Below are 60,948 nucleotides of genomic sequence, written 5' to 3' on the forward strand. Positions count from 1 at the left end.
CACCGCCCGTGACTCCTGGGGAGCCCGGGGGTGGGGGGGACGCACTGCAGGCCTCTCCCCAGGGTCCGGGGCCAGCATCTTCTCTGACGGCCCCAGAACGGCCAGAGCACAGGACATGCAGGGGCAGACGCGGGGGTCTGCCGGGAGCCCAGGCTGCGCGCTGCACGCAGGGGCGTCGGCAGAGCGATCAGGAGCCCCTGCGGACGGAGCTGTGCTTTGTTTGCAAGGAGCTCGTCTCCTTCTAAATGGTTTCGAATGAGGACAGATGTAACAGAGCAGCCTTTCAGTCTGAATTTGCCTCTGTTGTTTCCTTCGCCACCTTGTTCCAAACAGAAGCTTGGCCTGGGCCATGGTCCATCGGCCCTCGCCTTCTGGGGGAGCAGGAAGCACCCAGAGTCAGGCAGCGTGAGTGGAGCCCCACTCGCCCTGAAGGCAGTTCTGTCCGCGGGGCAGCCCCCAGGCACCCCGGGCCTCAGGCAACACCGGTCCCCGTGGCCTCTGGCACTGGGCCCCCCCCTGCGTTCCCAGCCAGCCTGTGGCAACGCCCGCTTTTCCTCCCTCACTCGCCCCATTCTTTGCCTTTCTTCCCACGCCTCACTGGGATCGTGCGAAATGCTGCCTGCGAGGGCTCGTAAATCAGCAGAGGACAGAAGCACACACAGCCCTCGTTCAGCTGTCCCCACCTCCTGTGGCATCTCTGGGATCTCCGATGCACCCAGAGCAGAACTCCCTGAATGTTAGTTCGCTGACGGGCCAAAGTCACCTGCCGCACAAGGGGCTCCGTTGCCAGCCCGCCGGCCCCTCCTCTGGGGCAGCGTGGCCTTGACAGCACGAGCTCAGCTTCCAAGAGCACATGGCAAAAGCTGACAGTGAGGGGGAGGGTGCACAGCTCAGGGGCAGAGCACGTGCCTGGCGTCCTGGGTTCAGTCCCCGGTACCTCCATTAAAATAAACAAATACACCTAATTAATCCCCCTCAAAAAAAGTTTTTAAGGTGATAAAAGGGCGCATGGCCTCCCAGCACTGCACCCAAATCCGCCCCCACACAGGGCCCCAGCCCTGTTCTCCCTGCTGTGAAGTGGAGACAACCAGCACACCCCCTTCCCTTCTCCACCTTCCTCCCCGGCTTCTGGGGGCATAAAGGGACAGCATGCATCTGGCCTGCGTTCAGCGGCTCTCGGAAGCCACTCACCTATCACGGGCTCCCTGGCCCACTCGTGTGGAATCTGCTGCGTCCTCTGCCAACATCTGGGGAACGAGGCCGGCGGGGGTCTTGTCTACTCCATTAAGCAAAGTGTTGGGAGGCCTTTGGTGCACGCGCCTCTCTGTCACCAGCAAGGCACAAGGCAAGAGAACACTCGAGACAGGATGTAAAGAGCCGACCTTCCTCTGGAAACCAGCTGCCCAACTCTGCTGAAAGACAGCGCCATGGCGTGCACCCACGTCTCCCGGCGCCTGAGAGCGGTGGCCACGTCGCATCACCCTCACCTGTGCCGACAACGAGGGGCCCCGGCCCTGCGAAACAGTGCCCTTGCAAGCGACCACTGGGGCCAACAGACGTCTTTCCCCGCGTCCTTCACGGCAAGCTGCTCGCCCGCCCCGGGCGCAGCGGGCCCTGCTTGCTAGGCTGTGCTCTCCCCCTGTTTCTTATCTTCTGTCTAAGGAAAGGTCCTTCTTTTAAAGGAAATCTCCCTTTCACAACTTATCACACCCACGACTTGAGGCCTGAACTTCACGCATGAAAAGATAAACAGCAATACACGGGCTGGCACGTTCCCAGCCTGCGTCCAGACGGCCCGCCTGGGGACCCCGGCCTGCGGTGGGACGGAGAGGCGGGAGGGGACCGGACTCTGCAGAGGAGGCAGCTCCATTCCTCCCCCGGAGCAGAACCATAAACCATTATCACCTCGTGACGTCTGGGATTTGTTTTTAGAAAGTCCAGAGCAAAGGGAAGACAAGAAGCAAGTTTGGCAAAACCTTGATAATTTCTGAATCTGGATTGGAGGTATCCTGGTTGGATGCCCCAAAGCTGACTCTGGTGCAGGAACTGAGAGGTGAACAGAGGCACGTGAGGGAGGCAGGAAGGGAGGCGGGAAAGGGAAGGAAGCCAAATGTGGGGGGCAGGGTTCAGGAGCGTCACCTGGGGCTGTCCTGAGAAACTGTGGAGGTCCCACGGGCCACCCCCGGAGGGCAAGGGCGCGGGCTCCTTGTCCACCAAGTCCTGAGCCCTGGGCTCAGGCTGCCTCACGCCAGGGACAGAACCACAGGCATCTGAAGGGACTGTCTGCGCGGAACTCCGAAGCCCGAGGGGCGTGGGCGGGGCACCGCGAGCTCCGTCACGTCAGGAAAACATCGACCCTTACGTTACTTTCTCTATTTCTGCATGTCTGAACTGTCCTCGGGCAGGAAGACAGGCAGGCTGATCACCAGAGCAAGAGCCATGGTGATAATTCACACGCTTCCAGGGAAGGAACTCGCTTAAACTCACACCGGTTCACCCCCAGGACCGCATTCCACGTTTGCTTGTCTCGGAGAGCCGTCTCCTCCCTCGTCAGCTGGACTTTCATGCTTTATTTGCTTTTAAACAGAAGCAGAAGTGCGTGTCCCTGTCCCGCCATCCCGGGGGCCGGCTGGCTGGGCAGCCGGGACGCAGCCCAGTCCAGCAAAAACGCAAGTGATGGGCGTCCCCTCGAGGCTGTCAAATGAGGTGGGAATTTCAGGTGCATGAAGCCAAGTCCTTGCCCTGAATGAGCAACTTGCTCGTCGAGGAAACAAGAAATGCACAACGGAACAGTTAGGGGGCAACAACAGAGAACAACAGAAAGGTTTCAGAATCTGAGTCTAATCCAGCCATCCCTGACCTGGGAGAAAGCACGGGCCCCGCGGTTTTCCAGCCTGGCGAGGCCCCGAGGACGGAGGCTCTCCGGCCTGCGAACAGGTAGCGTCAGGTCACAGGAACGAGGCGAAGTTAGCCGCCAGGGAGAGAAACCGGGGGCTTCCGACTTCTCTTGTTGGATTTGTTGTCTTGGCCTGGGAGATGGCCTGAGCCAGAGGACACAGGATGGCCCACAAGCTGCTGGGAAAACCAAACCAGGTGAGGCAGTGACTCCAGGTCAGGGAAGGAGACCCACTGCCCTCTTCCCCACCCCACTGCCATCCCACCTCCTGCCTCACCCGTCTTAGAACCACCATGTCTTCTGGGGACTCTGAGAAATCATCTTAGTCAATTTGAAGGGGTCAAAGAATTAACTGGAGATGCCCTGGGTAGCCTGCAGCCCTGTCCTTACTGTTTCTACAGCCTGTGAACAACCCAATACCATTCATTCATTCATTCATTCTGTCACTGTGATGGCTAATTGTGTCAGCTTGATTGGGTGCCCAGATATTTGGTTAAACCTGGTTCTGGCTGTGTCTGTGAGGGTGTTTCTGGATGAGATTAGCTTTGAATCTGTCGACTGAGTGAAGCAGATTGCCCTCCCCCATGTCGGTGGGCCCCATCTAATCAGTTGAAGGCCTGACTGGCCCAAAAGGTGGATGAAGGCAGAGTTTGCTCTCTTTGTGTGACTGTCTTTGAGCTGGGACATCAGTCTCCTCCTGCCTTCTGACTGGAATTAGGCCTGGACTTAGACCATCGGTTGCCCTACTTCTCAGGCTTTAGGACTGAGGCCAGAACCACACCACTGGGACTCCTGGGTACTCGTGTGCCTCCAGCTTGCTGACTGCAGACCTGGGACTTAGCCTCCACAACCACATAAGCCAATTCCTTATAACGAGTCTCATAATAAATCACACCAGTGGTCCTGAAGGCAGAAGTGCTGCCACCGGGGGCCCAGGAGGCAGAACATAGAACCAAAGAGGGTTATTCTCAAGTCTTAAGATCTTCTGGAATCTTCCTCACCTTGTTTTGTACTTGGTTGGGACCTGTCCCCCCTCTTTCTCCCTAATTCTCTCCTTCTGCATGGGGAGTGTCTATCCTAGGCCTGCACCATCGTTGCACTTTGGAAGCACATAACTTGTCTGGCCTCACGGGTTCACAGCTGGAGAGGAATTTTGCTTCTGGGTGAATTATAGCTCCGGTCTAATCCATACCTGAATTAGACGAGTCTTTAGACTTTAGAGCTGATGCTGAGTGAATGAAGGCTTTGGGGCTGTAGGTGTGGAATGAATATATTTTGCATGGGAGAAAAACATGAATTTTGGGGGGCCGTGGGCAGAATACTGTAGAATGAATTGTGCCCTCTCAAAATTGCTGTTAAAACCCTAACCCCTGGTGGGCTGGTATTTGAAAATGGAGCCTTGAGGAGGTAACTGGGTTTAGATTAAGTCACAAGGGTGGGCCCCTCATGATGAGATTAGTGTCCTTTCAAGAAGAGACCAGAGAGCTTGCTCTGTTTCTCTGCTCTGTGAGGGCACAGCCATAAGGCAGCCATCTGCAAGCCAGGAAGAGAGATTCACTGGGGAACCAGACTGGCTGGCACCTGGACCTTGGACTTCTAGCCTTCAGAACAGTGAGAAATAAATTTGCGGTGTTTGAACCACCCAGTCTGGGACGTTTTGTTACAGCAGCCCCCGCTGATGAAGACAATCACTTACTACTTACCCCTCCTCCAGAGTCCTCGGTCTCTGCAGTGCTAATGCTGGGACCCCGGATGGGTGCCCCATCATTCAGCTGCTGTAGCAAAATTCCCCACCGATCAGGTGACTTAAACAGCAGACATTGATTTCACACGTCCTGGAGGCTGAGAAGACCACGGCACAGGCGGGTTTGGTGTCTGGTGGGAGCCCCCTTCCTGGGTCAGAGACGGCTCTCTTCTCACTGTGTCCTCACATGGTGGAAGGCTCTGTGGGGCCTCTTTAGAATGACACTGGTCCCATTTCTGGGGCCCCCACCTCATGACCTTCTCACCTCCCCAGGCCCCACCTCCTAACACCACCATATTGGGTATTAGGTTTCATATGCACCTGGGGGGACACAAACATTCAGCCTACAGCAGTGCTGCATGGCTCGGCCACATGGGACAGCACAAACCAGGCGGTGTCCCCAGCATGCATACCGCCTCGTGCTGTCCTGTCTCCTGGGGGACCAGGACCCCCACCCTGTGTCTGGGGAGGCCCAGTTCTTGCTCTGAGCCTGTACCTGCCTGGGAGAATCAGTTGCCTGATGAATTTTTATCAAATTGTGTTTTGACTAGAGAAGGACCTGAAATTCAAATGAATCTCTAGTGAGCTCTTATCCAACAAAAGCTGTTTAAAACATAAAAATCACCCCACATGCTTGGATCCTTTGTAAAAGTCCAGCTTTGCATAATGTAGTTTGCGTGGAACAGAGGGTATCAACCACCAGCTCCCCCCCATGTTCCTCTGTGAGGAAATGACTCAGTGGCTAGAAAAGCAGATCACTTTCCAGGCACGGGCCTGGTACAACCCGACGTTCTGCTCCGAGGGTGCTGACCGTCAGACCTCTGCCTGTGCTGAGCCGCTGCACCAATTCATCTCTAAACTAAGTTAAAGCCTTTGTTCAACCACAGTCGTCAGCTATGGCAGAATGACAGAGCATTGGGGTTATGCATTAAATTACACATTAATATCTGAAAGCTACCCCCACCTTGGAGAGTCACTCTGTCCGAAGCTGGATTCTCAGGCAATAGGCTGGGAGACATGTTTATGGCATATGCCACAGAGAAGCGTCCGATCGCTTTACTCTGTGAATATCACATGCACATTCATAAGGATGAAACCTACTGCCCGGCCCGAAAAATCTCCCCAAATAGTCCTGCCCAAGACTTCCCTACACACGTCACCGCCAATGCATGGAGGTGGACAGGATGCCCCGAATCTCAGGGCCAGTAGCCTCAGTAGTCCTTCTGGTCCTACCAGCCACATAATCCACACTCTCCGCCACGATTTTCACTGGCCTTCATGAATTTCACTGACCCCCCATCATCTTCAGTGACCCCATGATCCTCACTGACCCCCGTGTTCTCATCAGCTCCCTTAGTCATCTGCCGCAGACCTTGGCTTTATTCCCCTTTGAGAATGTCACTTTTGCTGGGAAATGGGCATTTGCATATGGCCTTTCGTCTCCAGATTCCCCACTGGAGTCAAGAATTCGACCTTGGCTTCAAGAAGACACCACTCAAGATCGATTTTCAGAATGTAACTCTTGACCCGGTTGCCCTCCCCCCCCCACAAAGTTGGTGGTGACAGTGACTCAAGGCTCTGTAAGCATGTGACCAAAAGACACTGTTACCATAAGAAGGGCTCAACATCATTAATGTAACTGCAATCAAAACGAGACAGCATTCAACGCCCACCAGAAGAGCTAAAAATGCAAGACTGACAATTTGAAATGTCGGTGAAAACACAGGCACTGCTGGTGGGAGTGGGATCCAGGGCAACCCCGGTGGGGAAGGTCTGGTCCCTTCACAGGAACTCAAACATAAGCCTACCATGCGACAGAGCAATTTCAGTCCTAGACGCTAACCCAGAGGAGTGAAAAATATGCATCCACAGACAGGCTCCTCCGAGGACATTCACAGCAGCTTTATTCTCAATAGCCAGACACCACCCGGACACCCATCAGGAGGAGGACATACACACAAGCCGTGAGGTGTGTGAACAAGGAGATGCAAAACGGGTCAAGCAACTGACACACTGCACAGCACAGATGACCCCCAGAAACATCGTGCTGAATGCAAGAAGCCAGACACGTAGAATATGGACCCTGTGATTCTGCATCGATTGATTTCTTGAAGAAGCAAAACTAACTGTGGAGGGAAGACAGTCAGCGGCGGCTTCTGGGGTGAGAAACAGAGGACTGGGAAGGAGCATGGGGGACGCTCGGGGCGATGCAGATGGCTGTGGGGCAAGCTCAGGCCACACAGCTGGAAGAACCTGCCAAAACGCACTGAATGGCCCACTTCAGATCTGTGCATCTCATTGCATGAAACTTTCCTCAAAAAAAGAGCTATCCATTAATACTACATTTTACTTAATGATGTACCTGCTGAAGCATTTAGGGAGAAAGGTGTTAGTATCTGCAACGTGCCTTGAAATGCATCAAAAAGTAGCACGGGCTGGTGGACGAGGAGAAGAATATATGGATGGATACGTAACAGAGGTGGGTGTGGCAGAACTTTAATGGTGGAGTGTAGCTTGTACAGGTGTTCACTATAACCGTCTCAAATTTTCTGTAGTTCGAACATTGTCATAATGAAATGTTGGATGGAAGGGGACAGACACATCTAAGATGCCTCCTGGTTAGCAGTTTCTTTTCCATCATTGACTTTCCTCTCTACGCTGTCTGCCCAGGTGGCTCCAGGGAAAAGTGGAGGGTGGGCTGCACACACAGTCCTTTCAGAGTGGAACGGGAAAGGGGGTGGGATGGAGTGGGAGGCAGGTGAGAAGGGCACTGGGGGGGTGCCAGCCAGGGTTCGATCGCTGACACAGAAGCAGTAGGAGATCTGTATTAAGAGGTCTGTCATAAGGGGATGATTCACATGGCTTTGGGGTCTCATTGGACAAGTAGGAACTGTGTCAGGTAGACAGTGTGAAAGAGAGGGAACCCCCAGGCAAGGACTGAAGCTGCTGTCAATGGTGGATTTCTTTTTCTTCAGAGAAGCCTAGGCTCTGCTCTTGGGGTCCTTCAACTGATCAGATCAGGCCCACCAAGGTCATCCAGGATAATCCTTTCAGTTGTTACTTACGGACAATTGATGAAAGACTTTAATCACATCTACAACCCTCACAGAAGCACCTAGGTGGGTGCCTGGTTGAATAATTGGGGATGTCGCTCAGCCAATCTGATGCAGAAATCTCTGGGAAGCTGTGAGTCAGAGAGCTTTTGTCTCTGTTCTCATTCACCTGCAGGACATGGTGACCATCCAGACATACCTGAGGCATCTCAGCCACACTTTTCCAGTTTCTTAAACAGCCTTCTAACCAGCTTGGGTCAGTATTCACTTGTCTTCCCTGCTGGCTACATTGTTAATGAGTTCAAAATGAACTCAAAAACTCAATGAACTCAAAAACCACAGCACATGAGCCCCGTCTTTTTCATGGGAATTAGTTTTACAAGATGAACCAGCGGAAGCCTCAGGAGCCAGGACCAGGCCAGGATCCCACGGCGTCTGTGGCCACCAGCAGAGGAGAGCCGGGATTTGACCAGCACTCGAAGCAGCTGAGCACAACCCGGGAAGGGACCGTTCTAAGCTACAGGTGTGTCACTCACTGAAAGTCTTAACTTCTCCCTCCCATCTTGTGAGACGACAAGGTCAGTTCCAGGGAATGAGCTCCCCAGCCTTCTCTGTACACCAGACATGGCAACTGAAATGCACACGGCCACTGTCCCTGAAGGAGACCCACAACAGAGGCCCAGCCACTGGTCAGTAAACACGCGGGAAGATGTTCAGAATCATTAGCGATCTCAAAGCACAGAATCAGACCAAGGATACACCGTGAGGGTTTAGGGGAGCAGGCTCTGCTGAGTGCAGACTGGCACAGCTCCTCTGAAGGCAATCTGGTGACAGGCACAAAGGCAGAGCCACGGGAGGTCCTGCCCTCAGCTCGTGGCTGGCTGTGCAGAGGTGTGGCCATGTCATTATTTCTGGGAGCAAAAAAAATGGCTGCATCATAACAACCCCGCACCATGGGGAAGGCAGAAGGCAGTGGGGTCTGCCCCCAACGGACCACCAGCAAGAAGACAGGCAGCACTCACGAGGACGACGTAAATCCACGAGAACGACGCTGGGAGCGGCCAGAGCGCGCAGCATCTTCTGTGAGTCACGCGGCTGTGGACACAAACGTGCGCGCGGATACAACGTCCTCTCTGTCGCCGTCACAGGGGGAGCACTCGAAGAACGTGCAAGAGAAGATGGCAAGCTGCATCTGGGACTGGGATTGTGAGTCACTGCCATCTCCTTTCCAAACATTCTGCGGGGTGGTTATTATTGCTTTTACAATATGGAAGAGAAATTACCAGCCTGTCTAGCTCATTACAGCTTCTTGCGGTTTCATGCCTATGGGATCCCCGAAACCAAACTTCAACTGAGGCCCATGAAACCCAAATTACTTTTTAAATTAACTGGCAGGAAACCTTGAACACATATTTTGCCTCCAATTTGGCTAATAGGAACCAGATGCCAGGCTTCAATCAAACTGCCATTGTCTAGCGGTCTGGCACCCATTTATCCGTTTGCTCACTGAGATAAAAATATTTGACTCAGTTGCACCTTTGATTGGTTAACACCTTGGATACCTGGTAATTGCCTGAGACATGCTCTATGTAATAAAAATGAACGTGCAAACATTAACATGGGGATGGAAGAAATGTCTCATTATTTTTTCCAAAATCAAATGAAATCTGAGTCAAAATCCCTGTCGCACTCGGCTGGTAGAAAACTCAGTCTCTGTCTTCATGGGAACCTCTCCCCAGCTCTCCATGGGGCCACGTGGTGGTCCTGGGAGCCTACTACCAAGCAGATTATTCTGAAAGGTCTTCTGTGTTTTGGTCAGCAAGACTCACTGCTTGTGTGGGTGGACAGCCGTTTCCCACAAAGCTCTGTCAGGGATCTGGGCCTGCCCAGCCCGGCTTCTCATCACAGCCCCTGGGATTCCCTGGGCTGGGAAATGTTTCTTCCTGCAGGGTTAGAGCTTCCTCTTTGTCCCAAGAGCCTGTCCCTCTGTGCCTACAGCCTCCTTCCTGGGAGATCCATGTCCCAAAAAGTCAAGTCTGGTTCTTAAACACACACACACGCACGCGCACACCAAGAAGGTGGAACAGCTGTGCAACTCATTTCCAACCTGAGAACGGCCCTGAGGCAAGGCCTTCGGGGGGATGGAAAAAGAAAATTAGGAAGCCAAAGCAAAAATTGTACTTTCATAAATTATCCAGTGATGCTGGTGGTTATTTTTTCTCGTTAGCACTGCAAACTTGCCCCCCATGCAATGTGCTAACCTCTGGTTAACACGAGTAAGCCGAGCGGCTACCAGCGTTGCTATATTAACCTTGGAAAAGTGAGTTACTCCCTCTAGGGCTCAGTTTCTCACCATGAAATGGAGCTAAATCATAGTTCACCTCAGAAGAATGATGCAGAGAAATGATGGAGACAACGGCGGGGAAAGTACAGCGCTCAGCGCCCCACACAGGACACAATCGGCAACCTTGGAAGAGCCCCTGGGTCCAGCATGAGGCGGCGAGTCCCGCAGGAGCCCCGCCAACTCTCGGTCTAGCAAAGGGAGCTCTGAGAGCGGGCTGTTCCTTGTTTAAAAGCACCCAAAGCGCTAACAAGCAGTTCGTGGAAGAACCGTAACGGGATGACAGTGATCAGAGAAGGCACATTAGAGAAACAGGGTCACCTTTCTCTGCTGAGATTAGCAGGAATGCGGAAGACGGGTAGTGCTCAGGGCTCACAGGATGAGGAGAAAGGTGGGAGTGGAAAGTCAAAGACCCTGTGGGAGGGCAATTTGGCAGCAATTTGACCACAGGAATGCGTAGTTCAGAAATATCTGCACAAGTTCTCAAGGCTACGGGCATGAAGGCAAAAGGAGAGAGCCATTTAGATGTCCATTCACCAGGGATCTTAGTAAATCATGGTTCAGCCATCCTGGGTGATGCCACACAACTCTAAAATGAATGAGAGAAACACACACTCAGGCTTATTCCATTTTCCTCTGCTCACAGACTGACTCATTTCCGGGTTAAAACAGCATCCTCTCTGTGATGCTTAAGTGTGAGTCAACCTGACTGGGTCTCAGGGAGCCCAGATATTTGCTCAAACATTTTTATGTCTATGTCTGTGAGGGTCTTTTGGGATGAGATTAGCATTTAAGTTGAAAGTCTAAGTAAATCAGATTGCCCGCTCTGATTTGGGTGGGCCACATCCAATCAGTTGAAGACCCAAGTTAAACAAAAAGACCAATCCTTCCCAGAGTACGAAGGGATTCTCCAGCAGACGGCCAACCGACTTCACGTGCACATGGGCTCTTCTGAGTTTCCAGCCCGCCAGCTCTCACTGTAGATGTGGACCTGCCAGTCTCCATAATTACATGAACCAACTCCTTATAATAAATAAATATGTATTTTAAATATATATATATATTACATGAGCCAATTACTGATAATAAATAAATGTTTGTGTATACATCCTATTGGCTGTTTTTCTCAAGAACACTGACCAATACACACCCCTTTGCCGTGACTGAAGCACAGAGAAGCTACCACTTTGAATCAACTTGCAGTGTTGACATCCCACCACATCCATGAAGTGGAACCAACAGAACATAAACACTGTACACAAAACACTGCTTTGTCAACGGAAGGACACTGGGAACTGGCCAGAAATGATTCTTTAATTCATGTGCCGCATTTTTGTCATTGAAATCCCTGATTTCTTGGCAAAACTAAATCTCCAGAGCACATGATAAAAGAGTTCATGACCTCCAGGCGTGAGAAGGGATTCCAAGATCACTAACAAGCACGCGCCTGCCCTGAAAAAACCAAAACAGGACAGCGGTTAAGTATCTGGAAACGTAATTCTGCTCCTCCATGCTCGTGACAAGAACACGTATTTGGCCTTTGGGGGTTAGTACAGCAGCCTGGTTATGTTTTTATTAATGTTAAGGGCACACTGAAGAGGAGGAAACCAAAGGAGCAACAGCTTCAGTGAGGATGTTTCCAGATTAGCTTATCTATAAATGAATTAATTTCCTGGGGTCCAGACACCAACAGGCCCCCGTGGTATTAGTGTAGCGAGTGGCTTCGCTGTGATGACGCAGACGTGATTCTCGTGTGCGTGCCTCTTGGTGGGCAGGCGCCCCCAGGGCGAAGCGCTTCCTGAAACTTCCGATGTGCAGCCTTCTGGACGCACTGTGAACAAACTCTCCTCATGGGCCCCAAGGTCCTGTCCGCTTTCCCACCTGAGGTTCCTCTACAGTCTGATCCGTGTTAATCTGGGTGCCTGAAGAGTGATGTTTTGGGAACGATGTTTTTTTTCTGGAAAAGTATAAAGGAGTAGAACTTTTTGGAGTAAAAGGAATGGATTTCTTTCCTGAAAAACGTTTCTCTTCTCTGTGAGCTGCTATTCGTTGGCACATGTGGTACTAAAAGTTTGGGCTTACAGTGACCACTTGGCACTTCAGGTCACCATGAGAGGCCACTGTGAACGGAGGGAATCAGTGATACACAAGAGGCCACGGTGCTGGCTTAATCTGGGCACTTGTGCTGTTACTCACGTCCCAGGTCTACACCAGTTTCTGCTTTGTCGCTGGTTGGCCGACCTCAGGGGGTGGCTGAACGTCAGCCTGGGAAGGGGAATGTGTTCACGCGTCCATCACGCAGGGCCGGGCACCCAGGAGGACCCACCACACTGTGGTAATATGGTTTCTACGTCCGGTACTTTCAGTCTCCTTTGGTTACCCCTGTAGCTCAAAACGATAAACTGCATTCCCACAGAATTATCACATAAAGCCTTTCCCACGTCTGTTACTTCACCCTGCTGTCCCTGAGGACACACCTGTCTCCTAAAAGTGCAGTGCCGCAGTGCTTTCTTTTGATTCAAGCCATTTTCTTGATTGACCCTATTTGACGTCATCACGGTTTCTCTGTTGAAAGTAAATTAACACGTATTCCAGGAGTGTAGTTACATCTACAGAGAAGAGCAATTCATCAGGTGACCAGTGGAAGGTGCGTTTCTAAAAGATGGGAAGTCCTAGATCCACTCTCTTTCCATCTCATTCAGTCCCGCATTTCATTTTAGGAAACTATAAACTAAAGGGAAACAAGTGTTTTGTGACATCGTGACGTTACTGAGAAATTCAACCACAGACGTAATAAAAGAAAGGCAAATGACAGTGAGACCTTAGTATCTGCCCATCGGATTGGGAATATTTGAAAGCACTGGCCGGTGCTGATGGAGTCTGGCCAGTGCCCACCGCCACGCTGACGCGGGAGCATCCACCGCCCTCCCGCCGGAGACGGCAGGTGGAGGAGGGGCAGCAAAACGTTAACAGGCGTCACAGGGGAACGGACACAGGGTCTCGGGGTGGCTCACAGCAAAAACAGATGTGACAATGGATGAATGTACGTTCATGTACAGCTGAGAAGTTGTGCTCTGCACTGGAATTTGACACAACATTGCAAAATGACTATAAGTCAATAAAAAATGTTAAAACAAAATTTTAACAGGCATCAATTTCTCCCAGAGGATCACTTCTAGAATCCACTCTAAATAGACAATCAGACAAATCTGGGGGGGTGAGTAAATTATTTTCATTGCTATGTTGTTTTACAGTAATCTTAAAAATGGGGGAAAGCTACATCTTAAAACTCAGCTTCACTCTAGATCTCCTCCCACCTTGGTGGTCTAAGCCACAGCCATCCCTAACTCTACACACTCATCCCTCCCTCACCGACAGCCAAGTTCAAGACCCTTGAAAGACTGACATGCCACATCCGGTCTGGCCCCTCCCATCTCCAGTGCTGGCCACTGGCCACGATGGCCTTTTCTCTCCTCCAACAAACAGGAGAAGGCCGCGTCCCTCTCTACCGCAGAGCCTTCTCTGTCCAGAAGGCTCCTCCCCTTTTCGCTTCCAGGTCCACTCCGAGTCCCCCGTAGGTCTTTATGAACCCCATCTCCCCAGACCACTCTAGCTGTGTGCATTATGGCCTTACAGCCCTTCTGCTGTTCCTACAAAGCACTTACATGTTTCATGAAGCTAGGGGGCCATGTCCCTCCTGCCTGAACAGAGTAAATGCTCAGTAAACACCTACTGAAATGATGGCTAAACTGCAGAACGAGGCTTTAAAAATGGTCTTAGCATCAGCCGCATTCCACGCAGGAAGCAGGTGGCATCGGAAGAGGCTCAGCCAAAGGCCACTTCCCCTCCGCAGGCTCGGGCCCACGGCCGTTCTCAGCTGTGAAGGCTCTGCCAGATGAGTCTGACCTTTCCACCACCTACAGTGGATAAAGAAGAGCCAAAGGGGATTGAAAACAAAACTCAGACTTCTATATCCACCTTCATCCACCCCACAGAAACAAAAATGCAAGGACATGTATGACTCCAACTCCTTGACGTTCTAGAAAAGGCACAACTATGGAGACAGGAGAAAAGTCAGTGATGGCCAGGGGTTAGGAGGGAGAGACGAGGGCGGAGCACCGGGGATTTTTAGGGCAGTGAAACCTCCATACGGTTCTGCACTAAGGGATACGTGTCATTACACATGTGTCAGAACCCACAGGATACGCTACCCCAAGAGTGAACGCTAGTGCAAACCATGGGCGCTGCGTGGTCACGACGCGTCAGTGTGGGTTCACCAGGCGTAATGAACGCCCCACTCCCGTGGGGGAGGTTGACAGTGCAGGAGACTACGCGTGTGTGGGGCCAGAGGTATGTGAGAAATCCCTGTACCTTCTCTTAATTTTGCTGTGACCCTAAACTCTTCTTCAAAAAGTAAAGTTCTTTTTTAAAACTGCGAGGACATAAGCATTTCTTGCAGCACTGCTCCTACTGGCCAAAGGGAGGAACTCAAATGAATGCCTATTAGCAAAGGAATGGTTAACTAAATTCTGGTGCATGCACTCCCCAGCCATCAGACAGGATGAATCACAGGCATATTTAATGACTTCGGAAGATGTCCCTGAGCAATTACAGAGGAAGACCAAGTGCATAATAGGGGAAATTGTTATTATCTCATTTTTAAAACAACAAAGAAAAGCCCTTTGCGCCCATGTTCACACATGCAAGTAGGCATGTGTGCATGAATAGCAGCAGTGGAAAACTCACGTGTGCCATGAAAACCAAAGACCGCGTCCTGTGGTCATACCTGCGTGTGAGGCAAGCAGGGAGCTTGGGGGATAAGGGGGTGAGACAAGGAAAACACAAAAAGAAAATTTCTGAGAAGCAACATTGTGTGATCCATCATCCATGTACTGATTCCAAGTACGTGTGTTTGTATGTATAAAGGGGAAACTTTAGCTTTATATGTTCCACCTCACCCTTGTCTCTCGCATCAGGCTCACAAGACAACGGCAAACTTGTTTTGATTCCTCAGAAACTGTCCTCTCTCTCTGCAAAATGCACAGAAATTGGCCAGATATCATTTCATAAATGGACTTCCAGTGACTGTTTTGGGTAAGAAAACGTTCCTACAGTCAAACTGCCAACTGCCATTTGAATCTCATCAAATGAATTTTTCCCTTTTCTTTCTAGCCTGTGCTTTTCCTCGGAGAAACAACTCTATAAATGTTTAAAATTGGCACTGCTTTTCATGCTAAATAAAGCACGGTTGCCTAGAAAACTGACTCCAGCAAATTAAAAATCAATACACTTCGAGAATTAAAATAGGACGGAAAAAGCTGTGCTGCCCGTATGGAGCTGTCCAGGCAACGCAAAAAAAAAAAAAAAATCACTATCATAAAAGAAAATTGCAAGAGAATCAGTCACCCTTGCACGAGAAACGTGACTGAGTGAATGAGCAACGTTAACCTCGTCTGTGTCTTATTTAAGCAGCCACAGGGGCAGCTCAGTGCTGATCTGCCGCCTTTGAATTGACCGCTCTCAGCGGCACGTCGTTCAGGACCGTCCCAGCCTGAGGGTGAACTTTTCTAATTAAAGATCCTCACTGAATATCCTGAAATATCATTTCAAAGTTACTTTAGTTTTAAAGCTTGATTCAAGATCCCCAATCCTATCTTAAAGAGTTTAAATACATTTTACGTTTCTGTTATTAACTCTCCAAGGTTAGGGATGTTTAAAAAAAAAAAAAACTGCAGCGCAGAACATGGTTTTTAAAAATTATAGTGGAATGATTGCCTCTCTCTGGCTCTCAGTTCCCAAGGAGGGCACGCGAGCCTCTGGAAGGCGCTGTGTCGTCCCACCGACGGCCGCCCCGGACCGGATCCGGGCTTAGCGAGCCGGTCGATGCAGAGGCTGCCCCAGGTCGGCCCCGACGGGTGATCCCCCGGGAGAGCACAGGCCGGGGCGCGGCGGGAAGCAGAAGGCGGCCCTTCCGAATCCCTGAACACACACCCGCCCCCCAGAGCCCGCTGGCGTCCGCTCGCAACGCGACGGAGACCCGGCCGTGGGCTCTGCCGCCGGTAGGACCCCCGGGGCCTGGGCGGCAGCTGCCGTGAGCACGCAGCAGGAGGCAGGCGGCAGGCGGGGGCCGGGGCCGAGCCCGCGGGGCAGGCTGCCCCCTGGTGGCCAGTCCAGCCGGTCCGCCTCGGCAACCCTGCGCCCCGGCCGCGGGAGCACGACGACAGGCGCCGCGTGGTCTGGCGTCCGTCCCAGCTGTGCGCGTCCCTGTCGGAGCCGGCGCCTCTGCCTGCTGGCTTCTCCGGGGTCCCAAGCCCCTCGGCACTTCCAGCTCACAGAGGGCGCTCAGCGAGCGCCCGCCGTCTGGGCCTCACAGATGGGCCGCGGCCAGAGAGAACCGGCCGACGGCGCCTCCGCAGGCCCGGGCACTGACGCGGGGCGCCCTGCGGCCCGCTGCCTCCGGAGAACCGCCGGGCCAGCCTCCCCCAGAGGTCCGGTCGGCCCAGCAGCGCCAGGAGCCCCCGCTCCTCTGCGCTGGGCGCACAGAACGTGTGTGTCCCGTGGTGTGGGTCCCCCAGGGCGGCTGACTGAGGGAGACGCGAGTAAACGACACCGCGACTTCCCCAACGTTTTCTAATAAAAAGTTATCAAATTTATTTCAATATCTACTTTCATTTTTAAGTTAAAGCTGTTGGACAATTTTTGTAATTTAAAATTTATCATCAGAGGTGAGGAAACACTAACAAGCTATTAATTACTGACAGCAAATAAAACTAGCAAGCACGCATTTACAAAAGCCATGCTAAGGAGTGAGGAGGTCCGGTTTTACTACTTAAGTGAAGGAAATACCCTTTAGCTCTTTATTTCTAATTATAACACGTTCTCATTTTGACATAATTTACGCTTTTTCACCCAATTACTACTCTGCCAAACAAAATCTGAATTCTCTGCTAGGCTGGGGATGACCTACTGCTAAGTGGGCAACATCTGAGACGTTAAACATACCAGACACTCAGGTCTTTGGCTCAAACCACAGATGCTTTGATCATACTTCGGCCATAACAGGAAAACACCATTTTTGCTGACCACGCAGATAACTGGCATCTCCCCAAAAGGAGCTTTCGTTAGGCAGGGCCACACCGACACGCAGGTGAAAACGAGGTCACGTAGAGTGAAGGGCAGAACCTCTGACACGAACGTCACCAGCTCTCCAGGCCCTGATGCTTGCCTCCACTCCCCCACAGAGAAGCAAGGACCCGAAGGACTCAGAATTCAGTGTCCTCACGTCCCAGACACGAAGCCCACGACTCCTCCAGGCCAGAGCCAGGCCAAGCTTTAAACACGTTCCCATCGTGGGAACTCGACAAGTGCTGCACATTAACCACATGGAGAAAGGTCGCTCCAGAGAGGGTTCATCACGTTCGGACATCGCCCAAAGAGGGCACAGTGCCCGAAGGCCCAGGTAAAGGGGTGCATTCTCCCTGCCCCAGGTTTAAATTGAGGGCTGAGAAGGCCTAATTATCGAGCCCAGCCTTCTCTCCTGCAGCCCATAGTCTGGATTTCACACATTCTTCAGAAGCTCAAAATGAGTCTACGCCAGCTCTGCCTTACCTCCCCTAGCTCCACCCTATACCCGAAGGCTGACTGAAGGGTGGTTTCAGCAGAAGCTAACCTGTCTTCTGGTCCTGCTTTTACTCCACCCTGTCCTCTGGAAAGCGACTAGACTCCCTTGTGCAAGTTCCAGGTAAAGAACATTCCAGCCTTTATCCATGGAAATCTTAGAGCTGGGATGTGCAGGTGAGCCATTTATTGCTTACTGCTAAAGAATCTGGGAGCACTTAACATTCAGATGACAGGTCTCCGTGGGTCTCCTCCTCCCAGTCCCTCCTCTTGACACACCACGATTGTCCCCATGAGGTCAGCCAGGAGCCAGCAGATGCGGCCTTTCCTTCTGTTTCAGAAACTCGCGGCTCGTGCAGCCTGGGAAAACTTGCCCACAGCTGCCTTCCAAGAGCATGGGTGAGTCAGCTCTCTGCCTCCTCCATCAACTGCCCGTTCCCAGAGGAGACGCCCCGCCTAGGGGCAGGCTCAGTGCCCAGGTCGCGGGGATCAGAGACGGGGGAGGGGCGGGCAGCCACCTCGCACAGTCCTGCTGGGAACTCACCAGCACTGAGCAGGCAGAGACAGAGCAGAGCTAGGCTCCCCCGCGAGGCTGCTGACTGAGGACCTCTGTTATCACACTGAACTCTGACGAGCATTTCCCACGAATGAACTGAGTCATCGGTCCCATTCACACTGAGACTTGCAGCACATTGTAGGCACGTAAAATTCGTTTTCTTTTTAATAAAAAAATGTATTTATATTCGTTGTGTGCCCGCCCTAAATTTATACACACTCCTCATTCTAATCCTCATCAAAGCCCAGATAAGGAAACAGAGGCACAAATAGGGGAGGGATCTGCCCAAGTCCCGTCACCAGGAAGGGACAGGGTCTTGTGTCCAGTGCCAGAAGTTCTCCTCTTGGCTACCCCACCACTAATTCTCCAGCGGGTCCTACACGAGTCCCCAGGCCAGCAGCGCCTGGGAAACCTGATTTAGGTGGAACATATTGGCCCCAACCCGTACTTACTGACTCAGAAACTGGGGGCTGGGCCCAGAAGCCTGTGTTCGAACAAGCTCAGCAGATGATCCCGACGCAGCTGGGGTCTGAGGGCTGCGGGACTCAGCCTCTGCAATGGCGTTCTTCACTCTGAGGGTTTCAGGGGAGTTCTTGGTCAAATATCAGAAGCGAGTTGCGAGGGTCCTTCCCGGGAAGAAGCTGGTAAACAGCTTCCCTCTCTAGGACACTGTGTGCAAGATTCAGAACTCTAACTATATATATATATATATGTTTATGACCATTCTCATAAGAAATACACTCACGCTGTGAAAACAGCACTTCCCTTGGAAGGAGGTTTATGTGAATGTGGTGATCAATCTGAGAGAATGCAGACAAGAAGGGTCAAGAATCACCCTACGCTTGCTGTCCCAGGCCAGGCCCTCTCTTTCCATCTCACTCCCACCCAAGTACAACCAAGCTTGTCTCTCATCTAAATGTACCCTTGTCTCCTAGCTCGTCCAGCCCTGAAACCCCATTCAAGGTGTTCTCCATGTTGAAACCGGACTGATTTTTCTGAAAAATATGAGCTTGCTCCAAACCCATAAACGATTCCAATACCGCTTAGGACAAAGGCTAAAACGCGTAACAATTGTACGGAACCACAAAACACCCCGAGCAGCCAAAGCAGCCTCGAGAAGGAAGAGCAACGCTGGAGACGTCACACTTTCTGGTTTCAAACTACACGGCAAGACTATTACTCAAAACACTGGGGTACTGGCTTTAACAACAGACACATCCGTCAGTGGAGCAGGTTAGAAACCCCAGAAATAAACCCACGCATACACAGTCAACGAATTTCTGATGAGGAGCCAAGAATATACAACAGGGAAAGGACACTGTCTTCACTAAATGGTGCTGAGAAAACTAGACGGCAACATGCAAAAGAGTGAAACCAGATTCCTGTCTTAAATACACACAAAAACCAACTCAAAATGAAGTGAGGACTTAAAATAAGGCCTGAAACTGTAAAACTCCTAGAGGAGAATGCAGATGGTAGGCTTCTTGGTATCAGCTTGCCAGTGGCTTTTTTGGATTTGACACCAAAAAGTAAAGGCAATAAAAGTGAAAACAGACAAGTGGGGCTGATGAAGGGAGACGCTCCCGCACAGCAAGGGAGCCAGCGGCAGATGAAGAGCAAACTAACGGGATGGGAGCCAGTATCTGCAAATCACAGATCTGATAAAGGGTTAATATCCAAAATATATAAAGCTCTCACACAACGCAATTACAAACACAAAAGCGATCTGATTGTAAAGTAGCCAGAGGAACAGAACGGATACTTTTCCAAAGAAGTCATACACCTGGCCAGCAGGTGCTGGAAAGGCATGCCGCTTCATCAGGGAGATGCAGATCAAACCACAGTGAGATGTCACCTCACACCTGCAAGGACAGCCGTCATCAAAAAGACAAAGGATGACATGTGCTGACAAGGATCTGGGGGAAGGGGACCTTGCGGGCTGTGGTAGGAATGTAAATCCGTACAACTACTATGGAACAGCACGTCGCTCCTCAAAAAATTAAAAGTAGAACCACCATGTGATCTCAGCAACCCCACTTCTGGGTGTTTATCCAAAGTAAATACAGTAGCATCTCAAAAAGACAGCACACTTCCATTCTTGTCATAGCACTGCCCGCAGCAGCTTAGGGAAACAACCTGAATGTCCATTAGCGCACGAACGGATAAAAGACATTGTATGTATATTGCAACGATATGGGTGGAACTTGAGGGCATTATGCTGAGTGAAATGAGCCAGAGAAAGACAAAGACTGCAAGGTGTCCTGTATATGAGGAACCTAAGAAGGAAGGAAGGAAGGAAGGAAAGAAAGGAAGGAAGGACGAAGGAAGGAAGGAAGGTAGGAAAGAAGAGAAGAGAAAAGAAAAGAAAAATGTCAAACTCCTAGAAACCAAGAGTATGAAGTGGCTGTCAGGGGCTGGGAGCTGGGGGAGAGCAGGGTTGGGTAGGAGAGTTTGATAAAAGGGTGCAAACTTCCAGCTATAAGATGAAGACACTCTGAAGAGCTAATGTGTAACATGATGAGTACAGTTGATAACACCATACTGTACAATTGAACTTAAATGTTCTCTCTCTCTAACACACACACACAAAGAGAAATACATGAGGGGATGGAGGGAATCCCTTCACAATGTCTATGTAGATCAAATCACCACCAGGTAAGCTTTAAATCTATCTTACAATTTTATACATCAATTATACCACAATAAAGCTGAAAAAAATTTTAATGCCTGACAAGACCGCTGAAGAAGGCAGGACATGATCTGCTCGTGCCTTTACCCCCAAAGACACTTAATACAACTCTTCTTTCTGTTTATTTGTTCCAGTCACAGTTTCTCACTCTCTCAAAGGCACAAGGACGGACATACTCAGGTCCTTTGCACATGCTCATCTCTCTTCTTTAAATGCTTTCTCTAATAACTCTTTAATCCGTTCATATCCTTCAATATTCAGCTCAAACATCACTTCAGGAAACCTTTCTGGATTCAACAGGAAATGTACAATATCTGACATCCAAAGATAGTAGGCACGCAAGGAAGCAGGAAAACATGCCACAAAATGAAGATTAAAAATCAACCAAGTTAAACTGAGCTGAGTGCTAGCATTCGCAGAGAAGAACATTAAGCAGTTGTAACTGTAATTCAGGTGTCCAAAAACTTAATAGAGACATGGAAGGTATTTGTTATTAAAGACCCAAATTGAACTTCTAAACATGAAAGCTAGGTGTCTGTGATGACAAATACACTAGGTTAGATGAATGGCAATCAGGTACTGGAGAAGAAACTTGAAGACATAGCGATAGAAGCTATTCAAAAAGGAACAAAAGGGGAAAATAATTTAAAAGGGAAGAGCAGCCATGGGTAGGTGGGCACATTCAACCAACCCTCATGTTTCTTGTGTGAAGGTCTCATTCAGCTCCTTTCATCTGGGGGTACAGTTTCATCAAATAATTTTTAGTCATTATTTCTTCAAACATTTTCTCTACTATCTCCCCTACTTATCCTTTTTAGAGACTCTAAATAATTTGCATATAAAATTTTGAAACGTAAAGGAAGTTCCAGGCAGAAGGAAGATAACACCAGATGAAATACTAATTTACACAAAAGAATAAACAGCACTAAGAAAAGCATCCACATTGGCAAATACACACACAAAAAAATCCTTATTATTTAAATCCCTTTAAAATAAAGTTGTTTAAGCAAGACTAATACCCATGTATTACAGAGTTCACAACACACATAAAAGTAAAATGTGCACCAACAATGTCACAAAGTCTGGGCGAGTGGAAGGGAGGATAACGTCTCCTCCTGGAAGCTTCTTACACTGAAAGTGAACGTAACATCACTTGAAGACACTATGATACGTTAAAGATGCACATTATAAACCATAAAGCAACTAACAAAATAATGGAACAAGGAGTTATAGCAATTAAGACAACAAAGCGAATGAAACAGAATCATTAAGAAATCCAGTTAGTCCCAAAAAGGCAAGAAAAGAAGGACGGCGTAGCACAGAACAAACAGGAGAAGTAGAAAGCCAGTGGCAAGGTGAAAGGTTAACCCTAACCACATCAATAATCACATCAAATGGCTTACACAACCCAATGAAAAGCCAGAGATCTTCATGCTGTCAAAAAGCAAGAGCTAAGAAACACAAGAAATTCTCTTTAACTATAAAGACACAAAATGACTGAGAGGATCATGAAATATACAGCATGCTAACACCAGTCAAAGAAGACTGGAGAGGCTGTATTATTACCAGGCAAAGCAGGTTTCAGAGTCAAAAATACTGTCAGGGACAGAGAAGGAGGAATTGATAATGACTTTATATACTTTTATATTGCTTGACTTTTTTTCAGTGAATACATGTTCTTATTTAGTACTTTAAACATTCAATAAAATAGATCGTTCAGTCCTAGAGAATGCTCCATGTGTTCCATTTATATGGAATCACAAAAGACCCAGAATTGCCAAAATAACACTGAAGAAAAAGAATAAAGCTGGAGGAATAACCCTCCCAGACTTCAGAGAGTGCTTCAGAGCTACAGGATCAAAACAGCATGGCATCGGCAAAAAAACACACATATGGACCAGCGGAACAGAACAGGGGGTCCAGAAATGAACTGACATAATTACAGTTAATTAATCTTTGACAAAGGAGGCAAGAACACACAATGGTGAAAAGACAGTCTCTTCAGCAAGTGCTGGGAAAACTGGACAGCTGCATGTAAATCAATGGAGTTAGAATACTTCCTTACCCACACACAAAAATAAACTCAAAATGGCTTAAAGACTTACACGTAACACAAGACACTATACACTTCTTAGAAGAAAACAGAGGCAAAACATTCTCTGACATAAATCTTAGCAACGTTCCCCTAGGGCAGTCTACCCAGGCAATAGAAATAAAAGCAAAAATAAACAAATGGAACCTAATTAAGCTTATAAGCTTTTGCACAGCAAAGAAAACCATAAGCAAAACAAAAAGACAACCTACAGAATGGGAGAAAATATTTGCAAAAGATGAGACTGACAAGGGCTTAATTTCCAAAATATACAAACAGCTCATACAACTTAATAACAAAAAACAAACAACCCAATCCAAAAATGGACAGAAGACCTAAACAAGCAACTCTCCAGTGAAGACATACAATGGCCAACAGGCAAGTGAAAAAATGCTTAATATCACTAATTATCAGAGAAAAGCAAATCAAAACTACAATGAGATATTGCCTCAGACCAGTCAGAATGGCCATCATTCAAAAGTCCACGAACGATAAACATTGGAGACGGTGTGGAGAAAAGGGAGCCCTCCTACACTGTTGGTGGGAATGTAGTTTGGTGCAGCCATTATAGAAAATAGAATGGAGATTCCTCAAAAGACTAAAAATAGACTTATCTTATGATCCAGCAATCCCACTCCTGGGCATGTATCCAGAGGGAACCTTAATTCAAAAAGACACATGCACCCCAATGTTCATAGCAGCACTATTTACAATAGCTAAGACATAGAAACAACCTAAACGTCCATCAACAGACGACTGGATAAAGAAGCTGTGGTATATTTATACAATGGAATACTACTCAGCCATAAAAATGGTAAAATAATGCCATTTGCAGCAACATGGGTGGCCCTGGAGAATGTCATTCTAAGTGAAATAAGCCAGAAAGAGAAAGAAAAATACCATATGAGATCACTTATACATAGAATCTGAAAAAAAAAAAGGCAAATGAATTTACTTGCAAAACAGAAACAGACTCTCAGGCATAGAAAACAAACTTGTGGTTACCGAGGGGGATGGTAGGGGATAAACTGGGAGTCAGAGATTTGCAGATACTAACTGATACGTATAGAACAGATAAACCGCAGGTTCATGCTGTGTAGTGCAGGAAACTATATCCGATACATTATAGTAACTTATGGTGAAAAAGAACATGAAAACAAATGTATGTGTATTCGTATAGGACTGAAGCATTGTGCTGTACGCCAGAAATTGACACAGCATTGTGAACTGACTCTATATTTTTTTCCAGTCCTGGCATCTCCCAGGTATCCTGGACCCTCACTGGCAGGTGGGCACAAATGGACTCACGTGCACATGAACACTGGGATCTCACTGGCTTGAGCAGGAGTGTGCACAGGACTCCCCTCCCATGATAATCTTGGGAGGCCTCAAGAAAGTGGCTTCCCAGCATCCACACCCGTCTCGGCATTGCCAGCAGCCCTTGTCCCTGGCCATCTCTCTAACTGGAGCTCTACCACTGAGGTACCACGGCGCCTAGAAAGTGCCCACCACCAGCATCGGTCCTTAGGAGCTCAGCTGTCTCTGGAAGGTGGAAGACACACACTCCCTCCCTCAGTGGTAAACTCACTTATGGGGTCTCAGGCTGGGTTGCTCAGCCCCTGGCTGTCAGTGAGTTACTGGGATGGCCTGTGGTTCACCCACACTCTCCACTAGATCGGGGAGCTCGGGCAGTTCAGCTGCAGCGGCAGCCATTCCACTGGCCCTAAACTCCTGTTCTCCGCCCAACCACAGCAGACTCGGGCTGGCCGTGCCCCGGGGGCCTGGCCTTCATATACCCTGTTCCTGAAGTTAGGTGATTCTCTGCCCACCTCTAACCAAGGGATCCCAATACACACCTCAGCCGCACAACACACTGACCAGATTTCAGCTCCAGCCCAGTCAGTTTCCCCACTGCCTGAAACCAGCTTAGTGCTGAGTATTATTATCCTGGTTTAGGTTTTTTTTTTTTACGATAAACTAAAGCCTAGCAGCTTTTACGTGGCTTTTCAGAGGTGACATAGGTAGAAGCAGTGGAACAGGAATTCAAAACTTGATCTCTCTTGAGAGAACTTGAACATCTTCGTTCTTCTCACTCCTGCCTGTTGTACCCAGAGGCCTGGTACCCTGTCTGACTTCCCCTCGTCACCTGGGGAAGGCTTAGTCTACCCTGTCCCAAGAGCAAACCCCAGGTGCCCACTACTGAACAGAGAGACTAAGGTAGGGGTGGAGGGAAAGGGCTAAGCAGAGGACAGAAGGAGCCAGCGAGCCTGGGAGTGGGGCCTGGGGTGTCCCTGAAGTCACTGGCGGGGAGAGGGGCTTGCAAGGTCTGTCTTCAGGGACTCCCTGCCCCCCAAACGGTGCACCGTGTGGGCTGCTGGTGCTCACTGCCAAAGTCAAACACAGACAGGCTACGGAGGTGAGAAGAAACTAGCAAAAACCAATCAGAGGCTTCCAGTTTCTAGTCTAGGGTGTAAGAAGCCTGGAAGTCATCCCTCCCACCCTCAAAACCAGAAAAAATGAACAAACTGAAAAGCAACAACTTTTACTTGACCCATCAGAGACCTGAGGTCACAGGGCAAACCACTGCCCTGAGAACGGGAGAAACAGGCAGATGCAGAGAATCACACTTACGTGAGCGAAGCCCAGGAGCGGAAGCCGGAAGCCAGAGCCAGCCGCGGTGCAGGAGACCTTATGCTGTAACGTGAGGGGCTGCAGGCTCAGGGTGGATGAGCTTGAGAACTAAGTCTCCAGGGTTCCAGTTGCAGGGAGGCCCACGCTGTCAGGAAGTTTTCCTCCAGCATCCTCATTAGGGCCTCAGAGTGTGGAACAGAGGAAATGCCCACCTGCTTCTGCTAGGGGGAGGGAGGACGTAGTAATTTTTACAACACCCAGAGCATTCTATTCTACTTAACAAAAGCCTACCCTGGAGAGAAACTATTTTAACTAAATTTAATTTATTGGGTTTTTTTTTTAACAGCCTAAGTGACTTGGAAGAAGGAAATCCCCAACTCCAGCCCCCCCAGCCCTCCTGCCCCACCTAGCGGTGGGGTGTGACACAGAGAAGCACCTGTAGAGGTCACAGCCCAGGCACACAGACGCACTAAAACACTGAGACCTCAGTGTCCTACAGAATACACCCTACGCACCACCCACCGCCCATCACCTCGGCAGAGCTCCCGCACACGGGGGGCTGCAGCCACAGGAAGTGCACGCCTCGGGCTGATTTAAGAAGAAGTCTGTAGGGAAGCCTGACACAAGGGCGAGAGGGGCAAAGACAAGGAAACCACAGGGGATTCTGGTCTCTAACACCGACAGCTGTGCCAGACACAACATGAGCACGAGCCCGACGAAGGTAAAACCTCACCCTGGAGGCCTGTCTACTTCAGTCTCTTCTACTTAGTACATCGTGTCCAGCTTTCAACGGAAAGTGGCAAGGCACAACCAAAGACAAAAAAAAGCACAGTTTGAAGAGACAGAGCAAGCGTGAGAAGCAGACGCAGCACGGCAGAGACGCTGGAACATTCAGACCACGAATCTGAGACGACCAGTTACTACACTGAGGACCCTAATGGAAGACGGAAGCCACACGTGAGGACAGGTGGGCAACGCGAGCAGAGAGAAGAAAAAATCTGAGAATTAAAAGTAAATGCTAGAAACAAAAAGCACTGTGACCAGAATAAAGAATGCCTCTGATGGACGCACCAACAGACTGGACACACCGAGGAACGAGCTTGAAGACGTGTCAAGAGAAATTATGAAGATAATAAGAATTGCAGAATAATTATAAAAGCTGTAACATAGGAGTAACGGGAATACCAGAAGGAGAAAAGGGGATGCAGGACATATTAGAAGCAATAATGACTGAGAATTTTGCAATACTAATGACAGCTGCCGAACCACAGATCCGGAGAGCTCAGAGATCATTCAAGAGGAAACAACACCAAAAAAATAATATATCTACACTTAGGCATGTCATTTTCATACTGCAAAAAAATCAAAGACAAAGGGAAAATTCTTCAAGAAGCCAGAGGAAAAAAATACTTTACCTGTTAAACTACATTGGCTTTCTCTTCAGAAACTATGCAAGCAAGAATACAGTGGAGGGAAATATTTAAAATGTTGGAAGAGAAAAGAATCCTAGAATTCTGTATTCAGCAAAATTATCCTTCAGCAGTGAACGAGAAATAAAGGCTTCTTCAAACAAACAAAATTTAAGGGTATGTTGCCAGTAGACCTGCCTTGCAGGAAGCATTAAAAGAACGTCTACGAAGACAAGTAAAATGATGTATGTTAGAAACTCAGACCAACATGAAGGAAGGAAAAGTGCCGGGAAAAAAATAAGTGGAGATGAAATTAAACTGCTTATTTTTCTTATTCTTACTTGATCAAAAAAGCAGCAATTTGTTTAAAATAATAATAATTACTCTGCATTCAGTGACTGGCTGTAGCTTATGGATAAGCGACAGCAACATTATGAGGCACAGGGAGGAAGAGCTGGGGATATTCTGGCATGAAGTCCTGGCACCACCCACGCAGCAGTGCAGTGTTATCTGAAAGTGAACTTGGGGTGTAGAGAAACGGGAACCCCCTACGCTGTCAGTGGGAATGCAATTTGGTGCAGCCACTGTGGAAAACAGTGTGGAGATTCCTTACTGAACTGAAAATAGGGCTACCCTATGATCCAGCAATCCCACTCCTGGGCACATATCCAGAGAGAACCCTAATTCAAAAAAAATACATGCACCCCAATGTTCACAGCAGCACTGTTTACAATGGCCAGGACATGGAAACAACCAAATGTCCGTCAACAGATGACTGGGTAAAGAAGATGTGGTATAGAAATACAATGGAACACTACTCAGTCATAAGAAAGAATAAAATAATGCCATTTGCAGCAACATGGATGGACTGGGAAATTATCATACTAAGTGAAGTAATTCAGACAAAGAAAGACAAATACCAGCAGATATCACTGACATGTGGAATCTAAAAAAAAATGACACAAATGAACGTATTTACAAAACAGAAACAGACTCACAGACAGAGAAAACAAACTCAGGGTTACCAAAGGGGAAAGGGAAGGGGATAGGGATAAATTAGGAGTCTGTGATTGGCAGATACAAACTACTGTATGCAAAACAGATAAACAATGAGGTCTTACTGTACAGCACAGGGAACTATATTCAGTAGCTTGTAATAACCTATAATAAAAAAGAATATATACATAACTGTGTCTCTATGCTGTACACCAGAAACTAACACAACATTATAAATCAACTATACTTCAATTTAAAAACATTTTGGAAAAAAAGAAAGTGCACTTGGATTAGTGGTAAATGTATAATGCAAAATCAAGGGCATCCACTAAAAAAATGTAAAAAAAAAAAGTAAACTCGAAATATTGAGAGGAGAAAAATGGAACTGCAAAATGCTCGATTCAAATCAGAAAAGGCATTTTTATGCCTTCTTTGTGGAAGACAAAAAGGAAACAAAGATCGGGGACAATAAAGAGAGAACAGTGACAAATACGGTAGGTATTAGCGCAACTGTGTCAACCACCACTGTCAGTGGCAGTGTCTGCGTGCGCCAGCTAAAATACAGAACTGTCAGAGGAGGTAAAAAGCCAGACCCAACGCACGCTGGCTACAACACGCACACTTAAAGACACTCCAGTTCCAATCTGCACAGCACTAAACCCAACTCATTACGACAGGAATGGCTGTACTATGAGCCTCCAAGGGCCAAGAAACATTCAGAAGCATTAAAAAAGCTAGTTAAAGAATGTAATTTCTCACCGAGTACATAATGGGGTCAACCCAGTGATTGTCTCTGTTGTTTGTTTGATTTGTTTAATTTTAAATGTTGAAATAATTACAGATTCATAAAAAGTTGCAAAAATAGTCCAAAAGACCCTCTGTATTCTTCACCCAGGTCCCCAAGGTAGTTACGTATTACAGAATTATAGGACAGTATCGAACCCAGCAAACTGACATTGGTACAGGTGTCTGTGGAGTTCTGTGTCATTTCGTCACATGAAGATTTGGGTAACCATCACCGCAGTCAAGACTGAGATTCCATCACCACGGAGACCTTCATTCTGCCCCGTTGCAGTCAGACCCAGCTCCTCCCCAACACAATCCTACTCCCTGGCAACCACTAGTCTTTTCTCAAACTCCACAATTTTGTCATTTGGGGAATATTATATAAATAGAATTATGAAGTATGTGACCTTTTGAGGTTGGCTTTTTTCACTCAGCATAAAGCCCCTGAGACCTGTCCAATTTATTGCTGTAGCAACAGATTGTGCTTTTTTTGCTGCTGCTGAGCGGTGTTCCTGGGGTGCGTGTGCCCCCGTCTGTTTAACCATCCACCTATTAAGAGGAACCTGGGTTGTTCTCAACGTTTGACTATTCCAAATAAGGCTGCTGTAATCAATCGTGCACAGACTGCTGTGTGGACAGAAGTCTTCATTTTCCTGGGATAAACGGCCAAGAATGTAATTACTGGGCCATATGGTAAGTATATATTTAGTTTTTATAAGAAACAAGGAAACTATTTTCCAGAATGACTGTGTCATTTTGAATCCCACTAGCAACAGTATGAGAAATCCAGTTGCTTGGAATCCTCACGGGCATAAAATTAATTTTTATTTTAGCAGTCCTAATTGACATGTGAAAATTCTCACTGTGTTCCTAATTTGAATTTCATTAATAACCAGTGTTGTTGACATCTTTTCATGGCTTATTTGCCAAACATATGTCCTCTTGCGTGAAATGTGTCTTCATGTCTTTTGCCCATTTTCAAATCGAATTGCTCCACAGGGTGAACAGGAGGTTTGGTCAGGAGGCAGAGGCAGACGGAGGGGAAACCCCATGCCAGGGACTCCACTGGAATTTCCCCAGGAAATGGAAGGCAGGGCACAGTGAACAGTTCAGGATTGCCTGATCTGAACAATTCTGGTGGCTTTTAGGCTACAGGGGAGGTCTCCAGTCGCCTGATCCTGGAACAGTTTAGGTCAGGGGGCATATTAGCTCCATGTGTGAGTCAGATAAATGGGTGACAGACTCTGGGCTGTAGGTTTGCATGTGAAAGACAAGCTCCCTGGGAGCCCTTGGCCAGTCCTGTGCGGGGCAGTCTCATTCTGGCTAGATGGCTTTTTAAGATCTCAAAACATCACAAAATACAGGAAATAATATGATTAATACACTTGCTGGTGCGTAGGCATCTGTCCGCCAGGCCCACTCATCTCAGGACTCAGATGCCAGCACCACACAGACGCTGAAGGGGCGTCCACCTGCCGGAGGTGCAGACATCTGCACAGAGAGGGGCAGAAATCACCAACATTTATGAGGATTCTTTGGCTCTAAAGAATGGGCCAGCTGGATTAGGAACAATGTAATAATTCAGAATGACCAGGGTCGATGCACACGCACACAAGGGCCCGCAACCCCGGGATGTCCCACTCGCAATTCTCATAGAGTCTCCCATGCGTATCCCACTGATGCCTGAATCTTCCTACTTCACACACACGTACATCCAGGCGCACGTGCACACATGCGTGCACACACACACACCAGTGATAAATGCTGATGAATGCTTAATAAAACGCTGTCCGGGGGTAGGTAGGAAAGCTTTGATTATGGAGTTTCACAGTTTACCTGGTGTAGCTATTCTCAGCATGACTAACTTTGGTGTCACAGAGCTGGGAAGAGCTATGCACCACTGCCTATCCCAAGCTAGGACAAGCCACTTCCAGGGCACCCTATCGCCCTTCATGTGAACATGTGCACACAATCCAAGTGCACCCTGACCAACACCCTGAACTCTCACCCCAAATGAACAAACAAAACTACTCTAGACATCTCCAGAACATATTTCAGAACATACAATAAACACTAAACACACCCACACAACTGCTACCTGAAACCCGAACAGACATACACACCACTTCCTACTGCCTGGCTTTTATACAAACCCATACTCACCTTGAATGTGCTCCAGTATAAATCCATGCACACCACCCGTATGTGCACAGCAGACACTCTACAGACACACAGGCCCCCAAACCCACCCAGTGTGCAGTTATTTCATGAACCACCCCAAAAAATACCCACACACAATCCCACAGTCCTAAAACACACATACTCCACAATTTCTGAACACACACCCCACAAAGCCTCTGCTTCTAAATACACACACTGACCCTCTCCCGTCTCTCAGCACACACACCCTAGAAGCCCCGTGAACCTGAACACACAGTCACAAACAACTCAATTTACCAAATATACAGAAGACTGCCCCACAAATATGAAAACACACATAAACAACTCCACCAAGTTCTTCAACCATAACATCCCAGAAGTAACACAAAGAGGATCCCTGAATGCTTTAACACACACAAAGCCCTTATGCACACACTCGCAGAGTATCCACGAATATACACCCATCACACTCGGATACACACGAAACACAAAAACATCAACAATCCGCTAACTGTAGCTACTATGCACTCACGACCCCCACACACCCGTGGACACACACACACAAATATTCCCAAACTCTGAATATATATGTCCCACAAAACACTACACATCATCCTTGTTATTTCCAGAACACAACATCACCACCGCCATCCCCAAACACAAAAAGCCCAGCATTCTGGGAAACCACTCAGACCATTTCTGATAACCCCAAATCCTCTGAATAAACATGTAACTCGCCAGCACATGGATGGATATACCCACAAACCAGTGCGCACTTCTAAGAGACCAGGACACACCTCCCGCGTGCCATATATAAATACCTGTAACCCCTTCCAGGCCTAAATGACACAGCTTGAGCCTCCACACCCCTAGACACTCACACAGAATCATCTCACATATCTCAGCACAAACACAGTCTTCCCACTCCCAAGTACACGCATAACCCCATTTCTATATCAATACAAAAATACCCACTCCCAGGTGCAAATAACTCCCTAATGAAAAATGCAAGCACACGCCCTAGAAAATATTCAGTCCAATCCAATTCCTTGAAGACACACACACACTCAATGTTCGTTTCTCACCACGAGCCCCAGACATACCCACAACTACCCTGAAAGCTACAAATACAGAAACACACCATCCAGTGCCCCCAAATACACATAAAGCTTCACACTCTCTGAATAGACATAATCCGACACTCTCCACTGCCCACACGGAAATAACTGCACCACATTCCAGAACGCAGATTCATGTAGGTCCCGCACCACATAACCCGTTCATCTGCAAACACACAGCATACTACCAGTCCCACGGAACAGTCACAGACCGTTCCATATACTCATTGATTCTTACCTAACGCTTTGTTCGTTTCTGCTGGACTCTTGCATCACTAGCCAACTGAAGACTGCGATTGCACCATGATTTGACAGCACCAGACTGCAAATAAATGTTTATGGTAAGATGCAGCACACTTCTCCAATCACTGACAAAAGAGTGCAGTTTGAGCGTAAGAGTTAGATAATATTTTTACTTTAAGAAGGAAGACACCGGTGAAACTGTAAGGATGAACGTTAGATCCTTCCTCACTCCCCGTTCATGTTCCAGCGACCAGGGCCACATCCTTCCTGTGAATCGGAAGAACGTCCCTCCTTTCTGCCGCTCAGAAGGCGCAGGCGAGAACGCCCCTGGGACCCGCGCGCACGCCTCCCGCACCCCCGCCGGCGGCCCCGCGGGCGCCGAGCCGTTCACGCAGCCTGCTCCCAGCGGAGCCAGGAACCCGGGAGGAGCCCCTGCAAGGAGCTGAGCCCTGCGGGGCCGAGGGCCCCCGCCGCGGGCGCCCCCTGCAGGGGCAGGGACAGGGACACAAATGACCCGCAGCGCGAACAGCAGCGCGGCGCAGGCACCCCTGCGGGGCGAAGGCTCCACGCACCCCTCACCTCCGCATTCACAGAATTAGCCTCGGAAGCCGCCGAGCGCGGCCCTGCCCCCCCGCCAGGAACCCTCGCCCGCCCCGCCTCCCCGCGCAGCCGCCCCGCCCCCCGCGCAGCCGCCCTCAGGACTCGCGCATGCGCTCCTGTCTTCCTGAGCGGCCCGCCTCCGCAGCCGCTGGGAACGGAGGATGAGGACCGCCTTCCGCGTGCCCTAGAGCCCCGCCCCCAGTGGGCGTGCGCATGCGTGTAGGCGCGCGGCGCGTGGGAACTCTCTGGAAGTCCCTGCAGGAGTGGAAAGAAAAGGAGGGTCCTGGCACGGTGGGAAGTATGTCTGGCGACATTGCTTCAGCATCTCCTCTTAAACCAGCTCTTGGGGGGATGGTACAGCTGGAGTGGTAGAGCGCATGCTTAGCATGCATGAGGTCCTGGGTCCAATCCCTAGTGCCCCCTCCAAAAATAAATGAGCCTAATTACCTCCCCCTCCTGCCAAAATAAAACATAAGTAATGCAATAATAAATAAATAAATATATATATACTTAAAACCCAACTCTTCTGAGATGAGCACTTGTGATTTTAAAATTGCAAACGTGCAGTGCATGCACTTAGATAGCACCCTCATGAAGGAGTTGTGGAGCAGTCCACCCTAAGCACGGTAGCTTCAAGTTGGGGCGAGCGGCTTCATGCCTTTAGGCTGCAGCTCCTTGCTTCTTGTTAATGCCTTTTTAGAACTAGTAGGTCCTTTTTCCTAGCTGGTCTGAAGGTTCCATTAAGGAATAATTCTGGCAAAGAATTTTAGACCTGGGAAACACTTCTAAGAAATACATTGACTCCATTCCTAGAATTTTTCCAAATGTATTTACTAGAATATTTTTTCTTAGTGTGTATTTATTTGACAAGGAGAAGTTTTTCAATAAATGTTGATTCACAGATGTTTCCTTTGCAAGGTGTTTGTTATAACTTTGATCAAGACTTAATAATTTGGGTCAATTTCAATTGACATAGTGGTAGTATGGGAAAAACTTTATCCTCCCTTCCATAAATTTTATAATATATTGCAGGATTTCAGTTCAGTCAATAAAAAATAATAAACAGTAGCAGAATAAACTTACTGACATTGACTTTGTAATACTTTCAAAACACACTTCAGTCATCAGATCCTCTTTCTGGTCAGTTGCAAGTTCACAGCGTTTCTCACTCAGCAGTTTACCTCTGACGACTCCTCACGTTTCACAACACTAAGAACCTCCAAGTGCACAGACTTGAAAGCTCCACAAGACACAAACCTGGTACTTCTCTGTTTCTTTAATGTTCTGTACTTGAGTGGAAAATCAGCTGTCTTCTGAGGCCTGTGATCCATATCCAGAGATTGTTTTCTCAGCAGTCAATGCAGGCCCCCAACCTCTCTGCAGAAAGAGTGAGAGACCGTGGGCCAAAGGACGTTCAGATACCCCATTCCGTGGCTGGTCTCCCCAAGTTACATTTGGGCTAATTTGATTATATCTGCCTCTGTGGCCTAAGATTTTGATGTAGTACAAAAATGATTGCAAAATTGGGACCAGATAATTTTTCCACAGTGCAGTTTTTTGTATCACTAGCCCTGAGAAGATTCATTCAAATCCTATGTCAGAGCCATGAGTGAGAATCTTGTAACTGACTGGAAAAGGGGAGGAAGCAACAAGGAAGCCTGGCTTTCTTGAGTGCATGGGTATAATATTTTGCCTCATCAGTGGTCTAGTATGAAGTTATTGGTTAAAAATAAGGTTTTCCCATGATCAAAGTTCAAGTACTGAGAGATATCTCCAATTTGTTTATTCCTTCAATCCTCAACAGTTGCTTTTTTTAAATAATGTTCATCATGATTTTCCTTCGGTTCCTCTCACTGTCTCTTTTCAGCTACGGTCAAGGTAGAGTGCACAGAATAGCTACCAGAGAGAATAAAAAGATCGGTGCATGTAAGAAGACAGTTCTGTGCTGCAGAGCACTAGGGCCTGGGGACCATCCCGGTGGGTGGGCGTTCTCTTCTAGAGGATGGTAACGCACCCTGAAACTATCCTACATGTATCATGTGTATATCACTGGACCCTTTCAGGTTGAGAGTTTAGAAAAAGCTTAGAAATCAGGAGCAAATTGGACAGGAGTTGAGAAATGACTTTCGTACACATCTGTAACAAAGATGAGGAAAGAACCCTGGACATCAGACTCTCCCAGTTCACTGCCTTTCTCCTTCAGTGTGGCCACCGTCAAGATTTCATACAACACTGCCTTTTCAAGGGCAAATTGGTTTGTTTGTTTGTTTGTTTGCAAGGAGCAAGAAACTTCTTAAGCATGGAGTAAAGCTTGTATTCCAAGAGATTTGGTTGCAGTCCTGTGAAGTTTTCACCCCTCATCTCCCTTGACCAATTTCTTAACAATTCTCTTCTCACTCTGAGAAACGCAAATGCTCCTTCATATCATTTTGACACTGATAAACTAAGAGGTCCAGTGCTGAATGATAGCTCTTCCAAGTCCCGTATCATCAGAAGAAACTGAAGATTTGTGTGTGTGTGTGTGTGTATGTGTGTGTGTGTATGCACGCGCAACTGTGGTGTCTTGCAGTGGAGACATGGTGCAGGCTAAAGTCTCTTTAATCCAAGTTCTCTGTCTTAAAATGAGTAGCTAACAATTTAGCTTACCATGTCATACCTTTTTTGTACTTGTTTTGGTCATGCTTCTTTGGAAGAGTTGCCAGATAAAACACAGGATCTAGGTTTAATAATGAATTTCAGATAAACAGAGAACAAATTTCTAGTAAAACTGTGTCCAAAAATAATGTTTAGGACAAAATTATACTAAAACACAATTTGTCGTTTATCTGAAGTTCTAATTCATTTGGGTGCCTTTTTTTTTTTTTTTGAAAATCTGACCAGATTCTTTCTAGTACTTTGAATTTTAATTTTAAGGGACTGTAGAAATTCTTGACCTAGGAACATAGACCCAGATAGAAAGAGAGGAGTCATGTTAATGGTAACCCCGACACACACCCCGCGTGGGCACCAGAGCCCCGGCCTCTTTCTCAGCATGGCCTGTGCCTCCCTCACCCCTCAGGTTCATGGAATTTGAGGCGAAGGAGGAGATGGAGATCCAGCAGGTGCAGTGGATGAAGTGGGTGCAGGGCCTGCCTTCTCCAATCCCACCGAAGCCAGAACCTTGGGGGCCCCCAGCCCCCAAAGTGGGCCCACAGCCAGGTAGCCACCTGCCCACTGGAGCTGAGCGCAAAGGTAACAGGGACCCAGGGATGGCACTGTCCCCACATTGGTCCTTTCCCTCAAGGGGGGCACTGGTCTTTGCACCTGAGCAGCCACCCGGAGGGGTCTCAGCTGCGCTTTGTCACTGTGGGGTATTGACTTGGTCGGTTTTGTAACTCATCTCCCGCCTCCCTGCCTGAGGGCCCCACAGAAAGTCTGCCTGAGAAGCGGGCTCAATGGGGAGACCCTTGGAAAACTGGAGGTCCCACCCTTCCTCACACGTGGCTCTCCTAGGTGCCCCCACTTACCTTTCCCTCCTCACTCCCCGTCACTGTGGGTGAAGGTGCAGGTGGTCCTGACCCCACCCACGCCCACGTCAGTGTCCCCCAAGCACTGCCCTAGCCGACCCGAGCGCTGCCTGGTCAGGAGCTGGACGCGGGAGCCCCTCACCCTCCTTTCCTCCTCCCGCTCTGCCGTAGCCTGTGTGCCCAGGAAGGCCGGCCCCAGGGCCCAGCTCGCCCACCGGCAGCCACACAGATCCCAGTGGCCCCGGGAGACCAAGGCACCCAAGGAGAGTCCCCCTGAGGCTGTGAAAGAGCATGAGGACATCTTGGAGGAGCTGCTGGGGCCTGTCCACTCAGCCACTGGGGAGCCAGAGGCAGCATGCCCAGAGGACGGGACCTACCCGGACCTGGGTCTCCTGAGCTACATGGACCAGCTGTGTTCCCAGGAAGACTTCGTCACCAAGGTGGGCTGGGCCTGCAGCCTGGTGGCTGCAAGGTTCCAGGGACTGGCACTCTCAGCACCCAGGACTGGGGTTCTGCCCAGGCCTTTGGGACTTAAGCTCTGCTCCTTGTCCCTGAGCTGTGTGTGTGTGTGTGTGTGGCTGACTGCCACGGTGGTTTAACACATGCCATCTTGTGGAGGAGCATGGGGTGGGTCTCTGCTGTGCACTTTTGCTCCAAGTATCCGTGGCTCACAGGTTACTCCTGGACAAGGATGCTCACGGCCTCGTCCTTCCATCTTAGGTGGAGGCCGTCATTCACCCTCAGTTCCTGACAGACTTGCTTTCTCCAGAACCACAGCTGGATCTCTTGGCCCTAGCTGAGGAGTTGGAGCAAGAGGAAGGACTCGCCCTGGAAGAGGTGAGCCAGAGGACACTCAGGGAGACAGGGGAGGGAGGGACCCCAGGTAGAAGAGGGAAAGGAAGGGACACCCAGGGAACCAAGGGAGCAAGGACCCAGGTGAGCGGGGGAGGGGTGGGGCCCCAGAGCAGGAGGCCCACAGGGCTCTCCCCTGCCTGGAAGGCCTGGCATTGCGGGGGGCCCACTAGGGACTGGGGGCAATGCAAGACCACAGGAAGGAGAGGATGGGGCTCTGGAGAGAAGGGAAGGACACACAGCTGGGGACAAGGCCCAGGAGGACAGCAGGAGTGCTGCAGTGTGTGTACTTTGATTGGATCCTGGGGACATTCCCCCTCCTGCCCCCTAGTGCCGTCATCCCCCTGCCCAGCCCTCCTCCCCTCACCTGCATATGCGGGGCCAGTCACTGTCCACCCCCTCCCACAAGCTGGTGCAGAAACGACTCCTGGCCCTGAAGGAGGAGTCGGGTGTGCAGGCACCCACCACTGACAGTGCACCCTCTTTGGACTCAAGTCCTCGTGAGTCTGACGTTGGCCAAGATGCCTAGAGGCATGACCAAGGCCAGCTAGGGGTCAGCGATGAAGACAGTCCACCAGAGATTGATTTTGAGGAACTTACAAGGCGTTACAGAACAGACAGTGGCCTGGTCAGGCCCAGACGCTTTATTATCTCTGCAGGGCGTCAGGGTTTCCCTCCACCCCGGGCTGGACAGCCCCCCTCACCTCCCCAGGGTCAAAGGTGCACTGCACCGAGCCTGGGACCCAGGGACGCCTCCGTTCTCAGAGGGGCCTCTCCTGTTAGGGAGGCCCAGGGCCAGGGGACAGTCCCGTGAGGACAAGGAGGAGGTCCCCAGGTGGGACTGTATCTCGGCCAATCAGAGCTCTGCCCTGGGCCCCTCGAGATCTGTCTGCCCTGGAGGTCGGGGGGCTCCCCAGGCCCTCTTCCCTCAGAGAACCGGCGTCAGCCCAGCTCCTCCGCCAGCTGCCACGCCCAGGACGCAGGCTCTGTGTGGAGGCCCGGTGTCTGCTGAGAAGCTGCCCAAGCCCGCCCTCGGGGTCCCAAGGCTCGCCCCTCACAGCGAGAAAAGAGGACGTGTGACCCATTTGTCGCAGGGAGCAGCAGGAGGAGGAGGAGGAGGCACCAGCAGGAAGCAGCGGGCTGGCCCCCCAGGGGGCCCCGGGGGGAGCTCAGGGGCTCCTCCTCAGTCAGCGCTGGTCCCGGCTGACGTGGGGGGCAGGGAGGGAGGGCGGGACCATCGGGGCAGAGGGAGGGGTAGGGAGTTAGAGGCTGGGGGAGGTGGGTCTGGGCGGCTGTGGGTGGGAGCAGCACCTTCACGGGATATAAAAAAATGGGAATAAAAATAGTTTTGTTCAGAAATGTTCTCAGACCACTGTAGTCTTATTCATGTCTGCCCTGCTCCACAGAGGGCTCCTGAGAGTGAGGATGAGGAGGTCCCAGGAGCTACGGGTCCACGGGGGGCCGACTAGGTCTTCCTCGCGTTGACACAGGGACCTCAGATGCTCCTGGGAGCCCCCAGCTCTCACCGTCCCCAGGTACCCCCACATCGTCCTTCTTTCTCAAGCCTGCTTGGCCACGGGCCGTGGGGCACCCCATCATCGTCTGCACCCCTGAATGAGCTAGGGCTGGAGAGCTGTTTTCATGCCTTTCGTGCCTCCAGACGCTCGCCAGTTCTCTAGGATGGAGCCTGGAGGCAGCCCTGGTCTTTGGGGAGCTTCTCTGCTTCCCTGAAGCGGCCGATGGCAGGCCAGGGCGTCCTGCCTGGGCGTCCTGACCAGAGAGGATAGCCTGGGCCTGAGGGACAGGACTTCCTGCCTCTCTGCCCCGTTGCACAGGGAGCCTCCTTGAGTCTCCTGGGGTTCCTGCAACCTGGGGAGTGGTGCAGGCAGCTCCCTCTGCATCCCAAGGCCACAAGGGGAATGGGCTGAGAGGAAGGTGCTGGGGCGCCTGTTAGAGGTGCGTAAAAGGGGAATGAGAGCGGGCGGCGCTGTGGGATGTGTGGGATTTCTGTGCAGGAGCATCTTGTCCAGCTGAGGGAGGATGACCCATCTTGCTATGGCCTTAGGGGCTGACAGGTCTACAAAGACACCCCACAATTATTGTTCCTTCCCTTCCCACCCATGGCTGGATACGTGTGTGAACTGGTGTCGACACAGATTTGTATTTGCTCCTACAAGGGAGCCCTCCTGCACTGCCGGTGGGAATGCAGTTTGGTGCAGCCACTACGGAAAACAGCATGGAGGTTCCTCGAACAACTAAAAGTGGACTCGCCCTGTGATCCAGCAGCCCCACTCCTGGGCATGCATCCAGAGGGAACTCTAATTCGAAAAGACACCTGCACCCCAGTGTTCCTGGCAGCACGATACATGATAGCCGAAGTCCAAGGTCTGCCATTTGCAGCAGAAGTGGGAGTTCTTGCCACCAACTGTGAGAGAATCCACACAGCAGAGGCAGAGGGACCAGGGAACAAGTGTCTTATCGCTCAGAAGGGGAAAAGGAAGGAAAGTGCTGGGGCAGGGAGGAGGGAAGACACAGCGCTGGAGAGAGGAAGACATGCTTGTGTTGGGAGCCATCAGCCAAGATGGGCAGAGGGACAGCTCTGGCCTGGGTCTGGCTACGCGGGCTTTTATGGGAGGCTTCCACCCCCGTGTTCTCGTTCTGGGTGTGATGGAGCCAGTCAGTCCTGGTTTGAGTTTTTCAGTCCTTCTGTGGAATTTTCTGGTTGTTGTCGTGGCAACCGTCAACTGTCATGGTGTTGGTGGGCGTGTCACTTAGCATGCTAATGAATTACAGTGAACTATAATGAGGCTCAAGGTCCCCTGGAAGTCACATCCTCCCCCATCTTGGACCGGGTTCTCACCAGTTCTTGTTTCTTCTTAGCAGCTGCCTCCTGAGATTTAGATAAGAATAACTGATTTCTATTCGAGGGAGGCGCGGGGTGTAATCCTGGGGGCAACAGCTGTGGTAACAAAAAGGAAAGTTGCTTTGAACCAGAATGCTTGCAACCTGGTGCAACCAGCATCCCCTAGAAAACCATCTCCAAGGATTCTGTTCAGCCATGAAAGTTTTGAAGGGAAACGGGAGAGTAAGCTCAGTTAACAGAGATGGTCAGAGTCACTGCCGCCCCCCAGCGCCTGCAGGCTTGTCCTGATCAACTGCTTGATCCCTCTCTTCTGTGACTCAGGGAGGCCGGGGAGACATCAGCTTTTCTATAAATGAGAGGTGGGGAGGGGGCTCAGGGTCCCGCTCCCTTTCAGTTTCCCTCCCTGTTACACTTCGTGTCCTGCTCTGGTGCCATCTGCCACGTGGCACCGCCACACTCCCCCGGCGGTGGACACAGTGCCCTCCAAGTCCAGACGGGCTCTCGCGATTCTTATCTCCAGTGTCTGTAAGGGTTACTGTCTCCTGAGGGGCCTGTGAGCATCTCGGCTCCCCTCTGCTGTAATGTGCCCGTTCATGCCTTTGGCACATTCCCTGCTGTCCTTATCTTGTCTGTCACCTGTGAGCTCCACGGATGTAGGGGGAACCTCTTGCTGCTTTCAGGCATGGTAAGTGTCTTTTCTTAGTCCCGTGGCCATTAGTTCTGTCGCAGACACAGTCACTCCTTGTGCAGACAGTTACAGGGCTCTGACGACCAGCTGTGCTTCTGAGGTTCTGCCTGAGCAGCTCTGGAGTCAGCCTGAGACTTGCTAACACAGGACGGAAACCCCGTGCTTCCAACCCTCTGCTACCTGCCGCTCCGTGCCCCAGCCCTGCGCCTTCAGCCCCGAGGACTCTGCCGTGATCCCGGACACCCAGAGCCTCTGGGCCTTCCCAGCCAACACCCTGGCGGCCAATGTAGACGAGTGGGAGGGAGGTTCACCCCCACAGGGAGCATGGGTCCCACAGACGCATCCAGCTGGTCCAGCAGGGGCTGTCAGGCGGACGGTGCCAGGCCTTTTTTTAGCATCTGCTCTGAGGCCAGAATTCACACTACCAGATGAAGGTTTGCGTTCAGACTTCCTGATGATGACGCAAAGGGAGACCCTGCGATGATTCCTGAGAAAGCTGCAGGCCCGCTTTCTGCTCCGGGTTTCTGCCAGCCCCGCCTTCTTCTGGGGACCGTGGTGCTCACACAGGTGCCCCCACCTCACTCGACGGGCCCTCACAAAGGGGAAGGGGCTGTGCCACTCGGGAGGGAGGGGCCCACAGGCTTTACTGAGTCACCCTGAAAGGGGTCTGAGTCCCCAGTTTCTCCCACACTGCATTCCTGCCCATCCCACCTACCTTCTTAATCAAACTTGAAACTCAGGGGCTTTGCAGGGTGGGGAGGGGGAGTGGACCCGGCCTGGAGAGCAGCCTGGGGAGGGAGCGGGCCACCTGGGAACTCCCTGGGGGAGGATGCACCGTCTTTTTATAAAAGAAATGTTCACCTGTTGAGATATAAGGGCGTCATTCTGGCTTGTACATGAGTTATCTTGAATTTTATGCTAACTAAAGCAGCCTGTGTGTGTCCTATCAAACGTACGTTGTACTTCTGTGTTAATTATTAAGGAAAAGGGCACATTGACCAGTGTTCAAAATAAAGATTAAACGCCCCTCTTCCCGGGATGCTGAAGCTGGTCCTCCTTTGGTGGTAGGACTCCCATCCCAGGGGCCAAGGCTGTGCTGTGCGTGCTGTGTGTGTATCTGCTGGTCAGATTTTTCCTTTTTTGAAAACTTGAAGAAATGCACCCCCGCCTTGTTTCATGCTTTTGTTCTGACAAGGAATGAAACTGTGCTGGAAACCCTGCTTCTCCGGAGCGGTTTCTCAGAGTGCTCTGGAAGCAAGAGGGTCCAGATTGGTCCTCAGTTTGGCTCAGATAAAACTCTTTTCTGTTCTTCTTCTTGATTGTTTGTTGACGACTTTTCTTGACACTTTCTACTTAATCCATTTAGTTTGCCACTTCAGGGCAGAGGGCCTCACGTCGGAGCTGTTGCTCCGAAGCTGGAGTTTAAGTGCACTGGGCGAGCTGGGCAGAGGTCGTGCCTGGCGGGAGGCGATGGGCGTGGGGTGGGGTCCCGCCGGAGAGGTGGGGCCTGGAGCTCCTGCAGGCGCTGAGGGAGGCGAGAGCGCACAAGTGGCTGTACCTGGGAAAGAGCGAGCCCCTTTGCAGTTACTATTATTGCTGTTGCTAATGTTGAAGGGACAAGCAGTGGAGGCTCACTAGCCACGGAGGACCGGCTTGGCTTGGTAGGTGGTGAAGCACTGAGTCTCAGGGGGATTCCCTGTGGCGGCCGGTCCCCGGGGTCTCATTAGAGCGCGGCATCCCGCGTTAGCTAAAATTAGCCTCCAGTCTCCAGAGAGCCGCGTTGCTCCTGGTGGTGTCCATGCACCACCTGCGTCACCTTGCTGCGTCACCTGAAGGCCCCCAGTCCCTGTCCCACACCCCAAACGCCACCTCAGGTGGGCAGCACAAGACTCCATGTGGTCCTAAAGGGAGAGAGGTCTCTGAAGGGCTAGCTGGACCCTCTCCCTCTCCTCTGCTCTTTCTGGGTAGTCTGTTTGCTGAGAAACTCAGCGTATTAGCTCCCAGCAGCTGTCTCTGCTCAGCACAGTGCTTTCGGAAGGTTGAGCTCTGGGTGCTGTTATGGGCTGAGTCGTGTCCCCCCAGAATATGTATGTCGAAGCCCCTCCCTACCCTCAGGATCCCAGAATGTGACTGCATTTGAAGAGAGAGCCTTTACAGAGGTGACTGAGTTAAAATGAGGTAAGTAGGGTGGGTCCTAATCCAATATGGCTGGTGTCCCTGTAGGAAGAAGAGACTGGGATACAGACACACACTGAGGGAAGACCACATGAGAACACAGGGAGAAGGTGGCTGTCTACTAGCCGAGGAGAGAGGCCTCAGGAGAAACCGCCCTGCCCACACGTCCGTCCTGGACTCCCAGCCCCCAGCACTGTGAGAAATCAATGTCTGGTGCGTAAGACCCCAGTCTATGGTGCTTTGTTACACAGCCTAAGCTGACTGATACAGATGCTAAGAGGTTGAAGATGGGGACAGGGAGCCCTGTGAGCATGGAGTGACCTGCCACCTAGAAGGGGAGCCCCCCAAGCCAGCGGTTTCTCTGGTCTTTTTCGAAGCTGGGAGAGGGAGGAGGGAAAGGGAGGCCTCACCAGGTGAGATTTACAAAAGAGCAGCCTGCAAAGATGTTTGCCGCAGTGAAAAATGTCGCCTCTCTCCTGCAATTTGGAAGCTGCACAGACCTTCTTCCCACAAAGTCTGTCCCATGGACCGGGAAGATCCCCCACCCCACCCCACCTGTCAACCTGGGGCTTCATTCCAGCCAAACGGTGACGGTGATTCTCCCAGGAAAACCCGCCTCAGAAGCACCACTCAGGGCGTGATGCTGGCCTCACGCAGGACGCGTGGCGACTGTGCTCTGGAGAAAAGGTTACGGAGCGATGCCCGCCCGCAGCGGGAAAGGGAGACACGCTGGGCACCGTCCCGGGCAACCAAGTCGTCACCCGCGCTGGCACTGCAGGATGGAAACGCTTCTAAATGACTCCCTGCCACACGGAAGAGCGAGGTCCTCCCCACCAACTCACAGCAGACGGTCGTCACCCCCTAGAGAAATCAGTGCAGCCTGGGGACGGCCTCGGACCTGCTTTGCGGAGGAACAGAACTGAGGGCCTGATTGAAGGGCCATGGTGTCGGGTGGACAACCGTCCTGGAAGGTTCCGCCCACTCCAGTCTCCTCTCTCCCCTCTGAGCCCAAAGCTGCCAGAGATCCCCACGCTCTGTCCCCCCCCATCACAGACCACTTAATGTCACATTTAATGTCTGTCATCCCAGAAGCTTGCCGAACGAATGGATGAAGTGTTAGTGTTAGTTAACATCCAAAGCCTTGAATTAAGGTAATGCATCCTTCCCCAAACCAAAGATTATTGGTAACAAGTAAAATCATCATGATGCGCAGGTAAGCAGACTAAAGGTAATGACTCTTGTTTCAGACAGGGAAAACCAGTAAAAGAACACAGGAAAGAAAAACGATGCATCTCATTCCTCATCACTGAGAAAGCCAAACCCCAGATCATAGCCTTAACCCGGGGATTCATATTTGCCTGGAATAATAAAAGATGACGTAGGATGGAGACATGGTCCAGCGCATCGCTGGCCAGCCTCCTCCCCGTTACTCCACAGCCGGAAAGAGAGAACATTCTCTTTACCCCGGAAGACTGGCCCCTTCCTGCAGTCAGAGAGCCCCCCAGGTCGGCCCAGCCCCGCACGAGGAGCGGCAGCGTCAGGAGGAGGAAAGAGATACACATGGAAACAGAGCCGCTGAAACCCACTCTAAGTAAGGAGAGGAACTGAGAGGGGGGAGGAGGGGCGTGGGGAGCAGGGCTGTGCGGGAGTGGGCGGGAGGGCCTGGACGGAGCTTTGGGGAGCAGAAGCCAGGGGGCTTTTAGATGCGTAGTGGGGGCTGTGGGACGGGTCTCCTTAATGACTTTTCAAATGATGTAAGTAACAAGTGAAATCTTCTAATTACTATGAGCCGTGGGTCTCTGAGGGAGCCTGCCCACAGGGATACAGGATTACAGGTGACTTTCACGTGGAGTAGAGAGAGATGGTCCAGGATTTTAGGCCTGAGACTCGCTTCTGGCCGCACCAGGATTAAAGGCCTTCTTTCAGACCCCAGTCGGGGCACGTTCTGGGTGTGACGTGGCTGGGTCCGGCCCGGCGCCAGTGCCCCCATTCTGCTGCCGCCACCACAAAGGCAGAGGGAGACTGCAGAAGTAACACTGAACGCGCAGTCACAACTGCGGAGGCGTTGCAGAGAACGGAAGTTCACATTTAAAGAGAAAACCAGACTTACGCTGCATCTTGGCAGTTCACTAAACCAAATAAAATTTCTCAAAGGGCTGGTCCTTGGGGCGCTGCAAACTTAAAGCGAACTCTTCTCAACCCTCAGGCAAACAGGCAGTTTGAACACTGGAGTGTAATTTCACTCCCCGACAGAGACATTAAAATGACAGCAAAGGGGTGCTTTAATGATGGGGAAACAAAAGAGGGACCGACCAGAAATGTCTGAGGCTCTAAAAGTGACAGGGGGCGGTGGCTGACCCCGCAGGCCCACACGTGGAGGACCCCAGCCAGTGCTGGGGAAGTGGGACTGGTTTACACCTGGGGATCCTCAGAGGCCGGGGACCCTGTAGCTCCAGACGCCCCCTGAGGGGACACACGGCACATCCGAGGACCATGGGATGAGTTCAGGAAGTCGGTAGACCTAGACTCCCTCCCCACCCTGCTGCCCTGGGTGACCCACCTCATCACCTAGGGGTGGCTGGTGGGCTCCCGTGGTTGGAGAGGAGAGCTGGAGGAGGGGTGCCGAAGTGAAATCAGGTAACCAGGGGAAGATGTGTGCCCCCCAGCAGCCCCCAGAGTCCAGGCAGCCAACAGCGGACGAGAGGACGTTTCCTGATCAATGTGACCAGCCTGGGAGGAGAGTCTCACCAACAAAATGGCGCCACAAGGTCACCGCCACGGGGAGCTCACAGTTACCACCCACTGGGCTCCGCTCAGCCCCCTGAACCCACTGGGTCCCACTTAAGAGGTGAGAAGACACTGCTTTCGTGGATCTAGAACAAAATACAAGAAAGAAGGAGAGAAAGGAAGAGAAGAGAGACTCAGAAGACACTTGTGGGGTGTGTGTGTGTGACTGTGGTGTGTATATGTGAGTGTCGTGTGTGTGTGTGCGTGCCAGGGGGAAGTACTGGCGTGTGTGGTATGTGTGCCATGTTTGTGTGTGTGGTGTTGTGTATGTTTGTGTGGTGTTGTGTGGTGTGTCCATGTGTATGTGTGGTGTGTCTGTGTGTGGTATGTGGTATATGTCTACATGTGGTGTTGTGTGAAGTATGTATGGAGTATGTGTGATGCATCTGTGTATGCTGTGGTGTGTGTCTATGTGTGGTGTGATGCATGTGTTGTGTGTGTGATATGTATGATTGTGTGGTGTGTGTGGTACTGTGTGTATGAGGTATGGTGTGTGGGGGTTTGTGTATGGTATGTGTGTGGTATGTAGTGTGTGTGTCTGGTGTGTACATGGTATGCGTCTGTGTATGGTATGTATGTGGTGTGTGGTGTGTCTGGTGTGTGATGTGTGTCTATGTGGTGTGTGTGGTGGTGTGTGTGGTATGTAGTGTGTGTATCTGTGTATATGGTGTGTACATGGCATGGTGTGTGTAGTGTGTGTCTATATGGTACGTGTATGGTGTGGAGTGTGTGTGGTGTGTATGTGTATATGGTGTGGTGAGTGTGTGTGGTGTGCAGCATGTGGAGTGGGTGTGTATGTGCATTTAGGCTGTGTGTCTGTGTGGTGTGTGTGTGTGTGCTCTCCTGGTGGCTGCCCGGCACAAGAACACACCAGTGAAACCGTGGGGACCTCCGGGGTGACCCATGACCCTGCAGGAAGAGTGTGGCTGGGCATCCTCAGGCTGCAGCCAGAACTGCCTGCTCATCGGGCAGCCTGGGTGTGACAGGAGACGCCACAACCCTGGGCTCCATGCAGTGACTTCAACACGGAGAGCAGTGCTTCCCTAATGCGGCGCACACAGACACCCGGGGATCCCAGGGAAAAGCGGGGCTCGGGCTGGGCCACTGCTGGGGTCTGAGTGTCTGTGTGCCCCTAAGGTTCACGCGCTGCAGCCCCCCCCCCCCAGTGTGATGATACCTGGGGGTGGGCCTCCAGCAGGTGCGGAGGGTTGACGAGGCGTGAGGATGGGCCCCGGTGGGACTAGTGCCCTTAGAAGAAGAGACGTCAGAGCTCTCTCTCTACTTCCCCACGTGTGCGGGCAGAGGAGAGCCCTCGCCAGGAATCCACCGCACACCGCCGTGATCCTGGACTTCAGACTCCAGCACCTGAGAAATAATTATCAGCGGTATTTTGTGGGGGTGGCCCGAGCCGACCACGACAGCCAGGATGCTGCAGGTCCCACCGCCCCCAGCCCGCACTTAGGGCTGTCGACAACCATCGTGCTGCTGGTGGTCCAGGACCACAGGAGGGCCTCAGGGGTGCAGGGTAAAGATGGGAAGCAAAGAGTACTCACAGGGAGCGCACCGGCGGGGACTTCAGTGGGACACACACGTGTGCAGTGGCTTTACCTTCGGATGACAGGGCTTTCCGCCTGCTTTTCTGCAGTGAGCACGTTTTGCTGTTGTAATACAAGTGGCCGAAGGCACCCGTAGAAACAGCAACCAGTTCCATTGTTCTCTGATAAAAGGTTGGAAATACTCTGCCTGAATTAAAAATTTTAAAAATAACTGTAAGGGATGTTAGAATAGTAAACAGAATGTCTTCTGGGAACAACAGTGCTGCACAGGACACATCACTCTCCCAGCCTGAGCCACGCCCTCAAGGAGGAGGCACGTGCCCTGCAGGGCTGGGGCAGCTATGGGGTGGCCTCCGCCCGGGACCCCTCCCTCCCTCCTCTGTGGAATGCTCGCGCCACACGCAACCCTGGAGCGGCTGCTGCTCCAGCCCCTGTCCCTCGTGGCGACGAATAAGCGTGTTTACCAGGAGGGGTGTACCTCTACTGTTTAGGAAGTCTGGTTGTGGTTGACACACACTCACATGTGCATGCACAGTTTGTGGATGTTGCACCTGCAAGAGATGCCCACCCACCCCTAAGAATGTACGATTTAAAATACAGTAATTGTGGGGGTAGGAATAGCTCAGTGGTAGAGTGTGTGCTTAGCATGCATGAGGTCCTGGGTTCAATCCCCAGTACCTCCATTAGAGAAATTAAAAAAAAAAAAGTACAGGATTAGATCTTACATGTTTTCACCACAAAAAAGAAACGGTAACCACATGATGTGACAAAGATGGTAACTAACACTATGGTGCTGGAAAAAAATACCACGATTAGGTGTTTGGAGAAGAAAATTGCACTTTTTATACTTTATTTCTGGGGCAAATAATGAAGGAGTTAGTTCCACCAAACATGCCTTTAGTCAACCCCTGGACCCCAGTGACGCTGGGTCTCAGCCTCTGTGGTGATAATCTGACTGGGGGTGAGGGGGGTCAATAGGACTTCACCGTGGGGTCCCCAGTCCTGCTCTAAGGAAGCCAATGGCGTGGCCTCACCCTTGTGGATTCAGCAGTCACGTCCTGGGTTCAGCAGGTGGCCCGCACTGCACCGCAGAGGGCCTCGTTAGGGGAACTCAGGGATTCCTGCGTCCTACAAGGGACACTTTTGCTCCAAATTCCCAGCTGAGGGACCCAGCAGGCCAAGTGGGCGGCAAACGGAAACCGGGCCAGAGGTGGGTGCCCGGTATTTCACGATTCCAGTTGTGTGGATCAGAAGGCGGGTGGCCGTCTCCAGCAGGTGGACCAGCAAGACGAGAGGCCGGGGCGCTGGTAACGGGCCCTGCTCACAGCCCTCTTGCTATCAGTAGATTGTGTGAGGATTTTGTTTACCTGGATTGATCGGCATCTTTGAAGATGTGGAGGTTTCATCTTGAAGACGTGACTACGCAGCCTTGAGATTTTCTTTTCTTTCTAAGATACTATGATGCTATTTAAAGGAAGCGTAAGAAAACAAAGGGGAAAAAGTGCCCCAAGAAGATTCAATCAAAAAAAAAAAAATGCCATATGACATCATTTATATGAAGAATCTAAAAAATAGTAACAATAATAATGACACAAGTGAACTAATTACTATTTTGATTTCTTGAATATGTGTAAGCGCATCTCACTGTCCATTATGATTGGATTTCCGCCTTCTGTTGATTCTTATTTTGTGGTTGGCTTTATTCCTTTGATAATTATGTAAGTTTAAAAAGCTAAAGACCTAACCTGTTCTTAGAAACAGTAATTAGTACATATATGAAAACTAAAAAATGTGCAGGGTACTGTTTGTATGTATTTACACGCAGTGTAATGTGCATGTGCGGTCGGACTGTAATAATTCTACATAATAAAGCTGGAAAAACAGAACGGAGCGAGCGGGGTATTCCTTGAGCACTTCCCGCCTAAGGGCGCTTGGTCCGCCAGAAGAAGCAAGGAAATCGGGACTCCGGGTGCAAATAGGTTTGTTTATTAAAGCAAATAGATTCTGCAAATGTTAGTAATAGATACAGTTGTGAAGCATGTCATTAAAATAAAGACGTCTCCAGAAAAGGTATCAATAAATGCGTTTCTATACCCGAGGGGCTGTGTGGATGCACGTTTCGCGACGCTTTCCGGCGGCCAGGTGTGAAACCGCCCGCGCTCTCGCGGAGGGAGCGGCGCCGACAGCAGCGCGGGCAGCCCCCCCGCACCGCTGCGGGGCCCCCGAGCCGCGCCCGCCCCCTACGGCGGCGGAGCGGGCGGCGGCGGGCGGCTCCCCGGCCCCGCTGGGCGCGCGCTGAGCGGGGCGCGCCGGTCCGCGCCCGGAGACGCCCCCAGCTCACCCGGAGAAGTTCTGGAAGATGTCCGCCGCCTCCGCCCAGTTCCGGAAGCAGGCCGGGCCCCGCTCCCGGATCTGCCTCCGCCCCTTGTCGGTGATGACCTCCCCGCTGGGCTGCAGGATCAGGAGCCTGGGGGTGGCGGTGACGCGGTACCTGGTCCTCAGCTCACTGCGGGGGAGGAGAGGGCGGCCCGGGTCAGCAGGCCGGGCCGGCTGCTGCACGCGCGGGGGCCTCTTCGGAGCGTCCCCCGCCCTCGTGCCCGCCCCGCTGCGCCGGGCGCCCCGCTGCGCCTCTTCCCTCCTCGCTGCCGGCCGGCCGCGCCCCAGCCGGGGCAGGCCCGGAGGAGGGGCCGCAGCGACGGGCCTGTTCGGCACCTGCGCGGCGCGACACCGCAGCCGCAGCCGCAGCCACGGCCGACTGCCGAGCACCTGCGACGTGGCTGGGGTGCCTGAGGAGCGGAACTGCTTGCCTTAGTTGACTTTAAATTTAAGGAGCCACAGGTGGCTAGTGGCTGCCCAATCGCGCAGTGCAGTTTCACGCCCACAAATAACCCCACGAATGTACATGCTCTCCTGCATCTCAAGCGGTTGAACTGTGTCAGGTACGTATAATGGTAAAAGTTTAAATTCCCTGAGCTCCAGAGAAACGCAAAGCCTTGCTAGAGTTCCTCCCTGCGGACTCAGGGACACACCGGTCAGCGCTGTGCATGAAACCTGTCTTGGCTACGTTTACCGTCGTGTGTAACCCCTCGAGAAGCCTTTTTACAAAACTACTTGTGTTCTTTTAGGGAAAGAAGTGCCCTCGTTCTCAGTTCTGCAAATCCTCATAACCCTCGAGGGATTACTGCCCTCAAGACAGGACAGCTGAGTGAAAATCCCGGTCCTGGACCACGGCGGGCTTGCCGTGGCCTCGCGTTAGCAGTAATCTGCTTTCCCTCATCTGTCGCCCTCCGGACTGCGAACTGGAGTGGAAGGAAGGACGCACCTGAGACCCTCCTGTTACCAAATGTCCCCGTGACACCTCTGTCAGGGTCTTCCTGCTGCTGCCCGATATCCAGGTCCAAGACAGATCTTCATTCCAGCAGGAAAAAAAAAATAAAAAAGAAAAGCCACAGTGCCTACACCCAAGGAGGAGAGACTGCACCTTGTTTCCAAACGTCTATGAAACAGTGACAAAACCAGCCATGTCCCCAGTCATAAAGGGATCTTAATAAATTGTAAATAATCAATGGTACACAAGCCACTCAATCGGACCATAACATAATGCAGTTGGAAACCAGTAAGAAATGTTTGGAATGAGTTAAAAACGAAACAACCGTGTGTTATATATGAAACAGCCATGCAGACACACAAAGCAACTAAAGCAGGGCGACGCGGAGCACACCGCGGGCCCCCAGCTGCAGGTGCTATGACACAGTCGAGAGGGTCGTGTCTCAGACACTCACACCCAAACCTGAAAGGCCTCTAAATGGGTGAGTTCTGTGTTTAATTTGAGACGCTCAAAAAACCATGATGGAGCAAACACAGGGGAAGTAGAAAGCAGGCAAAGGACGGAGGCCAGAGATCACCAAACTAGGAAAGGAATCAAGGTGGGCTGAGCGATGAAACGAGACCCGTTCTCAGAAACGACTGAGAAGCAGAGTGAGGTTCTGTCAAGACTGACAAGGAGAAAAGGAAGACACGGTTGTATCAGGAACCAGGCGAGGCTTTGAGGAGCGGGGAGGAGGTCTGACTAGACTTCCACTGCTCCAGCTTACCTTCAGAGTCACCAAGTGGGCCCTCAAACCCCCACCCTGGCAGCCTTTGCCTGGGGACAGCTGTAACCTTGGCGCCAAGCGGGAGAGGCACCCAACCGCCTTCCTCCCCCGAAGTCACCTCCCTCCCCTCTGGGCGCTGTGTCTAGAGAGAACAGGCCAGGCCTTAGAGAGGAAAGAGCCTTGCTGCTGGCAGAATGAAGTGATAACTGAGCATTTCAACCATTCGGGGGAAACCCGAGAGCCTGGCTCCTCCTCGCCCTGGGTGCCGCTGCAGTGTTGGCTCCCCCCACCTCCACCTAATGCAGCACATCCTTGTCCCTGGCACAACGGCTTCTGGGTTGTCATGGCAACTTCTGGCTCCAGTCTCTTTGCATCTCAGCCACGGGCAGATTGTTACCAAGCAAATCTCTCTACTTGCTCCAAGCATCCATCAAACGAGCCCTGCAGGCGCCAATCGCCGAACAATTCTGGTCCAACCTTAGGGGCTACAGAGAGACCCCAGTCCCAGACACACACTCCTAGCACAGCAGTGGCCTTGGGCTCGAGCTAGAGGGCACAGGCCTTTGGGCCAGAAATGCTCCTAGTGTCCCCCGGGGCATGAAGGAGGAGGAGGAACTACCAGGCAGAGAAGTGGGGGCCCCAGGGTTGAGGGGATGTGGCATGTGTACGATCTTTGGAGGTGGCAGAGTGTGTGGAGTATTCTGGAACATCAGTTGTGCAGTCTGGCCAGAGCATGGGGGAAAGGGGCCAACAGGAAACAAGGTGCGTATGGGTCAGATGTGGGAAGGGGGCCTGCAGGAGACATGGGCTGAGCCCTGTGGACCACAGGAAGTACTGGAGAGATGGGACAGGGAGAGACGGGACCAGACCTGTGTTCAACGAAACGAAGCAGGTACCGGAATGAGAGTCCATCAGATGGGACACCAAGGCCCAGGGGCCAGTTAGCGTATTCTACGGGTCCAGGGCCTTAATGAACAAAGTATTAATGAGCAGGAAGATAAAGGAAGCACTGGAGAGTCGCAGACTCAGAGGATGCAGTGCCTGGATGGGGTCGTGTTGAGACAGGAGGGGCTGGGAACCTGGAGTGGGGCAGGGGTGGAGAGGCAGGCTAGACGCTGGGCGTAAGCACCGGCTGTAACTCACCAAGTGAGTGGCTCTAATGGAGTGGTCCTCTATCCCCAAAAGGAAGCCATGGCCAGCTGTCTTTTCCATCCAGCCAAAATCTGTTGGCCTGAAGCTGAGGTGCTCCATCCACCTGGCCCATGGCCAAGGGCAGTGGTCAGACCCAGAGAATGCAGACGCGGGCAGGTCCACTCCAGACCTCCTTGGGGTCCACCGACATTCCAGAGCCCACGTGGGTGTGAGTGTCATCAAGGAACAATCATAAAATCCATGCAAACCCACTACTGAATGGGGCTCGTGTGCCTGGGAGCACGGGACAGAAACTCCTGCTGGCGAAGCTGGAAGCTGTTGCCAATTCTCGGGCCCTTAACAAAGGGAAGGAAGGTGGCGGGATGGAACTGTGCCCATCGAGCCTGTCCCCTCACTCAGGCCTCTGGTCCACCTGCACACGGGCACCTGGGCAGGACCTGAGAGCGGGCCCTGTGCCCGCACTGCCTTCAGCTGAGGGACGTCAGTAAACACCGGCCTCTCAAGGCAGAAGGCGGCAGTCATCACCGGGTCTCGTGTGGGGCTGCACTGGGCAGCCGAGCCCTGGGCAGCCGAGCCCTGGGCAGCCAAGCCCTGCGCAGCCTGGAGGACAGGTGAGTGGCCCTCGGCATTCTCTTCCTGCAGGTGCATCTGCAGCAGAGCTGCCTCCGGCCATGCCCGGGCTAACCCCGTGGGGGGTCTGTGATGGTTTACCTCCTTCTGAGCCTCAGGCAGGTCAGAGGAGATCCGGGAGACACGGGATGGAGCATTTCGGCCACTGAGGGAAGACAGCCCATGACTGACGGGTGCCTGCTGTCCGGGCCCCACCTTCTCACAGCCCCAGCTGAACACCACGCCTTGCACACATTAACAACTTCCCAAAAGGCTGTCTGCAGACTTCCCACCTTCCGTAGGTCTCGTTCGTGGCAGCCATTTCCGCTTCTGCCCGTGATCTGATTCCAAAATGCAGGCCAGGATTAGCAGAATTTCGGGCATAGCTCCAAAAACTGCCCCCAGAATACTGCATTTCCTAACTTACGAATTGCAATGAAAGGGTTAACAAAGTTGAGCCTGGGAAGGGGGAGGCACAAAGAGCTAAATTCTCCCCACAGAGCACCCTCAGATTCCTCTGAGGTCAGGATGCCCAAGCACAGTGCCCGCGCCCTGAACTGCTGAGCCCCTGACCCAGTAACCCAGAAAAGCAGAGGGAGCGGGCACGTCCCCCACCTCCACCCCCACCCCCAGCGAAGCGGTGCAGGGGACACCGAGGCTCAGTGTCCCACAAAGAGGAAGCCAGAGCAAGAAAGGACAGGTTCCCGAGCCAGGAACACCAGTCTCTGAGCCTCCACAGCGCATCTGTGAAATGGGCTACTGATGCAAAGCACTGACACGCCCGCTACTGATAGGGCTCTGAATTCGCGTATCGGCTCAGGGCTCCTGCGTCACGTGACGTGTCGTTGTCCTCGGACTGCATACCCTGCCCACGATCATGCCACGAGCAGGTCCCAGAGCCCGGGCTCTTTGCCTCATTACCAACTGCTAGTCCTGCCACTTTCAAAACTAAGTGTGTTCTTTCCAAAGCTGTGCGTAATTTGAACGCTAAGCAAATGCAAACTCATTTTACAACCACCACTAGACGTGAAGCTACATGAGTCCTTCCGCTGAGTAACACGGTCACTTGGATTTATTGTCGATGAGACTTTCTCAGTCCTGCCAGTGAATGAGGCCTCGGGAAGCAGGCACCCCTGGGCCTCATATCTTACCCGACAGCACCAAAAGCATGCGCTGGAGGAAAACTACTCCTCCAGGGAACTTTCCAAAGTTAGCTCCCATTTTTAATTGTCCAGAAGGAACGTCATCTCAGAATAATTAATCTGGGGGGAGGAGGGTAATGTCACAACTGAGTACTAATCCTCAGAGAAATCAACACATACTGCTTTAAAGCAAATCCAGAAATTCATCTCCCTATCTACTAAGGGGATGGTGGGGTGATGCACTTTGTGAGGGGCAAAAACCCTAAATCTGGACTCCTATGCCACAGGAGATGCCGGTATGCTAGACAGTGGGTGTCCATGCCATCTTCCCCTCTGCCAATCCTCCAGACCGCCCTCCTCCTCCCCAGACCCTCCCTCCTCCCCCCTCCGCCTCCCTCCTCCTCCCACCTTCTCCTTCCTCCTCCCTCCTCCCCTCACCTTCTCCTTCCTACCCCCTCCTCCCCTCACCTTCTCCTTCCTCCCCTCCGCGGAGCCCATGACCACAGCCACTAGAGCACTAGGCTCAGTTTCTAGCTTGTTCACAAACTCCAAAACCCAAAATAGCTGAGGGCCTAACCCTAACCCTAACCCTTTGTCATATCTTTTCAGAAGCAGGGGTGGGGCAAGATCCCTTCAGGGAGCAAAGATTTTTGTCACCTTTGACATCCGTCCCCTCATAAGTCCAAGAACCTGGTTCTTCCTACAGGAGCTGGAGATGCTTTTATGAAGTTTCAGTCACCGTCAGTGAAGGTAAAACCGCAGTGTGGCCGGCTCCGGGTTCCCCCAGCCCCTTGAGTCCTGGCCCTTCCCCCAGCCCGTGGCCCGCAGCCCCGTCCTACCGACCCACGTCAGTCAGTCCACAGTCCCCAGCTCTGACCTGAGCGGCCTTTCTGAGTCTCCCTCTCCTTCTTTCCAGATAAGGGGCCACAGCGTCTTCCCTGCGCAGCAGGGTGGGGCGTCCCCGGGCTGCTGTTCCCAGAGAGGGCTCCCTGGACCACAGCATCAGCATCACCAGAGCTCCTTGGAAATTCAGATTCCCAGAGCCTCAGACCCACCGGCCAGAGACTAGGGTGGGCCAGGGTCAGGCTCACCAAGCCCCCTGGTGATGCAGGTGGATGAGCCCCATCTGCCAACCTTTAGAGCCTCCCTGGGAAGCTGAAGCAAGTGACTTCCATGTAGCTGAGAGAGGGCCGAACGGATTAGGGAAGGGGTCGGGGTCTCAAAGAGAAGCGCAGGGACCGGGACTGGGGCGCGGGTTGGGGGCGCGTCCGACGTTCTCCCAGCACCTCCCCACGGCCCCCACTCACTGCCGGTAGGGGTCGTGGAACGGCAGCGCCAGCCAGGCGCCGTGCAGCTCGCGCATGAAGGCCAGCATCTCCTGCGCGCTGCCATCGACAGACACGAAGACCACCTCGAAGGGCGCGGGTGGCCGTGCCTCGTCCACTAGCTCCGCGTAGAAGTCGCAGAGCAGCGGCGTGAAATCGCGGCTGGGCGCGCAGCGGCCGGCGGCGAAGTACAGCCCCACCACCTTGTTCTGCAGCGCCGCCTCGGCCTCCACCCACGCGCCGTCGCAGGTCACCAGGCGCCGCCCGCCGAGCACGTCCACCATGGCCGGGCGCGGGGACACCCGTCCAGGAGGACACCTGCGGGGGAGACGCCGGGCGGTGAGCACGGGCTCACGGACACCTGCAGAAAAACGCGGCGGAGATGGGCAGCGATCGCAGGCGGCTGGTCACCTGCAGGCAGACGGTCACCTGCGGGCGGGCGGCGGTGTCTGGCTCCCTTTGCACCTCCGGGCGCCCGAACCTCGGCACGGGGCTGAGTCTCCGCCTCCAGCTGGAGCTGGGACGTCCGCACTGGGGACAGGGGGTTCGTTCACAGATATCCGCAAACCCAGATGCGGCGACTGCAGCAGCGCCACGCAGAGCACCCGCCTCCGGGGAGCCAAGCCGCCCCGCCCCCTCGCCCTCCAGCCCCTGCGCCCCGCCCCGCATCCCCACGTGCTCCTCTGCGCCCGGCTTCGCCTCCCACCCACCCGTGCAGCTCTGGGTCCGGCGGGGCACGCCGCCTCTGCGCTCCCGGGCGGGGCGCCCTTCCCCCCTCCCCCAGCCCCTCCCTCGCACCCGCCCCAGAGCCCCTCCAGCCCCGCCCTCGCCCCATCCACCTTGCGCTCGCCCCACCCGGCGCTCCATCCCTCCCTGCCTGCCCCACGGGTCTTGCCGCCGCCGGAGGTTAAGATCGGTTCGACCTTCAGGAGGCAGGGATGGGGCGATGGGGAGACCTGGGCCCCATTCTTTCAGGGGGTTTGCCCTGCAGTACTACGCCCAGGCTGGGAGAGTGCCTGCAAGAAATCGAAGGCGGTTCTTAAAGAATTTTTCATTCGGAGACCCAGGGTATTAATGTGCCCGAATCTGTCAGAGGAGGCCCTGGGGTTCAGCGGCGAGCGAAACAGCTTCAGCCCCCTGCCCAGGAGGGCTGAGGCACTCGCGTGGGGCGCAGAATTTAAAGGATTTAGCGCTAAAAAAAACAAAAAACAAAAAAAAAACCAGTGATCAAGATAAGCAGTATTTTAATGCAGTATTTTAAACTTTAAAAATTAATGTAAAAGAGTTCATGATGAACAAAACATCAAACAGGTAAGGACCGGATCCCACCCCGTCCTTGGACGCCGACCGCAGTCCCCTCGCCGGGAGCCCCGGGCCCCGCGGAGGAGGGACGGGCAGCGCGGCAGGGAGGCAGCGGCTCGCGGGCCTGAGCCGCGCTGAAGGCTGGGTCGCCGGCGGCTGAGACCCGATCTTCCTCCCAGCGGCCGGCTGTCCCTCGGCTTCCCAGGGAAATGGGACGGAAGTGCGCGGACACTGTGCACTGCTAGCCCAGCCTGCCGGGCTGGTCGTGTAAATGCGCTTGGCAGAGCCAGGGCTAAGGGGAATTTCTGCTGGAGGACTGATGCTGCTCCAGGAAGCGCGCTGCCAAAGCCCTGGTTCCCTGTCCTCTTGGAAGACTCAGGGGAATTTATAGGCCAAACGGAGAGAAAAAAAGAGAGGCACTATGAGCACTGTACATCTTGCTTGTGGAGGTGCCTGACTTTTCTTAAAACTCAGAAATAAGACCAAGGTAGCCAAACTCTAAATATCATCAAGTCTGCATCTTGATCTGTTCGGCTTTTCTTCTTTTATCACAACAGTGAGCAAAGTAGAGAACATTTCTTTAGTGATGGTGCCACCTGCCCACCGAGAAATCCCCAATTATTTGCAGAAATACTGTGTACCCTCAGAGTGCTGGGGGAGGGGGGCATGCGCCTTCCTGGGAGAATGGCCCCACTCGGGTACCATGGTGAGGCAGGGACAGCCCTCCAGGGAGGGGAGATCCTGGGGAAAGCAGCAGGCCAGCACCCCTCCTCTACAAGGGACCCTCCTTCTGTGGCCCCTCTGAGCATCTGTGTGTGTGTGTGTGTGTGTGTGTGTGTGTGTGTGTGTGTGTGTGTGTGTAAACAGGGGACCTTGCCCTAAGAGCCCTGTCACAGGGACGCAGCTCAGCTCATTCTCCAGCTCTGAATCTAATGCATGGTCTCAACCAGTCTTGGAAGGAACTCCCCAGGGCCCTTCCTGAAGCATGATCTTATGTCATTTGCCTCTGACTGCATCCCACTGGCTGATCCGTAAGGTGGGAGGGGGCTGCTGGTGCCATGAGAGGCAGAAGGAAGCCCAGGACCCTCTCCTTGCCTCTTTTGGAGCCAAGTCTCCTATACATTGTCCTCTGCTGAGCGCAGGAACAGCCACCAGTGCAGTCCTGGACACAGGATTAGGAGGACTCCTAACCCCGGCTGGGACATCCAACATAAGTTCATCGCCCACTTCCTTCGAGGGCATCAAATGGTGCCTAGGGCTCTGGCGTCTGCTAATCAGCTTTATGTGTCCTGGATAATCTCGGTCTAGCTGGGCAGCATTTTCACTCCATGAGGGCCTTCTCACACCTGCCTTCCCCACCCAGCCCCCACTCCCTGACGCCTGCCACCACTTTAAAAATAGTTTGCAACTTACATACGCCACCCCATCATCCATCTCCTGCCTGAAGTTAAGGGCGGCCTTTTCCGCACTTCCTCCTGTCTGATAACTTCAGTTCTGTCCATGACTCTCCTTGCCCGAACTTTTGACAGGCTCCTCTGAACCCTCTGCTCTACTAGGCCTTTCCTCCGGGCCCGTCCTTAGCCTGCCTCAGCCCACCTTAGCAAAGAATCCTGCTAAGTCATCCCCCACTGACCAGCCTGGCCTGCCTTCAGCAAGAATCCTGCTAAGTAGCAAGAATAGCTCACCCTTGATGTCTCCTCTCAGTGGGTTTGTTACTGGAGATTAGGTGGTTTTGTTGCCGGTGGAGGCAACCGGTGCTCCAGGTTCTTGTCCTGTCCCAGAAAGAATTCAGAGACAAGACATAGAGGTTAAGAAAAGTAAAGTGAGGATTTATTAAAGGATGGATAGCACACTCAAGGGGAGAGTGGGCAGGCCCAGGTGAGCGGCTGCCCTGAGTTTCTTTGGCAAGTTAGTTACATAGGGTGTAAAAGTGAATGGGCGGAATATTCATTGGGGAGGGAAGGGTCTGGGGTTGCATTCCCTGATTATCATCCCAACTCCACCTTCCCCAAGGGAGGAGGGGTTTTTGTCCTTATTTAGTCTGGATCCGAAGTGTCATGGTGTTGGTGCATGATGGGTACTTCTGATCTGCAAGGCTAATCTTATTGAAATGAGGGCATAACGAGCAAAAGGTTACATTCGGACACTGGAAATTCCTGCCTTTTCTGACATTTCTTTGTTGGTCTCAGGCCAAAAGTTGTGGCCTCTCATCAACCCAAAGTTTCCTGCTTTTATTTCTCTGCCCAGGGACCCCTGGTGCTTCCATGGTGTATGTTTTCCAGCATTTGGCCTGTGCCCCTCCTTTCTGCCCAATTCCTGCCATGTGGTCTGTGTCCCCCTTTCTCTGCTCATTTCTAGCTCTCAGCCTGCTCTAACATTCTCACACAGGAAAGAGGTCAAGAGTGAGCCATAGCCGAGTGACTTTATTTGTGGAGATACACACCCCCTAGGCAGAGTGCAGGCCATCCTAGAAGGCAGGAGAAGTGGCCTCAGGGTATGGGGTGGTTAGTTTTCAGGGGCTGGGTAATTTCATGTGCTAATTAGGGGGGGTTATTCCAACAGTTTGGGCGAGGGGTGGGAACTTTCAGGAACCGGGCCCCACATACTTTTTGTCCTTTTGTGATCAGCCTGAGAACTGTCATGGCACTTGTGGGTGTCGCATTAACAGCTAATGTGTTACAATGAACCTATAATGAGGCTCAAGGTCTACTGGAAGTTGAATCTTCCATCATCTTGGAACAAGTTGGTTCTAACCAGTTTATGTCCTATGCTAAATTGCTGTGTATTTTTTTTAATGGTTGTGCCCTGCCCCCTCCCCTCATCTCAGTTTTCCATCCAGTGACCCCCAGTCCCTTTTCTTGCCCATAAACTTCCACTCGTCCTTGCATTTGGAAATGAGCTCCACTCTTTTCCCTGTTGCACTAGTACTGAGTGAAACCTGTCTTAGTTGCCTTTAACTAGTGTCTGGCTCTATTTCTTTTGAGCAGTTATCAAAGGCTGTGACACCTTAGTTGGCTTATTACCATGGCATCAACTAAAGGCAGGGTGTTTCCAGAGCTAACACTGGCTGGGTACATGGGGTCGTCAAAGGCTCTCTGGGGTGAAACACTACAATACAATTATGGCTCTGCCTTTCTATGTTCAGCATGCAAGCTCCCGCCACTTCTGAATGGGGCTGTTTCTCACTAGAGAAACTATTCTTCTAAGCAGGAGTATTTGAGAAGTCCCCAGGTCGGTGCACCTCTTCTCAGGCCCGCTTTTGCTGCCCCATGCCAAAAGAGGAGTTTGTGAAGGACGTGGGGCTCTGGGCTGCCTGACATGAAGTTGACTTTTTCCTTCCATTGCCAAAATGTACAAATGATGACTCATTTCTTTCCACTACCACTTATGAATACACAAATAGAGCTGTGGAAACTTTCTGCTCTGATCAACATAGCAAACAAATTAGACATCCCAGTGTGCAAATATCACATTCTGAATTTCCTGGCTTTAAATATTCGTGCTTATGTCACTTATTTTCCTGTATTTTAAATATTTGTTCCCAGGGACTGGTATCATGAGGTCTTCGTGACTCATGTTCAAAATCGTGGTTGGTCCACGGCAGGGAAAGGGCATTGAAGTGACAGGCAGAAGCCTGGGTTTGTCAGTGACAAGCCGTGGGGCCATGGGCAGGTCATCCCAAATGGGCGCTGGCTTCTCAGAGATGACTTAATGGTTAGTGGCCGAAACAGACCTAGTGTCGGACTAAAGAAATGCCCCTTGGTCCCACCAGCTTCTTCCCAGTAATGCTTTGAGGTGATTCGAGAAGCAGTTGGATTGCTCTATCGGATGGCTTGGAACAGAAAGTGCAGGGGCGGAGAGAAGATGGCAGAGTGTCTCAGTCAGCTCGGGCTGCCATAACAAAGGACCACCAGCTGGGTGGCTTAAACGGCAGAAACCTATGTTCTTCCTGGCTTTTAGACCACC

General features: G+C 51.6%; 2 protein-coding genes and 1 long non-coding RNA gene across 3 annotated transcripts; 2 read left to right on the plus strand and 1 right to left on the minus strand.

Moving 5' to 3' along the window:
* Positions 1 to 33,173: 33,173 nt before the first annotated feature.
* On the plus strand, positions 33,174 to 38,496 carry LOC102523368 (NUT family member 2G-like). The gene is made up of 5 exons (XM_032470889.1): positions 33,174 to 33,229; positions 35,990 to 36,162; positions 36,609 to 36,877; positions 37,158 to 37,274; positions 38,253 to 38,496. Exons 2-5 carry the CDS (start codon positions 35,994 to 35,996, stop codon positions 38,367 to 38,369), a joined length of 672 nt encoding a protein of 223 aa, XP_032326780.1. The 5' UTR covers positions 33,174 to 33,229; positions 35,990 to 35,993; the 3' UTR covers positions 38,370 to 38,496.
* A 6,716-nt stretch (positions 38,497 to 45,212) lies between these two features.
* On the minus strand, positions 45,213 to 56,378 carry NXNL2 (nucleoredoxin like 2). The gene is made up of 6 exons (XM_032471022.1): positions 56,110 to 56,378; positions 55,663 to 55,998; positions 49,700 to 49,864; positions 47,356 to 47,545; positions 46,980 to 47,167; positions 45,213 to 45,888 (listed from the first exon to the last, which is right to left on the minus strand). The coding sequence occupies exons 2-4, from the start codon at positions 55,962 to 55,964 to the stop codon at positions 47,407 to 47,409; spliced, it is 606 nt and encodes a 201-aa protein (XP_032326913.1). The 5' UTR covers positions 55,965 to 55,998; positions 56,110 to 56,378; the 3' UTR covers positions 45,213 to 45,888; positions 46,980 to 47,167; positions 47,356 to 47,406.
* LOC116660789 lies at positions 49,862 to 55,646 on the plus strand. Its single transcript, XR_004316423.1, has 4 exons — positions 49,862 to 50,297; positions 50,484 to 53,215; positions 54,965 to 55,105; positions 55,272 to 55,646. It is a non-coding gene; the product is annotated as an uncharacterized LOC116660789 (long non-coding RNA).
* Positions 56,379 to 60,948: the final 4,570 nt, after the last annotated feature.

This window comes from Camelus ferus, chromosome 31 (genome assembly GCF_009834535.1).
Source record: "Camelus ferus isolate YT-003-E chromosome 31, BCGSAC_Cfer_1.0, whole genome shotgun sequence".
NCBI lineage: Eukaryota > Metazoa > Chordata > Mammalia > Artiodactyla > Camelidae > Camelus > Camelus ferus.

Bases quoted from the DNA above. Each gene is read 5' to 3' on its own strand.
- NXNL2 (XM_032471022.1), bottom strand. From the start codon at position 55,964: ATGGTGGACGTGCTCGGCGGGCGGCGCCTGGTGACCTGCGACGGCGCG. The intron at 49,865-55,662 runs GTGAGTGGGGGC...CCTCCCCCGCAG, and splicing joins TTCCACGACCCCTACCGGCA to TGAGCTGAGGACCAGGTACC. The intron at 47,546-49,699 runs GTGAGCTGGGGG...TTTTTAATTCAG, and splicing joins ATCTTCCAGAACTTCTCCGG to GCAGAGTATTTCCAACCTTT.
- LOC102523368 (XM_032470889.1), top strand. From the start codon at position 35,994: ATGGAATTTGAGGCGAAGGAGGAGATGGAGATCCAGCAGGTGCAGTGG. The intron at 36,878-37,157 runs GTGGGCTGGGCC...CTTCCATCTTAG, and splicing joins AGGAAGACTTCGTCACCAAG to GTGGAGGCCGTCATTCACCC. The intron at 37,275-38,252 runs GTGAGCCAGAGG...CTCCTCCGCCAG, and splicing joins AAGGACTCGCCCTGGAAGAG to CTGCCACGCCCAGGACGCAG.